General features: G+C 32.2%; 1 protein-coding gene and 3 long non-coding RNA genes across 4 annotated transcripts; 1 reads left to right on the plus strand and 3 right to left on the minus strand.

Annotated features, from left to right (window-relative positions):
* Positions 1 to 27,264: 27,264 nt before the first annotated feature.
* Positions 27,265 to 29,132, minus strand: LOC133038918 (uncharacterized). The gene is made up of 2 exons (XR_009688515.1): positions 28,718 to 29,132; positions 27,265 to 28,057 (listed from the first exon to the last, which is right to left on the minus strand). It is a non-coding gene; the product is annotated as an uncharacterized LOC133038918 (long non-coding RNA).
* Positions 29,133 to 29,373: 241 nt separating this feature from the next.
* LOC133039402 (transcription factor SRM1-like) lies at positions 29,374 to 29,863 on the plus strand. The gene is made up of 2 exons (XM_061118293.1): positions 29,374 to 29,516; positions 29,614 to 29,863. The coding sequence occupies exons 1-2, from the start codon at positions 29,374 to 29,376 to the stop codon at positions 29,861 to 29,863; spliced, it is 393 nt and encodes a 130-aa protein (XP_060974276.1).
* An 11,059-nt stretch (positions 29,864 to 40,922) lies between these two features.
* LOC133038919 (uncharacterized) lies at positions 40,923 to 44,129 on the minus strand. Its single transcript, XR_009688516.1, has 2 exons — positions 42,368 to 44,129; positions 40,923 to 41,707 (listed from the first exon to the last, which is right to left on the minus strand). It is a non-coding gene; the product is annotated as an uncharacterized LOC133038919 (long non-coding RNA).
* An 11,728-nt stretch (positions 44,130 to 55,857) lies between these two features.
* Positions 55,858 to 57,237, minus strand: LOC133038920 (uncharacterized). The gene is made up of 2 exons (XR_009688517.1): positions 57,052 to 57,237; positions 55,858 to 56,391 (listed from the first exon to the last, which is right to left on the minus strand). It is a non-coding gene; the product is annotated as an uncharacterized LOC133038920 (long non-coding RNA).
* Between the last annotated feature and the right edge of the window lie 14,852 nt (positions 57,238 to 72,089).

The following is a 72,089-nucleotide window of genomic DNA, read 5'->3' on the forward strand; positions in this document are numbered from 1 at the left end:
TGGTCATGAGGAAATTGAACAACCAATTGAGAGGTTATTTGAGAAAAGCAAGAAAGAGGTGTCATTGGTGGCAGAAGAATCACTTGTAGTTGTTGATTTGAGGTTGTCAACACCACTATATTATGAACCACCAATGGACCCTTATTTTCCACTAATACCGCATTCTCCACATTGTATTCTCTTCGAGTTACCAAAGGCTTCTCCCCAAGCTCATCATCCAAGGTCTTTTGTTGTTGGTGCAGATTTTGGTTCAAACTCATTACATGCCAAGCTTGAGGGCATCTTTAAAAACAACTTTCAAGTTGTCTTGCATGACGCTTATTATGGGCGTCAACCGCTTGTTGATGTGGCATGGACCTAAGGTAAGCTTTCTTCTCTTTAAGTTTTATTTTCACATTGGGAACAATGTGAAAAATTAGTTTGGGGGAGGGGCTTAATTTTAAATTTTTTTTATTTGTTTGATTGTTTAGTTGTTTAGTTAGTTTTTTTTAGTTGTCGTTGTTTAGTTTGTTGTTAATTAAGCCAAGATCAATTTTGTTGCTGTTGTTAGTTGTGAAATGTCTTGAAATTTTGAAACTGTGTGCTTAATTCTTTTAACTCTTTGGATTAGTTTGGATGCTTGTAAAGCCTGTGTATGAATGCAATTTGAAGATCTGTGAAATATGTTATAATTGTTTTACTGTGGTTTGTGGTAAGATTGATTGAATAGCTTAGAACTTGCATGTCTTATTCTCTTGAGGTGAAATCCTTGACAACATTTAATAGGAACATGATTTAGGCAGTTTGTTTGGATAGTTTGAGCCTTTCAAGCCTACCATAAAATGAATATCCTTCGTGAACCCTTTTGAGCCTTAACTTATTTTGTTTCTTCACCCATTGAACTAAAAGATGTATCCACACTGTTGTTTTTGTCCTCATTACATTTTGAATGGTATCATAAGCCTTACAATAAGTTTGGAGGAGTGAAATATTTAGTGTGTGGAAGTATTGAAGAAAAGAAAAAATCTTGCGTGATTGAGAAACATGTGAAAAAAAAAAAAAGAATTGTAACTCGACATCACTTGAAAAAAAAAAAAGAATTAAAAAAAAATCAGAAATAAAAGAAAATTTCAGTGATGTTTGGTGATTGAAAAAAAAAATAAAATAGAAAAATCTCAATCACGGTTAGTTGTGGGAACACTTCGGGAAGTTTTAAAATTATGAGAAGCTTGTGGGTTCTTTTGTGCTTATGATACCTTTAGCCAAAATTGTCTTTCATTTCCAAATATCTAAGCCATAAATTCTAACCTTAAAAAGTCCTTTTGATTCCGAAAAGAATGTTGTCAACATTAGTGGAGAGAGGTAATCATGCAAGCATATTGGCTATTAGTTTGTGGATTGATTTGATGGAGTGAAACAATTATGACATTATTTTAATATTGAAGTTAGTTTGTATCTCTACATTGTGTGATAAGAAGAGCATCCTAATTAATTGTTAGAGTTTTTGGAATTGAAAATCTAGTTTAGTTAATGGAAGGAAATTTCACATGAGCCAGCAGTAATATAATTATTTGATAGCTTAGTTAATCGAGTTTTTAGTGTTAGTCTTAGTCTTACTCGAGGGCGAGTAAGAATCTAGTTTGGGGGAATTTGTTAGGCTATTTTTAGTCTACATTTTGGTTCACTTTTTATAGTTGTTTTCCTTCTTTGTTATTCTTTTTGGAATAGAATTACGCTTGTTTTCTTTGATTTCAGGTTTCACACTTGAAATATATTAATTGATCAAATTTCGGAAAATAACAAGCTATGGAATAGAGAAAATTCTGCAAGAAAATAAAGCTGAAACTTCAAGCTTAAATTCGACTATTTTCTTATCAGATTTTGGAAAAAGTTAAAACATAAAAGTTTTAGATTTCTTTTTCTTCTTTCCAACGCATCTTGAATCAACTCATTTGGAGTTCGTATGTGAAAGTTATGCACATTTTACTGAAAGATGCTGAAGCTGTCAAATTTTGCTCCAGTAGTCGCGACCACCACTTTCCATGGTCGCGACCCTTTTTCATGGTCGCGACCATGGTCGCGACTAGGAGCCAAACAACGAGTTTTTTTTCGTATTTTGCCTATGGTCGCGACTAGACTTTATGTAGTCGCGACTAGGGGCGAAAAACGAGATTTTTGGGCAGTTTTTGACTTTTTCAAAGGTAGCAACCCTAATTTCTATTTAAGGGGCTCGTGTTTTAGAACGAAAAGAGGGTAGAAATAAAACCCTAGAGATGAAGAAGGAGGCAAAGGAAGCAATTGTGGCGATCCGGAATGCAATCACCAACTAGTTCTTTCTTAAACTCTTAGTTTCTATGTTAATTTCTGTTTTAGTTTTGATTATGGATGTTATTATGGATTTTATGAACTAAACTCCTATTTAGGGAGATGATGAATGTTGATTGAAATTACTTTTGGTTAATGATAATTGCTATTTCTCCTTTCTTGATTGTGAATTTATCCATATTTGTGTTTAATTACATGTTTAAGATTGATCACCTTCTTCATGTTCTATGATCCTAATTCAAAATCTGAAAAGTGAGAATTGGGAATGCTAAAATTGGATAAACTAGGTTTTGATGTGAAACGAAAGTATTTGCATAGCCTTTGTGACATTTAGATTATTGCTTAATGCTGATTATATGTTAATCTATCCCAGAGATGATTAGATAACATGTGATTTAGGACCTAAAAGATCTGAAAAGAGTTAGGTTAATTTTTATAATCTGTCATTCACATTGAGAAAGAGAATAGTAATTAGCATTAACAATTGGGTAATTAAATCAACGGGATTCTTTTCCCTAAATATTCATCCATAATTAATTACATTTTTTATTATTATTATCCTGCTTTTTAATTTTTAGTTATTTAATTATTATTGATTCTGCCAAATAGAAATAAGAGTTCAATTGATTGGTACTTAGCTACAGTCCTCGTGGGAACGATCTCACTTACCTGAGTATTACTTGTTAAAACGATACGTATACTTGCGTAATAAACAGAATTTTCGTAACAACATTAGATGTTTGGGGCCCCTCTTTTCTTGTATCCCTTGATGGTTTCAAGTATTATATTAGCTTTGTTGATGATTTCACTAAATTTGTGTGGATCTACCCTATGCAAACCAAAACCGAAGCCACCACAATCTTTAAACACTTTAATGCTTATGTTGAAAGAATGTTTGAGGTCAAAATCAAAAGTGTTCAATTAGATCTTGGGAAAGAATATTTACCTTTATACAACCTGTTTACACAGTTGGGAATCTCTAGAAGAAATTCATGTCCTCACACTCATCAACAACAAGGAAGAGTGGAAAGAAAACATAGACATGTTGTTGATGTAGGACTTACCTTACTTGCTCAAGCTAGCATGCCTCTCACCTTTTGGTGGGAAGCTTTTGCCTCGGCTGCTTACCTAATCAATAGGCTACCCACCCCTATCTTAAACTTCCTCTCCCCTTATGAGAAATTATTTCATTTAAAACCTGATTATAACATGTTGAAGGTTTTTTGCATTTGCTCTTGTTTCCTTTAGTCCAGTTGTCAAACCATGCACCATTCGACTAATTTTTACTCTTGCTGTCACCTATGATTGGGATATTCAACAAATTGACATCAATGATGCCTTTTTAAATGGTGACCTCAATGAGACTCTTTATATGTCTCAACCTCAGGGATACATTGACCCCAAGTTCCCCAACCATGTCTGCAAACTTAATAAGGCAATTTATGGGCTCAAGCAAGCCCCCCGTGCATGGTTTGACAAGTTAAAATCTGCCTTGTTGCAATGGGGATTTCAGAATTCTAAGGCAGATAACAGCTTGTTTTTCACTAAGAAACATGGTAAACTAATTCTTCTCTTGGTATACGTTGATGACATACTTATTACTGGTCAAGACAAGGCTCAAATTACCAAGGTTATATCTGATTTACAGCACCAGTTTGCTTTGAAACAGTTGGGTTCTGTCAATTATTTTCTTGGCTTTGAAGTTACCCGTGACTCAACTGGTATATACCTTACTCAAAGCAAGTATACCAAGGATTTATTAGTCAAAACTGGTCTCCTTGATGCCAAACCCCAGCCCACACCTATGTGCTCTAGTGCTAAATTAACTCTTGCAGCAGGTACTCCCTTGGAAGATCCCACTCTCTATCGCAGTGTCCTTGGCGCTTTGCAATACCTTACTCTTACAAGGCCTGACATTGCCTTCTCTGTCAATCGTCTCAATCAATTTGTCAAAGCTCCAACATCACACCACTGGGCTACTTGTAAAAGGGTTCTGCGATATTTAGTGGGTACAATGCACTTGGGTCTTCATTTCACACCTGCTACTCGGTTTGAACTTCATGGTTTCAGTGATGCAGACTGGGCTGGTTGCTTAGACGATCGCAAATCTACCTCGGGTTACTGCATCTATCTTGACAACAATCTTCTTAGCTGGTGCTCTAAGAAACAAAGCATTGTAGCTCGTTCCAGTACCGAGTCCGAGTACAGATCGTTAGCCTTAGCAACAACAGAAATTATTTGGCTACAATCATTATTCATTGAATTGCACATAAGTCTTTCCTGCTGCCCAATCATCTGGTGTGACAATCTTGGTGCCAGCTCCTTAGCTTCTAATCCCGTCTATCACGCCCGCACAAAACATATCGAAATCGATCTTCATTTCCTTCGAGATCGGGTCCTTGCTCAACAATTAGACATCCGATATGTGGACTCCAGCAACCAAATTGCAGACATTTTCACCAAACCTTTGGCTATTCCTCAGTTTGTTTTCCTAGCAGACAAGTTAACACTTAGATTCCCTACGTGTAACTTGAGGGGGGATGTTAGGAATAAGGAAAAACAGTTAGACAATTAGACAGTTAACATTGTTACACAGTCTGTTATTTTGTTGTAATTCTTTTAACTGTTTTCTGGTTTGTACCCTTTATCTTTCTCTGGTGAATTGTCTATAACAAATGCTATATATATTCAAGTGTTCAAGGCTTTCAACAGTTAGTTGAGCCATCATTCATTTCATCATCTCTCTCTCTCTCTCCTCTCCTCTGTTCTTTCTTTTTCTTATCTTTGCTTGAGTTCCTTGAACTCTTTCACTTAGCTCATGCTATGATTGTGGTCAGCAGTTACATTTCAGACCCTGACTCTGAATATTGGGAAATACTAAAATGGACAATGAGGTACCTGCAAGGTACTTTGAACACTAGATTTGTGTTCAGTAAAGAGAACCAGTTCAAGGAAGAAATCACTAGCTATTTAAGATATCTCACAAAATTTTGAGAAATTTAAAATAATTTACAATATAGAAATCAATGTTCAAACTGTCTATAATTTTTTTGAATTTCTCAAAATTTTACCAAATGTCTTAAGTAACTATAACGTATACTACCATAAAAAAAATGGACTAATTTTTTTTTTAGATATCGAAACAAATAAGGATACATCGGTGCACCAAGGAGTGTATTGTAGAATTTTCCTACATATCATATAGGTTAAGTCTAAAGTGCACCCCGTATAGGGATGTTTCGGTAAATCTCGATCTGTTTCAACATACAAAAGAGTTTTTAGTCAATTTTTTATGATCGTATACGTTATAGTTATTTAAGATCACTTATAAATTTTTTAAAAAATTTGAGTTTACAATGCTGAAATAAGATTTACATATTTTGTTGTATGCACAACTATTTATTTTTGGCACTGTAAACTATATATTTAGCGATTTTAAATAACGTAATGTACGTGATCATGAATAAAAGTTATACTACAAAATTTTTTAAATACCAAAACAGATAAGGATTCTAGTAAAAAAATTTCCTCATATATATATATATATTAAACCCAATATTTTTTTTTTATCCTTAAGTTCTTAACCATGGAAATCCCAGAAAATTAAACCCATCATGGATTAATTAAATTATTAAGTTTAGTACTGATCAAAAACATCTGCAGAAGCCATAATAGGTTGGTTCAGAAAGCTTTCCATAGGCACGACCGTACCGAAACAAACTCCCACCAGCAGCAGCCATGAAATGATCTCCACCGTTGGATCCAATTATTCCTCTACCCAAAATGACAGCATTATTACTTGCGTTTAATTAGGAAGTTAATAATCTTATCCAACGACTCATTTGGGCTCTGAGGATAGAATTCTCAGACTCAACGTTGTGATGTTGACACTTGTCATGATCTGGTGATTCGCTTTTCTTAGCTGTGAAACACCGAGCCGTCAGATCATCTAAATACTCAAAGACAAGGTTTTAGTCGTACACGTATATAATAAGTTTTGGTTAGTTAATATAAAGTAATTGTAATATAAGAATAGAATTAGGGTTAAAAAGATATATTAACTAATAAAGAGTAATTGTAATATGAATAGAATTAGAATTAAAGAAATATCTAAAAGAACAATTGTAATATGAATAGAAATAGGATTTATTTATCTATACATTTATAAATATATGATACATGTAAAGACGAACATATAATTGAGTATTTATATAACTACATACGTATATATAAGAGTATATATATTAGTAATATTCTATAATAATCAAATTAATTAATATATAGTATACATTAAGAATGGATGATTGGATACCTAATGACATCTTCATTGACCCAAATATTAATTGGGATGAAGTTAATTGGGATGAATTAGACGATGACTTCCACCAATCCAATAAGGCTGATAAGATAATTATTCAAGATAATGATATAAACCTAGATGCGATCTCAATTGAAACTGATCATGAGACTAATAAATCGATGAAAGAAGAACCTATTGATGAGCAGAACAGTTTCCACTCATCATCATCCGAACAACTACTACCAGTAGTTGTTAATCATCAACAAGTTAATTATTTGAGTGATAATAAAACTACTACTTATAACCTACATGGATAACATCTAAACCACTTTTAAATGATATGAGATTTTTTGTTTGTATGTGTAGTATTTTTTCAAAGAAAATAAGAGAATGTATTATAAAATAGAAAAAATAGGAAGAAAAAAATAAGTTGCCAGACATTAATCAATCACCCATAAAAAATAATATTTTTTTAGATAAAAAAAGTAAAATAATAAAACTACTACTTATAACCTACATGGATAACATCTAAACCATTTTTAAATGATGTGGGACTTTTTGTTTGCATGTGTAGTATTTTTTCAAAGAAAACGAGAGAATGTATTATAAAATAGAAAAAATAGGAAGAAAAAAAATAAGTTACCACCTAAACTCTTCTTTTAGTTTCCTTTATATTGATATATTGATTATTGGTAAATTGATTTTAGTTATAAAAAATTATTTTTAACTCCTACATATAAAAATTTAGTAAAATAAAATTTTTAAACTAAAATTTATTTCATAAATATATATAAAATTAAAAATTATTACTACAAAGTTAATTATAAAAAATAAATAATTACTTATATAAATATGCATATAAAGAAATTATTAAGTAATAAATTATTCAATCACTCATAAAAAATAATATTTTTTAGATAAAAGAAAGTAAAATGATAAAATTACTACTTATAACCTACATGGATAACATCTAAACGATTTTTAAATGATGTCGGACTTTTTGTTTATATGTATAGTGTATTTCTCAAATAAAATAAGAGAATGTGTCATAAAATAGAAAAAATTGGAAGAAAAAAAATAAGTTGCCACCTAAACTCCTTTGTGCTTTCTTTTATATATATATATATTGATATATTGATTACTTTAACAAATTCAGTTACCTTTTTTCTAAACTAAAGACACATTTAATAAGCAAAGTGTACTCCAACAATTGTGAAAGCCATATACATAAATTTTGGCAAAAAAAATTAGCTAATTAAATATTTAACAATAGTCTCACTTGGCTTATCATATAGTTATATGTATGGTTTTAACTATTTATATGCACTCATAAATTTATGATTCTTAGATTAAATATCTATGAATTTAAAAATATGCCTACATAAGGACAAAAATAAAGTGTTTACCATAAATTAGTGACGGACCCAAGATGTTTACTTTGTGGGGGCTTATTTATCATAAAAAAATATTTATAGCTATATTATAATCACTCTTACTAAATTTATCTAATTTTGTGGGGAAAATTTGATTTTATATACTTAAAAAACTAAAAAAATTTATTCTTAAACCAAAACCTTTTAAACTAAAAAAACTATGACTTTTTTTTCAAAACCCCAAAAATACCCCTCTCATAATTCAAACCATTTCTCTCTCCTTCCCTCTAACTCTCTTTGCATCATCTCTCTCTCTCTCTCTCTCTCTCTCTCTCTCTCTCTCTCTCTCTCTCTCTCTCTCTCTCTCTCTCTCTCTCTCTCTCTCTCTCTCTCTCTCTCTCTCTCTCTCTCTCTCTCTCTCTCTCTCTATATATATATATATATATATATATCTCGCATCCCACAACCGCCCACCCTCACCACCACCTCCGACCTCCGACTCTCACCACCACCTCCGACCACCCGCACCAACACCCTCGACCCAGCCCCCCTCTCTCGGACCACCCAAACGTCGCACCCCCTTAGCCCCACTCTTTCTTCCTCTCTCTGAAATCGCAAAAAAAAAAAAAAAAAAAAATCCCCCGGGTCGATGGAGTCAGGCCGGTCGGACCCATCGGACTGGGATTTTTTTGGATAATTTACATGTATACACTTACTTTACAATTAAATTACACATATAACGTTGCTGATTATAAATTACCGTGATTTACCTATTAATTTGATCATGAGCTTTTTTTTTTTGTTTAACTTTTTTTGTCGTTGATTTGACTTTACTGTAGCATACACATACCTAACTGTTGCATTCCTATTAATTTTTATTTCTTTTTCTTTTATCTTTTCAGTTTTCACTTGTCTCTTTCTCTCTCTCTCTTTCTCTCCATTTTTATCAATTTTTCTTTCTTTTTTAACTTTAAAAATAATTTTTTATTACATCATTAATTTAAAAAATATTATCATTGCCACCTATTTTTTTAGTGTGATCATTTTAAAATGTAGAAAGTATATATTTTTCACCTTTTTCAAAATCAAAGTCACTATTTAGTTACTTATCATATCAATTATATACTTATTAGTTACATTTTACTAATTTATAATTATAAAATTAAATTTTTTATAAATAAGTAACCAATTAGTATTATGTTAATTTATTTATTAAAATATCATCAGTCACCACCAAAAACTCCGACATTACAATATTTTTTATTGACATAGTAAACAACTGAAAATATTTTATTTATCAATAAAAAAATACATATTAATAAAAGAATGAATCATTTTATGTGAGTGTTTTTAATTTTATTGTAGCTTATTAGTTTATTAAATAGATCAAGTAAAATAAATATTTTTACAAAAGAAAAATATAAAAGTAACGTAAAAGTATTTAAAATAACAAATTAATTTAATATAATCTAAAAATAAATACATAAGTTTCAAAGTAACAAAAAGGTATATAAAATAATTGGTAAATAAAAATAGTAGTTTATTATATTATATGACAAACTCATTAGTTTCGAAAATAAACTTTAAGGTTACCCAAATATATTTTAAATAATAAGACAACACAATAACTTGAAAATAGCTATTGATTATTAAGATATTTGCAAATAAGATTTTAGAGGTAACCAAATTGTATCTCAAAATATATAATTTAAAAATAAATTTTTTTACGTAAAAGTAATTAATTAATTTCTTATCAACATTATAAGTAACCAAAAGGTTATTTTTGAAAACCGAGAAAATAATAAAAAAAAAAAAACAGAATATGGGATTAATTTCGTTTCAGGCATATTATTTTAAAATTAAAGTATTTTTAATGATGTAGCAAGGTATTATTGTAATTGAGATTTATTAAGATATTTTTGTAAATAGTTTATATTTTAAGTATATTATTGAAAAAATCTCATTTTTTTTTCTTTTCAATTTCAGAGAGAGGAAGAGAGAGTGGGGTCCGATGGTCGGACCATGGGGTCCGATGCCGGGAGAGTTTGAGGGAAGGAGAGAGAATGGGTTTGAATTATGAGGGGGTATTTTTGGGGTTTTGAAAAAAATGTCATAGTTTTTTTAGTTTAAAAGGTTTTGGTTTAAGAATAAATTTTTTTAATTTTTTAAGTATATAAAATCAAATTTCCCTTTTGTGGGGCTTTTCTACTATTTTGGCCTATAATTATTATATTAAAAAATTTATATTTAATTTTTTAAAAGGCAATATTTTTGTTCGTGGTGGCTATAGCCCCCACATCAATCTTAATGGCTGAATAAATCGTTCAAAAAGTTCAAGGCCGTAAGCGTTTCTTCCAAAAATCCCACTCTAAAGTATCATAAGCCTTCCTTAGATCAATTTTGATCATACAATTTGGTCTTGTGTTCTTCCTCCCGTATTGCTTTACCAAGTCTTGGCAAACCATGATGTTATAGGCTATATATCTACCTTGAATGAAACCACTTTAGTTTTGTGCTATCAGTTCAGGTAGTACTTGTCTCAGTCTAGTACATAGCATCTTAGTTGTCACTTTTTAAATAACATTGCAACATGTTACGTCCCGAAGTCATTCACCGATTCGCGACATTTCACTTTTGGAACAATAGTAACAGTTGTGGAGTTTAACTCTTTGAGCAATTTCCCTGTATCTAGAAAAGGGAGAACTGCTTCACATATGTCTTCCTTAACCATATCTCAATTATCCTAAAAGAAAAAGCTACTAAATCCATCTGGCCCTAGAGCCTTGCATCCCGGAATATCAAAAACAACTTCATTAACTTCCTTAATATTTATTCAACATAAACTAATTCATTTTATACTTATTAATATTATTTTTTGGAATATAAAAATACCAAGAAAGCCATCCATATTTTTATTGGGAGTTTCTCTGTTTTTTGACTTCATTATGATACATAATAATGAATAAGATTTTCATATAGAACCGAAATTCATGAAGCCAAAACCAACCAGGAACATAGTAATCATCAATTAGAGCAAGTTTTTGAAATAAAAGATGTGAAAATTGAACAAGCTTCTTCTTGTTGATATCATTAAGAACAACACTATTGGGATGAAGCATTTGGTTATTGTCCATATCAAATCTGGTGCTAATAGTGGTCTAAAAATCCTCTGAGTGACTACTTGGTTTTCTTGATGTGATAATCTTTTTGGTTTCAGTTTCAAATACATAAGATGGTTCTTTTTGATTAATAAAACTAATGAAGGTATCTTATCTATAAACAAGACAATGATCAATGAAACCAAATCAACAACAAACACTGTAATGTAATGCAGCAAATATACAACCAGGAACAAGATCTTAAAACAAGCATTAAGAACACACAAATTTAACAAGGTTCGAACAAGGTAATATCCACCGGCCAGAAAACAGCCACAACAATGGCTTTAGAGAATCTTTATTAGCTGATATTTAATGAGAGATTACAACAGTTCCAATTACACAATCTTGAGAAGCTTTGCTTCTGCAATTGAACTCACACCATTACATAACACTCAAGGGCAACTCATCTCTCTCTCTAAACAGCTCATAATTCTCTCTTTCTCACAATCTGTTTTCCCTCGAAAAATTAACCCACAAACTTTAATCTAGTTGAGCCTTAAATATCAATGCTGATTGAATCATAATTACAAGTATTCTATATTTAACATGCATGGGGTGGTTTACAACAACTTAATATTGACATGGATACTTTTGGTCATTCTCATGTCCACAAATTTGTGTTGCTATTGCATATTAATATAGTAAATAAGTAGGCTAGGTAGGCGTACATCTTTGACATTACACATCAAAATCAGGTCTTGAAATCATTACTTCAACACAAGAAGTAGAAGCAGAAGGAAGGGGAGCGAAATGAGACGGAAGAGATCATGAAGAAAACCTTTGTGTGAACCATTTTCATTCTTTAAAATTACACAAGATAAAAAGACAGCCTCTAACCAAATAAGAGTTGGAGGATATAATCTTTTTAGATTTAATTTCTCACCTTGAATTAGCTTTGAAGCTTAAAGAGTTGATCAAAGGAAAGATGATGATGATGATGAAAATAGTCAAACTATTGCCAATACTAATGAATGGTTGAATGGAGAAAGAAGATAATGATAGTCAAAATTAACCACAAGCAAACTATCAATTAAATTTTCCTTCCTGAAATAACAACAAACTTCAAATTTGCATAAGATATAAAGAACCTGTAAAACAATAACAATTGAAAAAGTATATTGCAATGATTTTGAACATTGAGACATTAATGCAGAGAAATTTTCAACTTGGATCTATGGTTAAAGATAGTAATCATAAGCCATCCAACTTGTTATACAGTCTAAATTTGTGTATGCAAGACAAAACACTAACATTATCCACTAAAGACAATAAACCAAAAACAAAAATACTATGCAAAAGCCAATAGAATAGTGGTATAAAAAATGCAAACAAAAACACTAACATTATCCACTAAGACAATACACCAAACACCTGGTGGTCGATCTATAATAGCAAACAAACCAACATACTAGGATCATTAATATATTGATCTTGTAAAATCTAAATTAAATGACTGTATAATACTTTAAACTCGATCAAGTCCATAATAAACACATTCACAATAAATTACAATGTCACATTCATAATATGGGTAATCAAAATATTGATATTTTAATTCATCTGCAATGTATAAATCTATTTTTTATAATTCAATTTTAAAAATTGTTTGCTATAACAATTAGGGAAATAATAAAAACAAAAAAAGAGATTGAAATTCATTAAAGCTTTATATTAATTGTTTGATTCGTGTCAAGGAAGACTTACCTGATTGAGCTAAACAAACTCAACTTGTTCTTCTTGTTCTGTAGTAGATTTCTCAATGGTGATTTAGGATTGCAACGTGGGTTTCTATATAAATGTAATTAAAGGATTTGGGTTGCAATTTTGTGATTTGGGTTATGATTTGGGATTTTGAAGAACAAAATTATAGTGCTGGGATGATTGACGAAGAGAACAGCCATTACAGTAAGAAGACGGAAGACTAAGATGAACAGAGTGAAGTTTGGTGAGAAAATGGAGTGTGATTCAATAAAAATAAATTCAAAAAATTAATTTTAAAGTAAAAATAAAAAAGACAAACTATAAAAATGAAAACCAAAAATAAAAACCGTAAAAGTAGAAAAAAACTTTTAAAAGGTAAATTCCCTAAAAAAATATGAATTTCAAATTTAGTATTTTATCCAATCGTGTATAATTAACGTAATAATTATAATAAGAATAGAATTAGGATTAAATAATATCTTAGTTAGTATTGTAATATGTATAGAATTAGGATTTGTGTACGTATATAAATAGATGAGACCAAAACATACTTTTGAAAGTAAGTTGAGTTGAGTTGTATTACCTACAATATTAATTTACAATTAATATTAAATCATACTCAAAACTAAACCTACTCACAATGGATGATATTGTCACAACTAACATCTTTTTTGATGCAAATTTCAATGATGATGGTTCTACTAATTGGATACCCAATCACATCTTTACTCACCCAAATTTCAGTTGGAAGGATGTTGATTTGGGTGACCTAGATGAATTCCAATTCGTGGAAAATCAACAACAACAAGATCATTCCGATGACGCTAATGAAATAATTATTCAAGATGATGGCATAGGCTTAGATGATATCCCTAAGGAATTCTTCGAACCTAATCAAGAAGTTGAACATGATCACGAGACAAAGAAGAATAGTAGTTCTTCGAGTGATCTTCAAACAAGCATCACAAAAGAATTATTAGAAATCAAATCGTCTCCTACCGAAAATGAACAACAACAAGATCAATCCAATGAAGTTAGTCAGATAATTATTCAAGATGATGGCATAGGCCTCGATGATCTCCCAGAGGAATTCTTCAAACCTAATCAAGAAGTTGAACACCGCTCATGAGACAAAGACAAATAGTAGTTCTTTGGTGATCTTCAAAGAAGCATTATAAAAGAATTATTAGAAATCATATCGTCTCCTATTGAAAATAAACAACAACAAGATCAATCTAATGAACCTGATAAAATAATTATTCAAGATGATGGCATAGGCCTCGATGATCTCCCTGAGGAATTCTTCAAACCTAATCAAGAAGTTAAACCTAATCATGAGATAAAGGCGAGTAGTAGTTCTTGGAGTGATACCTCGACTACTAACACCAACTACCAAGGTTTCTACACATCTCATCTAGTGCCTGAAATGAACAAGCCTTATTATTTGAACATGAGTAGTGAGAGTGGTAATTGGGACCAAAGTAATGATTACAACCAACAACCCTACCAATTTTGTTATACACCTCAATTAGTACCTAAACTTACTTATCCTACTGATTATTATTTGGATTATAGTAGTGAGAGTGGTTGGGACCAAAGTAACAACAAGCAAGATGCACAAATGGTAACGACAACACATACATTTCCTATTCTCACTCACACTCTCTGTGGCTATAGAATATCAACAACAAGAAACTCTTTCAACTCGCAAACGAAAATCAACCTCTTCAAACCATGGTCGTTGGACTGTAAAAGAACACATGTAAGTAGTTATACACCTAAAATACTATATTATTGTTATTTACTTCTCAAACATGTATTATCAAAAACTAATAATGCTTAGTGTTTTATATTTGTAGGATTTTTTTACAAGGGATGAGTAAGTTTGGTTCTGGTAATTGGACAGAAATATCTACTTTACTTGGTGGTACAAGAACTCCGAGTCAAGTGGCTAGCCATGCTCAAAAATATTTTAATAAAATGGAGAAAGAAAAACAAATTGCAGAGACAACCTCTGAGAATAAAAAGAAGAAATTAAATAAGAGTATAAATGATATAAGATTAAGAGAAGATGGAACATTTTGTTCTCCAAACTCATTTCAAAACTGATTGTTTGATGAGGTACTGGCTCTAACCTAAATTATCCAAATATTTTTTTTAGTCACATGTTACCTAAATTTGATGAGGTGTCTATAAAACTAATTTTTTTTTTAAAAAAATAATTTTATTATTTTTCTTTTTCTTTTTTTTCTTTGAGGAGTAGGGAGTCTCATTGCAAGGTTCTTTGGGTTGATGTTGGCCAAAAACAGACGATCTGAATGAAGCTTCAGCACCGCGCGTGGAAGAGAACTAGATGGAGAGAGAGTGGGGGAGAAAGAGAAACATAGTTTTCTTTTAAATTTCTTAGTATTTTTTTTGTTGTTGAAATTTTAGTGTATAAATCTATTATGTATTATTTATAGTATAAACGTGATATTTTTTTGTGAATATTTCAGATTTGGGTTTGTTGTTTATTTTGTTTTGATTTTTGTTCAAGTTTTTTTAGGTGTAATTTGGATGTGAAAAATCTATTGTGGTGGTGATGGTGGGTAGTGAGGGTTGGTGGTGGGGAATGAAGAATCATAAAATTTGGAAAAAAAAAAGATAAGAAGAAGAACAACAATAAAGTGTAATAAAAGAAAAAAAAAATTATTTATATTTTTCAATTTATGAGTATTGTTTTGCTTGCTTGAGTCTCCAGTTTTATGGGCTGGTTAGATTAGTATCTTTTATACAATAAAATTGTACGCATCTTATAAGTCACTAAAAAAGATGCGAAAGAGTTAAGATGAGCAAAGTTTTCTATACAAGTTGTGTTGGGAGTCTCATATACTACTCCATGGTGTGTTCTAGACCTAACTTAGTGTTAGGAATAAAGAAAAACAGTTAGACAGTTAGACAGTTAACATTGTTACACGATACCGTTATTTTGTTGTAATTCTTTTAAGCTTTTTTTGGTTTGTACCCTTTATCTTTCTCTGATGAATTGTCTGTAACAAATGATATATATATTCAAGTGTTCAAGGCTTTCAACAGTCAGTTGAGCCATCATTCATTTCATCATCTCTCTCTCTCCTCTCCTCTGTTCTTTCTTTTTCTTATCTTTGCTTGAGTTCTTTGAACTCTTTCATGGTATCAGAGCTTTAATGGAGTCCACAGGAAATTTCACACCCACGGGAAATGTCACTGGTGCACAAGTCAATCTTGAAGCTCAAAATGAAGATAACACAGCTCCGCCCATTCCTCCGGTTCAAGCTCAACTCCCAGTCCCGTAACCGGTTCAAATTGGCTTGCCTAACAACAGCCTTTTACCTCTGAACCTTCGATTGGATCGATCAAACTACTCCTTCTGGCGATCCTTGGTTCTTGCAGCAGTTCGTGCGTATAATCTTGATGGTTACATTCTTGGCACCTTTCCGATTCCAGCTCAATTTCTTGCGAGTAACGTTCTCAATCCAAACTTATCAAAATTGGATTAGTTTTGATCAATTCATAATGCATTGGCTAATGAATTCAATTTACGAACCAATGCTTGGTTATGTTATCAATTGTCGAACCTCGTCGGAGATCTGGAATGTGTTTGCTCAACTCTTTGCCACGAGATCCACAGCAAGGCTCCTTCAAATCCGTGGCTTATTGCAATCAACAAAGAAAGGATCCATGAGTATTGATGATTACTTCTTAAAAATGAAGCAATTGGCTGATTCGCTTCTTTAGCGGATCAACCGATCTCCGATGATGACTTGGCCCTATACATTCTTGGCGGTCTTAGACCAGAATATGAAGCTGTGGTAGTAAATTTAACATCAAGAACTGAACCTCTCTCTCTTCAAGAAGTTCAGTTCATGTTACACGGCCAGGAAATGAGAATAAGCCAACAAACCAGTGCCACTCTCGACAATGCTCAGGCTACTTTTGCTGGTCTTTCTCGCCAAGGAGGAACCAGTCGTGGTGGCCAGAACTTCAGTGGTAATCGAGGTATACGTGGTTCATACAGAGGTGGTCAACTCTACAGAGGAGGAGGCCGTGGAGGTCGTGGAAACAAAATTATCTGTCAACTATGTGGCCGTAGTGGACACACAGTGCAGAAATGTTACCATCGTTTTGATATCTCTTTCCAAGGACCTCCACCACCCCCCAATGGTGCCTCCACCTCAAATAATACAGATAATCCTCAGGCTCTAATGTCCACTACTCATCCCACGTAAGATTACTCCTTTGCACAGTACTTGGACACAGGTGCAACCCATCACATGACTTCCAATGATCAAAATCTTGATCACAAACAAGACTACATAGGGAAGGCTAAAGTGACAGTTGGTAATGGCCACTCTATCCCTATATTACACATTGGTTCTAACTCAGTGCATACAAATCTTTCTTCGTATCCTTTAGTATTAAAAGACATATTGCATGTTCCCAATATGACCAAAAACCTTGTCAGTATTTCCCAATTTACTCAAGATAACCATGTTGTGCTTGAATTTGATGACACTTGTTGTCTTATTAAGGACAAGAAGACCAGCCAAGTTCTTTTTCGGGGTATCCTCAGTGATGGCCTATACCAGCTGCAGCTGTTAAATCCACACAAGTCTCCTCTCAGTCTTCCCAATTCCTCCATCAATCTCAATCCTCCTGCTGCTTTTAATTGTACTACCAACAGCAACCCAGTTTTCAACAAACATAATACTGCCTCTGTTTGGCATTGCAGACTTGGACACCCCTCCAAATCTGTCCTAGGCAAAGTGTTAGCCACTGTTTGTCCTAATGTCAAATGTAATACTGTAGCTTTTTGTGATTCTTGCCAATATGGCAAACTACATCAGTTTTCTATTAAATCTGTTGTTAATAAAACCACTGCCCCTTTTCAGCTAATACATTCCGATGTTTGGGGCCCCTCTTTTCTTGTATCCCTTGATGGTTTCAAGTATTATATTAGCTTTGTTGATGATTTCACTAAATTTGTGTGGATCTACCCTATGCAAACCAAAACCGAAGCCACCACAATCTTTAAACACTTTAATGCTTATGTTGAAAGAATGTTTGAGGTCAAAATCAAAAGTGTTCAATTAGATCTTGGGAAAGAATATTTACCTTTATACAACCTGTTTACACAGTTGGGAATCTCTAGAAGAAATTCATGTCCTCACACTCATCAACAACAAGGAAGAGTGGAAAGAAAACATAGACATGTTGTTGATGTAGGACTTACCTTACTTGCTCAAGCTAGCATGCCTCTCACCTTTTGGTGGGAAGCTTTTGCCTCGGCTGCTTACCTAATCAATAGGCTACCCACCCCTATCTTAAACTTCCTCTCCCCTTATGAGAAATTATTTCATTTAAAACCTGATTATAACATGTTGAAGGTTTTTGGCTGCTCTTGTTTCCTTTAGTCCAGTTGTCAAACCATGCACCATTCGACTAATTTTTACTCTTGCTGTCACCTATGATTGGGATATTCAACAAATTGACATCAATGATGCCTTTTTAAATGGTGACCTCAATGAGACTCTTTATATGTCTCAACCTCAGGGATACATTGACCCCAAGTTCCCCAACCATGTACGCAAACTTAATAAGGCAATTTATGGGCTCAAGCAAGCCCCCGTGCATGGTTTGACAAGTTAAAATCTGCCTTGTTGCAATGGGGATTTCGAATTCTAAGGCGAGATAACGGCTTGTTTTTCACTAAGAAACATGGTAAACTAATTCTTCTCTTGGTATACGTTGATGACATACTTATTACTGGTCAAGACAAGGCTCAAATTACCAAGGTTATATCTGATTTACAGCACCAGTTTGCTTTGAAACAGTTGGGTTCTGTCAATTATTTTCTTGGCTTTGAAGTTACCCGTGACTCAACTGGTATATACCTTACTCAAAGCAAGTATACCAAGGATTTATTAGTCAAAACTGGTCTCCTTGATGCCAAACCCCAGCCCAGACCTATGTGCTCTAGTGCTAAATTAACTCTTGCAGCAGGTACTCCCTTGGAAGATCCCACTCTCTATCGCAGTGTCCTTGGCGCTTTGCAATACCTTACTCTTACAAGGCCTGACATTGCCTTCTCTGTCAATCGTCTCAATCAATTTGTCAAAGCTCCAACATCACACCACTGGGCTACTTGTAAAAGGGTTCTGCGATATTTAGTGGGTACAATGCACTTGGGTCTTCATTTCACACTCGCTACTCGGTTTGAACTTCATGGTTTCAGTGATGCAGACTGGGCTGGTTGCTTAGACGATCGCAAATCTACCTCGGGTTACTGCATCTATCTTGACAACAATCTTCTTAGCTGGTGCTCTAAGAAACAAAGCATTGTAGCTCGTTCCGATGCGAGTCCGAGTACAGATCGTTAGCCTTAGCAACAACAGAAATTATTTGGCTACAATCATTATTCATTGAATTGCACATAAGTCTTTCCTGCTGCCCAATCATCTGGTGTGACAATCTTGGTGCCAGCTCCTTAGCTTCTAATCCCGTCTATCACGCCCGCACAAAACATATCGAAATCGATCTTCATTTCCTTCGAGATCGGGTCCTTGCTCAACAATTAGACATCCGATATGTGGACTCCAGCAACCAAATTGCAGACATTTTCACCAAACCTTTGGCTATTCCTCAGTTTGTTTTCCTAGCAGACAAGTTAACACTTAGATTCCCTACGTGTAACTTGAGGGGGGATGTTAGGAATAAGGAAAAACAGTTAGACAATTAGACAGTTAACATTGTTACACAGTCTGTTATTTTGTTGTAATTCTTTTAACTGTTTTCTGGTTTGTACCCTTTATCTTTCTCTGGTGAATTGTCTATAACAAATGCTATATATATTCAAGTGTTCAAGGCTTTCAACAGTTAGTTGAGCCATCATTCATTTCATCATCTCTCTCTCTCTCTCTCTCCTCTCGTTCTTTCTTTTTCTTATCTTTGCTTGAGTTCCTTGAACTCTTTCACTTAGCTCATGCTATGATTGTGGTCAGCAGTTACATTTCAGACACTGACTCTGAATATTGGGAAATACTAAAATGGACAATGAGGTACACAAGGTACTTTGAACACTAGATTTGTGTTCGGTAAAGAGAACCAAGCTTCAAGGAAGAAATCACTAGCTATTTAAGATATCTCACAAAATTTTGAGAAATTTAAAATAATTTACAATATAGAAATCAATGTTCAAACTGTCTATAATTTTTTTGAATTTCTCAAAATTTTACCAAATGTCTTAAGTAACTATAACGTATACTACCATAAAAAAAATGGACTAATTTTTTTTTTTTAGATATCGAAACAAATAAGGATACATCGGTGCACCAAGGAGTGTATTGTAGAATTTTCCTACATATCATATAGGTTAAGTCTAAAGTGCACCCCGTATAGGGATGTTTCGGTAAATCTCGATCTGTTTCAACATACAAAAGAGTTTTTAGTCAATTTTTTATGATCGTATACGTTATAGTTATTTAAGATCACTTATAAATTTTTTAAAAAATTTGAGTTTACAATGCTGAAATAAGATTTACATATTTTGTTGTATGCACAACTATTTATTTTTGGCACTGTAAACTATATATTTAGCGATTTTAAATAACGTAATGTACGTGATCATGAATAAAAGTTATACTACAAAATTTTTTAAATACCAAAACAGATAAGGATTCTAGTAAAAAAATTTCCTCATATATATATATATATATATATATATATATTAAACCCAATATTTTTTTTTTATCCTTAAGTTCTTAACCATGGAAATCCCAGAAAATTAAACCCATCATGGATTAATTAAATTATTAAGTTTAGTACTGATCAAAAACATCTGCAGAAGCCATAATAGGTTGGTTCAGAAAGCTTTCCATAGGCACGACCGTACCGAAACAAACTCCCACCAGCAGCAGCCATGAAATGATCTCCACCGTTGGATCCAATTATTCCTCTACCCAAAATGACAACATTATTACTTGCGTTTAATTAGGAAGTTAATAATCTTATCCAACGACTCATTTGGGCTCTGAGGATAGAATTCTCAGACTCAACGTTGTGATGTTGACACTTGTCATGATCCGAGTGATTCGCTTTTCTTAGCTGTGAAACCTGAGCCGTCAGATCATCTAAATACTCAAAGACAAGGTTTTAGTCGTACACGTATATAATAAGTTTTGGTTAGTTAATATAAAGTAATTGTAATATAAGAATAGAATTAGGGTTAAAAAGATATATTAACTAATAAAGAGTAATTGTAATATGAATAGAATTAGAATTAAAGAAATATCTAAAAGAACAATTGTAATATGAATAGAAATAGGATTTATTTATCTATACATTTATAAATATATGATACATGTAAAGACGAACATATAATTGAGTATTTATATAACTACATACGTATATATAAGAGTATATATATTAGTAATATTCTATAATAATCAAATTAATTAATATATAGTATACATTAAGAATGGATGATTGGATACCTAATGACATCTTCATTGACCCAAATATTAATTGGGATGAAGTTAATTGGGATGAATTAGACGATGACTTCCACCAATCCAATAAGGCTGATAAGATAATTATTCAAGATAATGATATAAACCTAGATGCGATCTCAATTGAAACTGATCATGAGACTAATAAATCGATGAAAGAAGAACCTATTGATGAGCAGAACAGTTTCCACTCATCATCATCCGAACAACTACTACCAGTAGTTGTTAATCATCAACAAGTTAATTATTTGAGTGATAATAAAACTACTACTTATAACCTACATGGATAACATCTAAACCACTTTTAAATGATATGAGATTTTTTGTTTGTATGTGTAGTATTTTTTCAAAGAAAATAAGAGAATGTATTATAAAATAGAAAAAATAGGAAGAAAAAAAATAAGTTGCCAGACATTAATCAATCACCCATAAAAAATAATATTTTTTTAGATAAAAAAAGTAAAATAATAAAACTACTACTTATAACCTACATGGATAACATCTAAACCATTTTTAAATGATGTGGGACTTTTTGTTTGCATGTGTAGTATTTTTTCAAAGAAAACGAGAGAATGTATTATAAAATAGAAAAAATAGGAAGAAAAAAAAATAAGTTACCACCTAAACTCTTCTTTTAGTTTCCTTTATATTGATATATTGATTATTGGTAAATTGATTTTAGTTATAAAAAATTATTTTTAACTCCTACATATAAAAATTTAGTAAAATAAAATTTTTAAACTAAAATTTATTTCATAAATATATATAAAATTAAAAATTATTACTACAAAGTTAATTATAAAAAATAAATAATTACTTATATAAATATGCTGTTGCTATATTTTTAAACGCTACGCAAGTATACGCAATCAAGTAGTAAATCTCACACAGGTGAGGTCGATCCCACAGGGAATTGGATTAAGTACCACTAAATTCTACTTATGATTCTATTCGGTAAATCGAAAGCAAGTATGATGTAAAAACAGTAAAATATGAAAGAAATTCAGAAAACTTAATAACACAATTTAAAGTTGAGCAAGATGAGGCAATAGGGAGGAGAATCCTGTTGTTGTTTACCCAAATTGTTAATGATTAATTACTATCCTATTCTTGGAATGAATGACAGATTATGAAATAACCTAGCTCCTTTCAGATCTTCTAGATTCTAAATCACATGTTATCTAATTAATTCCTTAATTAAACTAACATGAAATCAGCATTAAGTAATAATCTACTCGTCACATAAGTCATGTAAATACTTTCGTTTCACATAGAACATCGATTATCTTAATTTTAGCATTCTCAATTCTCACTTTTCAGATTTTGAATTGAGATCATAGAACATGCACAAGGTGATCAATCTTAAACATGAAATTAAGAACAAACTAAGATAATTTCACACACAAGAATTGAGGAATAGTAATTAAACATTAACTAGGAAAACATTAAACAACAATCATCATCCTCCCTAAATGGGAAATTTAGTTCAGAAATAAATCCATAACCATTCCTATAGCAATATTCAACATAAATAAATTAAAGAGGAATAAAGAAAAGAACTGTTGGAGGATAAATTCTGGATCTTCACTTGAATCTCTATGCTCTTCCTGCCGCTCTCAGCTGTGTTTTAGGGTTCCAAATCGCTCTCCCTGACTTCCAATCGCAGTTTTCTATTTATAATTGAAATTTAGGGTTCGATGGACGAAAATGCCCCTGGTCCGTACGGGATCTCGCCGCGGCCATGCTTCCTCTCGCCGCGGCGAGAATGTGCCAAATTTAGGCACTTTCTGTTTCTCGTAACTCGCCGCGGCGAGCCTCTTCATCGCCGCGGCCAGATATGCAAAAACTCAAAAATTAAGTTTTTCTTCGGCTCAGCACGTCTTTCAATGAATTTCTGCACCCGAGACCTCTTTTACTCCAAAGAACCTGAAAACATAGAAAACAAGCGTAATTCCGTCCCAACACAGCTAAAGATGCACATAAATTGGATCCAAAACATAGGCTAAAAATAGCCTAACATATGCATATAAAGAAATTATTAAGTAATAAATTATTCAATCACTCATAAAAAATAATATTTTTTAGATAAAAGAAAGTAAAATGATAAAATTACTACTTATAACCTACATGGATAACATCTAAACGATTTTTAAATGATGTCGGACTTTTTGTTTATATGTATAGTGTATTTCTCAAATAAAATAAGAGAATGTGTCATAAAATAAAAAAAATTGGAAGAAAAAAAAATAAGTTGCCACCTAAACTCCTTTGTGCTTTCTTTTATATATATATATTGATATATTGATTACTTTAACAAATTAAGTTACCTTTTTTCTAAACTAAAGACACATTTAATAAGCAAAGTGTACTCCAACAATTGTGAAAGCCATATACATAAATTTTGGCAAAAAAAATTAGCTAATTAAATATTTAACAATAGTCTCACTTGGCTTATCATATAGTTATATGTATGGTTTTAACTATTTATATGCACTCATAAATTTATGATTCTTAGATTAAATATCTATGAATTTAAAAATATGCCTACATAAGGACAAAAATAAAGTGTTTACCATAAATTAGTGACGGACCCAAGATGTTTACTTTGTGGGGGCTTATTTATCATAAAAAAATATTTATAGCTATATTATAATCACTCTTACTAAATTTATCTAATTTTGTGGGGAAAATTTGATTTTATATACTTAAAAAACTAAAAAAATTTATTCTTAAACCAAAACCTTTTAAACTAAAAAAACTATGACTTTTTTTTTTCAAAACCCCAAAAATACCCCTCTCATAATTCAAACCATTTCTCTCTCCTTCCCTCTAACTCTCTTTGCATCATCTCTCTCTCTCTCTCTCTCTCTCTCTCTCTCTCTCTCTCTCTCTCTCTCTCTCTCTCTCTCTCTCTCTCTCTCTCTCTCTCTCTCTCTCTCTCTCTATATCTCGCATCCCACAACCGCCCACCCTCACCACCACCTCCGACCTCCGACCCTCACCACCACCTCCGACCACCCGCACCAACACCCTCGACCCAGCCCCCCTCTCTCGGACCACCAAAACGTCGCACCCCTCGGCCCCACTCTCTCTTCCTCTCTCGAAATCGCAAAAAAAAAAAAAAAAAAAAAATCCCCCGATGGAGTCCGACCAATCGGACCCATCGGACTGGGGATTTTTTTTGGATAATTTACATGTATACACTTACTTTACAATTAAATTACACATATAACGTTGCTGATTATAAATTACCGTGATTTACCTATTAATTTGATCATGAGCTTTTTTTTTTTGTTTAACTTTTTTTGTCGTTGATTTGACTTTACTGTAGCATACACATACCTAACTGTTGCATTCCTATTAATTTTTATTTCTTTTTCTTTTATCTTTTCAGTTTTCACTTGTCTCTTTCTCTCTCTCTCTTTCTCTCCATTTTTATCAATTTTTCTTTCTTTTTTAACTTTAAAAATAATTTTTTATTACATCATTAATTTAAACAATATTATCATTGCCACCTATTTTTTTAGTGTGATCATTTTAAAATGTAGAAAGTATATATTTTTCACCTTTTTCAAAATCAAAGTCACTATTTAGTTACTTATCATATCAATTATATACTTATTAGTTACATTTTACTAATTTATAATTATAAAATTAAATTTTTTATAAATAAGTAACCAATTAGTATTATGTTAATTTATTTATTAAAATATCATCAGTCACCACCAAAAACTCCGACATTACAATATTTTTTATTGACATAGTAAACAACTGAAAATATTTTATTTATCAATAAAAAAATACATATTAATAAAAGAATGAATCATTTTATGTGAGTGTTTTTAATTTTATTGTAGCTTATTAGTTTATTAAATAGATCAAGTAAAATAAATATTTTTACAAAAGAAAAATATAAAAGTAACGTAAAAGTATTTAAAATAACAAATTAATTTAATATAATCTAAAAATAAATACATAAGTTTCAAAGTAACAAAAAGGTATATAAAATAATTGGTAAATAAAAATAGTAGTTTATTATATTATATGACAAACTCATTAGTTTCGAAAATAAACTTTAAGGTTACCCAAATATATTTTAAATAATAAGACAACACAATAACTTGAAAATAGCTATTGATTATTAAGATATTTGCAAATAAGATTTTAGAGGTAACCAAATTGTATCTCAAAATATATAATTTAAAAATAAATTTTTTTACGTAAAAGTAATTAATTAATTTCTTATCAACATTATAAGTAACCAAAAGGTTATTTTTGAAAACCGAGAAAATAATAAAAAAAAAAAACAGAATATGGGATTAATTTCGTTTCAGGCATATTATTTTAAAATTAAAGTATTTTTAATGATGTAGCAAGGTATTATTGTAATTGAGATTTATTAAGATATTTTTGTAAATAGTTTATATTTTAAGTATATTATTGAAAAAATCTCATTTTTTTTTCTTTTCAATTTCAGAGAGAGGAAGAGAGAGTGGGGTCCGATGGTCGGACCATGGGGTCCGATGCCGGGAGAGTTTGAGGGAAGGAGAGAGAATGGGTTTGAATTATGAGGGGGTATTTTTGGGGTTTTGAAAAAAATGTCATAGTTTTTTTAGTTTAAAAGGTTTTGGTTTAAGAATAAATTTTTTTAATTTTTTAAGTATATAAAATCAAATTTCCCTTTTGTGGGGCTTTTCTACTATTTTGGCCTATAATTATTATATTAAAAAATTTATATTTAATTTTTTAAAAGGCAATATTTTTGTTCGTGGTGGCTATAGCCCCCACATCAATCTTAATGGCTGAATAAATCGCTCAAAAGTTCAAGGCTGTAAGCGTTTCTTCCAAAAAATCCCACTCTAAAGTATCATAAGCCTTCCTTAGATCAATTTTGATCATACAATTTGGTCTTGTGTTCTTCCTCCCGTATTGCTTTACCAAGTCTTGGCAAACCATGATGTTATAGGCTATATATCTACCTTGAATGAAACCACTTTAGTTTTGTGCTATCAGTTCAGGTAGTACTTGTCTCGCCTAGTACATAGCATCTTAGTTGTCACTTTTTAAATAACATTGCAACATGTTACTGGCCCGAAGTCATTCACCGATTCGCGACATTTCACTTTTGGAACAATAGTAACGATTGTGGAGTTTAACTCTTTGAGCAATTTCCCGTATCTAAAAAAGGGAGAACTTGCTTCACATATGTCTTCCTTAACCATATCTCAATTATCCTAAAAGAAAAAGCTACTAAATCCATCTGGCCCTAGAGCCTTGCATCCCGGAATATCAAAAACAACTTCATTAACTTCCTTAATATTTATTCAACATAAACTAATTCATTTTATACTTATTAATATTATTTTTTGGAATATAAAAATACCAAGAAAGCCATCCATATTTTTATTGGGAGTTTCTCTGTTTTTTGACTTCATTATGATACATAATAATGAATAAGATTTTCATATAGAACCGAAATTCATGAAGCCAAAACCAGGAACATAGTAATCATCAATTAGAGCAAGTTTTTGAAATAAAAGATGTGAAAATTGAACAAGCTTCTTCTTGTTGATATCATTAAGAACAACACTATTGGGATGAAGCATTTGGTTATTGTCCATATCAAATCTGGTGCTAATAGTGGTCTAAAAATCCTCTGAGTGACTACTTGGTTTTCTTGATGTGATAATCTTTTTGGTTTCAGTTTCAAATACATAAGATGGTTCTTTTTGATTAATAAAACTAATGAAGGTATCTTATCTATAAACAAGACAATGATCAATGAAACCAAATCAAAAACAAAAACAGTAATGTAATGCAGCAACTATAAAACCGAGTAACAAGATCTTAAAACAAGCATTAAGAACACACAAATTTAACAAGGTTCGAACAAGGTAATATCCACCGGCCAGAAAACAGCCACAACAATGGCTTTAGAGAATCTTTATTAGCTGATATTTAATGAGAGATTACAACAGTTCCAATTACACAATCTTGAGAAGCTTTGCTTCTGCAATTGAACTCACACCATTACATAACACTCAAGGGCAACTCATCTCTCTCTCTAAACAGCTCATAATTCTCTCTTTCTCACAATCTGTTTTCCCTCGAAAAATTAACCCACAAACTTTAATCTAGTTGAGCCTTAAATATCAATGCTGATTGAATCATAATTACAAGTATTCTATATTTAACATGCATGGGGTGGTTTACAACAACTTAATATTGACATGGATACTTTTGGTCATTCTCATGTCCACAAATTTGTGTTGCTATTGCATATTAATATAGTAAATAAGTAGGCTAGGTAGGCGTACATCTTTGACATTACACATCAAAATCAGGTCTTGAAATCATTACTTCAACACAAGAAGTAGAAGCAGAAGGAAGGGGAGCGAAATGAGACGGAAGAGATCATGAAGAAAACCTTTGTGTGAACCATTTTCATTCTTTAAAATTACACAAGATAAAAAGACAGCCTCTAACCAAATAAGAGTTGGAGGATATAATCTTTTTAGATTTAATTTCTCACCTTGAATTAGCTTTGAAGCTTAAAGAGTTGATCAAAGGAAAGATGATGATGATGATGAAAATAGTCAAACTATTGCCAATACTAATGAATGGTTGAATGGAGAAAGAAGATAATGATAGTCAAAATTAACCACAAGCAAACTATCAATTAAATTTTCCTTCCTGAAATAACAACAAACTTCAAATTTGCATAAGATATAAAGAACCTGTAAAACAATAACAATTGAAAAAGTATATTGCAATGATTTTGAACATTGAGACATTAATGCAGAGAAATTTTCAACTTGGATCTATGGTTAAAGATAGTAATCATAAGCCATCCAACTTGTTATACAGTCTAAATTTGTGTATGCAAGACAAAACACTAACATTATCCACTAAAGACAATAAACCAAAAACAAAAATACTATGCAAAAGCCAATAGAATAGTGGTATAAAAAATGCAAACAAAAACACTAACATTATCCACTAAGACAATACACCAAACACCTGGTGGTCGATCTATAATAGCAAACAAACCAACATACTAGGATCATTAATATATTGATCTTGTAAAATCTAAATTAAATGACTGTATAATACTTTAAACTCGATCAAGTCCATAATAAACACATTCACAATAAATTACAATGTCACATTCATAATATGGGTAATCAAAATATTGATATTTTAATTCATCTGCAATGTATAAATCTATTTTTTATAATTCAATTTTAAAAATTGTTTGCTATAACAATTAGGGAAATAATAAAAACAAAAAAAGAGATTGAAATTCATTAAAGCTTTATATTAATTGTTTGATTCGTGTCAAGGAAGACTTACCTGATTGAGCTAAACAAACTCAACTTGTTCTTCTTGTTCTGTAGTAGATTTCTCAATGGTGATTTAGGATTGCAACGTGGGTTTCTATATAAATGTAATTAAAGGATTTGGGTTGCAATTTTGTGATTTGGGTTATGATTTGGGATTTTGAAGAACAAAATTATAGTGCTGGGATGATTGACGAAGAGAACAGCCATTACAGTAAGAAGACGGAAGACTAAGATGAACAGAGTGAAGTTTGGTGAGAAAATGGAGTGTGATTCAATAAAAATAAATTCAAAAAATTAATTTTAAAGTAAAAATAAAAAAGACAAACTATAAAAATGAAAACCAAAAATAAAAACCGTAAAAGTAGAAAAAAACTTTTAAAAGGTAAATTCCCTAAAAAAATATGAATTTCAAATTTAGTATTTTATCCAATCGTCTATAATTAACGTAATAATTATAATAAGAATAGAATTAGGATTAAATAATATCTTAGTTAGTATTGTAATAAGAGTGGTAATTGGGACCAAAGTAATGATTACAACCAACAACCCTACCAATTTTGTTATACACCTCAATTAGTACCTAAACTTACTTATCGTACTGATTATTATTTGGATTATAGTAGTGAGAGTGGTTGGGACCAAAGTAACAACAAGCAAGATGCACAAATGGTAACGACAACACATACATTTCCTATTCCCACTCACACTCCTGCGCCGACTATAGAATATCAACAACAAGAAACTCTTTCAACTCGCAAACGAAAATCAACCTCTTCAAACCATGGTCGTTGGACTGTAAAAGAACACATGTAAGTAGTTATACACCTAAAATACTATATTATTGTTATTTACTTCTCAAACATGTATTATCAAAAACTAATAATGCTTAGTGTTTTATATTTGTAGGATTTTTTTACAAGGGATGAGTAAGTTTGGTTCTGGTAATTGGACAGAAATATCTACTTTACTTGGTGGTACAAGAACTCCAGTCCAAGTGGCTAGCCATGCTCAAAAATATTTTAATAAAATGGAGAAAGAAAAACAAATTGCAGAGACAACCTCTGAGAATAAAAAGAAGAAATTAAATAAGAGTATAAATGATATAAGATTAAGAGAAGATGGAACATTTTGTTCTCCAAACTCATTTCAAAACTGATTGTTTGATGAGGTACTGGCTCTAACCTAAATTATCCAAATATTTTTTTTAGTCACATGTTACCTAAATTTGATGAGGTGTCTATAAAACTAATTTTTTTTTTTAAAAAAATAATTTTATTATTTTTCTTTTTCTTTTTTTTCTTTGAGGAGTAGGGAGTCTCATTGCAAGGTTCTTTGGGTTGATGTTGGCCAAAAACAGACGATCTGAATGAAGCTTCAGCACCGCGCGTGGAAGAGAACTAGATGGAGAGAGAGTGGGGGAGAAAGAGAAACATAGTTTTCTTTTAAATTTCTTAGTATTTTTTTTGTTGTTGAAATTTTAGTGTATAAATCTATTATGTATTATTTATAGTATAAACGTGATATTTTTTTGTGAATATTTCAGATTTGGGTTTGTTGTTTATTTTGTTTTGATTTTTGTTCAAGTTTTTTTAGGTGTAATTTGGATGTGAAAAATCTATTGTGGTGGTGATGGTGGGTAGTGAGGGTTGGTGGTGGGGAATGAAGAATCATAAAATTTGGAAAAAAAAAAAAAGATAAGAAGAAGAACAACAATAAAGTGTAATAAAAGAAAAAGAAAAATTATTTATATTTTTCAATTTATGAGTATTGTTTTGCTTGCTTGAGTCTCCAGTTTTATGGGCTGGTTAGATTAGTATCTTTTATACAATAAAATTGTCTGCATCTTATAAGTCACTAAAAAAAGATGCGAAAGAGTTAAGATGAGCAAAGTTTTCTATACAAGTTGTGTTGGGAGTCTCATATACTACTCCATGGTGTGTTCTAGACCTAACTTAGTGTTAGGAATAAGGAAAAACAGTTAGACAGTTAGACAGTTAACATTGTTACACAGTCTGTTATTTTGTTGTAATTCTTTTAACTGTTTTCTGGTTTGTACCCTTTATCTTTCTCTGATGAATTGTCTGTAACAAATGATATATATATTCAAGTGTTCAAGGCTTTCAACAGTCAGTTGAGCCATCATTCATTTCATCATCTCTCTCTCTCCTCTCCTCTGTTCTTTCTTTTTCTTATCTTTGCTTGAGTTCTTTGAACTCTTTCATGGTATCAGAGCTTTAATGGAGTCCACAGGAAATTTCACACCTATGGGAAATGTCACTGGTGCACAAGTCAATCTTGAAGCTCAAAATGAAGATAACACAGCTCCGCCCATTCCTCCGGTTCAAGCTCAACTCCCAGTCCCAGAACCAGTTCAAATTGGCTTGCCTAACAACAACCTTTTACCTCTCGAACCTTCGATTGGATCGATCAAACTACTCCTTCGGCGATCCTTGGTTCTTGCGGTTCGTGCGTATAATCTGGATGGTTACATTCTTGGCACCTTTCCGATTCCAGCTCAATTTCTTGCAGGTAACGTTCTCAATCCAAACTATCAAAATTGGATTAGTTTTGATCAATTCATAATGCATTGGCTAATGAATTCAATTTCTGAACCAATGCTTGGTTATGTTATCAATTGTCGAACCTCGTCGGAGATCTGGAATGTGTTTGCTCAACTCTTTGCCACGAGATCCAGAGCAAGGCTCCTTCAAATCCGTGGCTTATTGCAATCAACAAAGAAAGGATCCATGAGTATTGATGATTACTTCTTAAAAATGAAGCAATTGGCTGATTCGCTTCTTCAGCGGATCAACCGATCTCCGATGATGACTTGGCCCTATACATTCTTGGCGGTCTTAGACCGTAATATGAAGCTGTGGTAGTAAATTTAACATCAAGAACTGAACCTCTCTCTCTTCAAGAAGTTCAGTTCATGTTACACGGCCAGGAAATGAGAATAAGCCAACAAACCAGTGCCACTCTCGACAATGCTCAGGCTACTTTTGCTGGTCTTTCTTGCCAAGGAGGAACCAGTCGTGGTGGCCAGAACTTCAGTGGTAATCGAGGTATACGTGGTTCATACAGAGGTGGTCAACTCTACAGAGGAGGAGGCCGTGGAGGTCGTGGAAACAAAATTATCTGTCAACTATGTGGCCGTAGTGGACACACAGTGCAGAAATGTTACCATCGTTTTGATATCTCTTTCCAAGGACCTCCACCACCCCCCAATGGTGCCTCCACCTCAAATAATACGAGATAATCCTCGTGCTCTAATGTCCACTACTCATCCCACGTAAGATTACTCCACCGCTCGGTACTTGGACACAGGTGCAACCCATCACATGACTTCCAATGATCAAAATCTTGATCACAAACAAGACTACATAGGGAAGGCTAAAGTGACAGTTGGTAATGGCCACTCTATCCCTATATTACACATTGGTTCTAACTCAGTGCATACAAATCTTTCTTCGTATCCTTTAGTATTAAAAGACATATTGCATGTTCCCAATATGACCAAAAACCTTGTCGGCATTTCCCAATTTACTCCAGATAACCATGTTGTGCTTGAATTTGATGACACTTGTTGTCTTATTAAGGACAAGAAGACCAGCCAAGTTCTTTTTCGGGGTATCCTCAGTGATGGCCTATACCGGCAGCCGTTAAATCCACACAAGTCTCCTCTCGGTCTTCCCAATTCCTCCATCAATCTCAATCCTCCCGTCGCTTTTAATTGTACTACCAACAAGAACTCCGCTTTTCAACAAACATAATACCGCTCTGTTTGGCATTGCGTACTTGGACACCCCTCCAAATGTTTGTCCTAGGCAAAGTGTTAGCCATTGTTTGTCCTAATGTCAAATGTAATACTGTAGCTTTTTGTGATTCTTGCCAATATGGCAAACTACATCAGTTTTCTTTTAAATCTGTTGTTAATAAAACCACTGCCCCTTTTCAGCTAATACATTCCGATGTTTGGGGCCCCTCTTTTCTTGTATCCCTTGATGGTTTCAAGTATTATATTAGCTTTGTTGATGATTTCACTAAATTTGTGTGGATCTACCCTATGCAAACCAAAACCGAAGCCACCACAATCTTTAAACACTTTAATGCTTATGTTGAAAGAATGTTTGAGGTCAAAATCAAAAGTGTTCAATTAGATCTTGGGAAAGAATATTTACCTTTATACAACTCCGTTTACACAATGGGAATCTCTAGAAGAAATTCATGTCCTCACACTCATCAACAACAAGGAAGAGTGGAAAGAAAACATAGACATGTTGTTGATGTAGGACTTACCTTACTTGCTCAAGCTAGCATGCCTCTCACCTTTTGGTGGGAAGCTTTTGCCTCGGCTGCTTACCTAATCAATAGGCTACCCACCCCTATCTTAAACTTCCTCTCCCCTTATGAGAAATTATTTCATTTAAAACCGATTATAACATGTTGAAGGTTTTTGGTCGCTCTTGTTTCCTTTAGTCCAGGTTGTCAAACCATGCACCATTCGACTAATTTTTACTCTTCGTCACCTATGATTGGGATATTCAACAAATTGACATCAATGATGCCTTTTTAAATGGTGACCTCAATGAGACTCTTTATATGTCTCAACCTCGTGGATACATTGACCCCAAGTTCCCCAACCATGTCTCGCAAACTTAATAAGGCAATTTATGGGCTCAAGCAAGCCCCCCGTGCATGGTTTGACAAGTTAAAATCTGCCTTGTTGCAATGGGGATTTCAGTAATTCTAAGGCGTATAACAGCTTGTTTTTCACTAAGAAACATGGTAAACTAATTCTTCTCTTGGTATACGTTGATGACATACTTATTACCGGTCAAGACAAGGCTCAAATTACCAAGGTTATATCGATTTACAAGACCGGTTGCTTTGAAACAGTTGGGTTCTGTCAATTATTTTCTTGGCTTTGAAGTTACCCGTGACTCAACTGGTATATACCTTACTCCACGCAAGTATACCAAGGATTTATTAGTCAAAACTGGTCTCCTTGATGCCAAACCCCAGCCCACACCTATGTGCTCTAGTGCTAAATTAACTCTTGCAAGCAGTACTCCCTTGGAAGATCCCACTCTCTATCGCAGTTGTCCTTGGCGCTTTGCAATACCTTACTCTTACAAGGCTCGACATTGCCTTCTCGTCAATCGTCTCAATCAATTTGTCAAAGCTCCAACATCACACCACGGGGCTACTTGTAAAAGGGTTCTGCGATATTTAGTGGGTACAATGCACTTGGGTCTTCATTTCACACCTGCTACTCGGTTTGAACTTCATGGTTTCAAAGTGATGCATTGGGCCGGTTGCTTAGACGATCGCAAATCTACCTCGGGTTACCGCATCTATCTTGACAACAATCTTCTTAGCCGGTGCTCTAAGAAACAAAGCATTGTAGCTCGTTCCGATCGAGTCCGAGTACGGATCGTTAGCCTTAGCAACAACGAAATTATTTGGCTACAATCATTATTCATTGAATTGCACATAAGTCTTTCCCGCTGCCCAATCATCCGGTGTGACAATCTTGGTGCCGGCTCCTTAGCTTCTAATCCCGTCTATCACGCCCGCACAAAACATATCGAAATCGATCTTCATTTCCTTCGAGATCGGGTCCTTGCTCAACAATTAGACATCCGATATGTGGACTCCAAAGCAACCAAATTGCGTACATTTTCACCAAACCTTTGGCTATTCCTCGGTTGTTTTCCTAGCGTACAAGTTAACACTTAGATTCCCTACGTGTAACTTGAGGGGGATGTTAGGAATAAGGAAAAACGATTAGACAATTAGACGAGTTAACATTGTTACACGATACTGTTATTTTGTTGTAATTCTTTTAACTCGTTTTCTCGGTTTGTACCCTTTATCTTTCTCTGGTGAATTGTCTATAACAAATGCTATATATATTCAAGTGTTCAAGGCTTTCAACAGTTAGTTGAGCCATCATTCATTTCATCATCTCTCTCTCTCTCTCTCCTCTCCTCTGTTCTTTCTTTTTCTTATCTTTGCTTGAGTTCCTTGAACTCTTTCACTTAGCTCATGCTATGATTGTGGTCAGCAGTTACATTTCAGACCCTGACTCTGAATATTGGGAAATACTAAAATGGACAATGAGGTACTGCAAGGTACTTTGAACACTAGATTTGTGTTCGGTAAAGAGAACCGATTCAAGGAAGAAATCACTAGCTATTTAAGATATCTCACAAAATTTTGAGAAATTTAAAATAATTTACAATATAGAAATCAATGTTCAACCGTCTATAATTTTTTTGAATTTCTCAAAATTTTACCAAATTTCTTAAGTAACTATAACGTATACTACCATAAAAAAAATGGACTAATTTTTTTTTTAGATATCGAAACAAATAAGGATACATCGGTGCACCAAGGAGTGTATTGTAGAATTTTCCTACATATCATATAGGTTAAGTCTAAAGTGCACCCCGTATAGGGATGTTTCGGTAAATCTCGATCTGTTTCAACATACAAAAGAGTTTTTAGTCAATTTTTTATGATCGTATACGTTATAGTTATTTAAGATCACTTATAAATTTTTTAAAAAATTTGAGTTTACAATGCTGAAATAAGATTTACATATTTTGTTGTATGCACAACTATTTATTTTTGGCACTGTAAACTATATATTTAGCGATTTTAAATAACGTAATGTACGTGATCATGAATAAAAGTTATACTACAAAATTTTTTAAATACCAAAACAGATAAGGATTCTAGTAAAAAAATTTCCTCATATATATATATATATATTAAACCCAATATTTTTTTTTATCCTTAAGTTCTTAACCATGGAAATCCCAGAAAATTAAACCCATCATGGATTAATTAAATTATTAAGTTTAGTACTGATCAAAAACATCTCGAAGCCATAATAGGTTGGTTCGTAAAGCTTTCCATAGGCACGACCGTACCGAAACAAACTCCCACCAGCGGCGGCCATGAAATGATCTCCACCGTTGGATCCAATTATTCCTCTACCCAAAATGACAAGATTATTACTTGCGTTTAATTAGGAAGTTAATAATCTTATCCAACGACTCATTTGGGCTGCGAGGATAGAATTCTCGCACTCAACGTTGTGATGTTGACACTTGTCATGATCTCGTGATTCGCTTTTCTTAGCCGTGAAACCCGAGCCGTCGTATCATCTAAATACTCAAAGACAAGGTTTTCGTCGTACACGTATATAATAAGTTTTGGTTAGTTAATATAAAGTAATTGTAATATAAGAATAGAATTAGGGTTAAAAAGATATATTAACTAATAAAGAGTAATTGTAATATGAATAGAATTAGAATTAAAGAAATATCTAAAAGAACAATTGTAATATGAATAGAAATAGGATTTATTTATCTATACATTTATAAATATATGATACATGTAAAGACGAACATATAATTGAGTATTTATATAACTACATACGTATATATAAGAGTATATATATTAGTAATATTCTATAATAATCAAATTAATTAATATATAGTATACATTAAGAATGGATGATTGGATACCTAATGACATCTTCATTGACCCAAATATTAATTGGGATGAAGTTAATTGAGATGAATTAGACGATGACTTCCACCAATCCAATAAGGCTGATAAGATAATTATTCAAGATAATGATATAAACCTAGATGCGATCTCAATTGAAACTCGATCATGAGACTAATAAATCGATGAAAGAAGAACCTATTGATGAGCGAACGCTTCCACTCATCATCATCCGAACAACTAATACCAGTAGTTGTTAATCATCAACAAGTTAATTGTTTGAGTGATAATAAAACTACTACTTATAACCTACATGGATAACATCTAAACCACTTTTAAATGATATGAGATTTTTTGTTTGTATGTGTAGTATTTTTTCAAAGAAAATAAGAGAATGTATTATAAAATAGAAAAAATAGGAAGAAAAAAATAAGTTGCCAGACATTAATCAATCACCCATAAAAAATAATATTTTTTTAGATAAAAAAAGTAAAATAATAAAACTACTACTTATAACCTACATGGATAACATCTAAACCATTTTTAAATGATGTGGGACTTTTTCTTTGCATGTGTAGTATTTTTTCAAAGAAAACGAGAGAATGTATTATAAAATAGAAAAAATAGGAAGAAAAAAATAAGTTACCACCTAAACTCTTCTTTTAGTTTCCTTTATATTGATATATTGATTATTGGTAAATTGATTTTAGTTATAAAAAATTATTTTTAACTCCTACATATAAAAATTTAGTAAAATAAAATTTTTAAACTAAAATTTATTTCATAAATATATATAAAATTAAAAATTATTACTACAAAGTTAATTATAAAAAATAAATAATTACTTATATAAATATGCATATAAAGAAATTATTAAGTAATAAATTATTCAATCACTCATAAAAAATAATATTTTTTAGATAAAAGAAAGTAAAATGATAAAATTACTACTTATAACCTACATGGATAACATCTAAACGATTTTTAAATGATGTCGGACTTTTTGTTTATATGTATAGTGTATTTCTCAAATAAAATAAGAGAATGTGTCATAAAATAGAAAAAATTGGAAGAAAAAAAAATAAGTTGCCACCTAAACTCCTTTGTGCTTTCTTTTATATATATATTGATATATTGATTACTTTAACAAATTCAGTTACCTTTTTTCTAAACTAAAGACACATTTAATAAGCAAAGTGTACTCCAACAATTGTGAAAGCCATATACATAAATTTTGGCAAAAAAAATTAGCTAATTAAATATTTAACAATAGTCTCACTTGGCTTATCATATAGTTATATGTATGGTTTTAACTATTTATATGCACTCATAAATTTATGATTCTTAGATTAAATATCTATGAATTTAAAAATATGCCTACATAAGGACAAAAATAAAGTGTTTACCATAAATTAGTGACGGACCCAAGATGTTTACTTTGTGGGGGCTTATTTATCATAAAAAAATATTTATAGCTACATTATAATCACTCTTACTAAATTTATCTAATTTTGTGGGGAAAATTTGATTTTATATACTTAAAAAACTAAAAAAATTTATTCTTAAACCAAAACCTTTTAAACTAAAAAAACTATGACTTTTTTTTTTCAAAACCCCAAAAATACCCCTCTCATAATTCAAACCATTTCTCTCTCCTTCCCTCTAACTCTCTTTGCATCATCTCTCTCTCTCTCTCTCTCTCTCTCTCTCTCTCTCTCTCTCTCTCTCTATCTCGCATCCCACAACTGCCCACCCTCACCACCACCTCCGACCTCCGACCCTCACCACCACCTCCGACCACCCGCACCAACACCCTCGACCCAGCCCCCTCTCTCGACCACCAAAACGTCGCACCCCCTCACCCCCACTCTCTCTTCCTCTCTCGAAATCGCAAAAAAATCCCTGTCCGATGGAGTCCGACCAATCGGACCCATCGGACTGGGGATTTTTTTGGATAATTTACATGTATACACTTACTTTACAATTAAATTACACATATAACGTTGCTGATTATAAATTACCGTGATTTACCTATTAATTTGATCATGAGCTTTTTTTTTTGTTTAACTTTTTTTGTCGTTGATTTGACTTTACTGTAGCATACACATACCTAACTGTTGCATTCCTATTAATTTTTATTTCTTTTTCTTTTATCTTTTCGGCTTTCACTTGTCTCTTTCTCTCTCTCTCTCTCTTTCTCTCCATTTTTATCAATTTTTCTTTCTTTTTTAACTTTAAAAATAATTTTTTATTACATCATTAATTTAAAAAATATTATCATTGCCACCTATTTTTTTAGTGTGATCATTTTAAAATGTAGAAAGTATATATTTTTCACCTTTTTCAAAATCAAAGTCACTATTTAGTTACTTATCATATCAATTATATACTTATTAGTTACATTTTACTAATTTATAATTATAAAATTAAATTTTTTATAAATAAGTAACCAATTAGTATTATGTTAATTTATTTATTAAAATATCATCAGTCACCACCAAAAACTCCGACATTACAATATTTTTTATTGACATAGTAAACAACTGAAAATATTTTGTTTATCAATAAAAAAATACATATTAATAAAAGAATGAATCATTTTATGTGAGTGTTTTTAATTTTATTGTAGCTTATTAGTTTATTAAATAGATCAAGTAAAATAAATATTTTTACAAAAGAAAAATATAAAAGTAACGTAAAAGTATTTAAAATAACAAATTAATTTAATATAATCTAAAAATAAATACATAAGTTTCAAAGTAACAAAAAGGTATATAAAATAATTGGTAAATAAAAATAGTAGTTTATTATATTATATGACAAACTCATTAGTTTCGAAAATAAACTTTAAGGTTACCCAAATATATTTTAAATAATAAGACAACACAATAACTTGAAAATAGCTATTGATTATTAAGATATTTGCAAATAAGATTTTAGAGGTAACCAAATTGTATCTCAAAATATATAATTTAAAAATAAATTTTTTTACGTAAAAGTAATTAATTAATTTCTTATCAACATTATAAGTAACCAAAAGGTTATTTTTGAAAACCGAGAAAATAATAATAAAAAAAAAAAAAACGAATATGGGATTAATTTCGTTTCAGGCATATTATTTTAAAATTAAAGTATTTTTAATGATGTAGCAAGGTATTATTGTAATTGAGATTTATTAAGATATTTTTGTAAATAGTTTATATTTTAAGTATATTATTGAAAAAATCTCATTTTTTTTTCTTTTCAATTTCAGAGAGGAAGAGAGAGTGGGGTCCGATGGCTCGGACCATGGGGTCCGATGCCGGGAGAGTTTGAGGGAAGGAGAGAGAATGGGTTTGAATTATGAGGGGGTATTTTTGGGGTTTTGAAAAAAATGTCATAGTTTTTTTAGTTTAAAAGGTTTTGGTTTAAGAATAAATTTTTTTAATTTTTTAAGTATATAAAATCAAATTTCCCTTTTGTGGGGCTTTTCTACTATTTTGGCCTATAATTATTATATTAAAAAATTTATATTTAATTTTTTAAAAGGCAATATTTTTGTTCGTGGTGGCTATAGCCCCCACATCAATCTTAATGGCTGAATAAATCTGTTCAAAAAGTTCAAGGCTGTAAGCGTTTCTTCCAAAAAATCCCACTCTAAAGTATCATAAGCCTTCCTTAGATCAATTTTGATCATACAATTTGGTCTTGTGTTCTTCCTCCCGTATTGCTTTACCAAGTCTTGGCAAACCATGATGTTATAGGCTATATATCTACCTTGAATGAAACCACTTTAGTTTTGTGCTATCAGTTCAGGTAGTACTTGTCTCGCCTAGTACATAGCATCTTAGTTGTCACTTTTTAAATAACATTGCAACATGTTACTGGCCCGAAGTCATTCACCGATTCGCGACATTTCACTTTTGGAACAATAGTAACAGTTGTGGAGTTTAACTCTTTGAGCAATTTCCCTGTATCTAGAAAAGGGAGAACTGCTTCACATATGTCTTCCTTAACCATATCTCAATTATCCTAAAAGAAAAAGCTACTAAATCCATCTGGCCCTAGAGCCTTGCATCCCGGAATATCAAAAACAACTTCATTAACTTCCTTAATATTTATTCAACATAAACTAATTCATTTTATACTTATTAATATTATTTTTTGGAATATAAAAATACCAAGAAAGCCATCCATATTTTTATTGGGAGTTTCTCTCTGTTTTTTGACTTCATTATGATACATAATAATGAATAAGATTTTCATATGTAAGAACCGAAATTCATGAAGCCAAAACCAACCAGAACATAGTAATCATCAATTAGAGCAAGTTTTTGAAATAAAAGATGTGAAAATTGAACAAGCTTCTTCTTGTTGATATCATTAAGAACAACACTATTGGGATGAAGCATTTGGTTATTGTCCATATCAAATCGGTGCTAATAGTGGTCTAAAAATCCTTCCGAGTGACTACTTGGTTTTCTTGATGTGATAATCTTTTTGGTTTCGCTTCAAATACATAAGATGGTTCTTTTTGATTAATAAAACTAATGAAGGTATCTTATCTATAAACAAGACAATGATCAATGAAACCAAATCAACAACAAACACTGTAATGTAATGCGGCAAATATAAAACCAAGAATAAGATCTTAAAACAAGCATTAAGAACACACAAATTTAACAAGGTTCGAACAAGGTAATATCCACCGGCCGTAAAACAGCCACAACAATGGCTTTAGAGAATCTTTATTAGCTGATATTTAATGAGAGATTACAACAGTTCCAATTACACAATCTTGAGAAGCTTTGCTTCTGCAATTGAACTCACACCATTACATAACACTCAAGGGCAACTCATCTCTCTCTCTAAACAGCTCATAATTCTCTCTTTCTCACAATCTGTTTTCCCTCGAAAAATTAACCCACAAACTTTAATCTAGTTGAGCCTTAAATATCAATGCTGATTGAATCATAATTACAAGTATTCTATATTTAACATGCATGGGGTGGTTTACAACAACTTAATATTGACATGGATACTTTTGGTCATTCTCATGTCCACAAATTTGTGTTGCTATTGCATATTAATATAGTAAATAAGTAGGCTAGGTAGGCGTACATCTTTGACATTACACATCAAAATCAGGTCTTGAAATCATTACTTCAACACAAGAAGTAGAAGCAGAAGGAAGGGGAGCGAAATGAGACGGAAGAGATCATGAAGAAAACCTTTGTGTGAACCATTTTCATTCTTTAAAATTACACAAGATAAAAAGACAGCCTCTAACCAAATAAGAGTTGGAGGATATAATCTTTTTAGATTTAATTTCTCACCTTGAATTAGCTTTGAAGCTTAAAGAGTTGATCAAAGGAAAGATGATGATGATGATGAAAATAGTCAAACTATTGCCAATACTAATGAATGGTTGAATGGAGAAAGAAGATAATGATAGTCAAAATTAACCACAAGCAAACTATCAATTAAATTTTCCTTCCTGAAATAACAACAAACTTCAAATTTGCATAAGATATAAAGAACCTGTAAAACAATAACAATTGAAAAAGTATATTGCAATGATTTTGAACATTGAGACATTAATGCAGAGAAATTTTCAACTTGGATCTATGGTTAAAGATAGTAATCATAAGCCATCCAACTTGTTATACAGTCTAAATTTGTGTATGCAAGACAAAACACTAACATTATCCACTAAAGACAATAAACCAAAAACAAAAATACTATGCAAAAGCCAATAGAATAGTGGTATAAAAAATGCAAACAAAAACACTAACATTATCCACTAAGACAATACACCAAACACCTGGTGGTCGATCTATAATAGCAAACAAACCAACATACTAGGATCATTAATATATTGATCTTGTAAAATCTAAATTAAATGACTGTATAATACTTTAAACTCGATCAAGTCCATAATAAACACATTCACAATAAATTACAATGTCACATTCATAATATGGGTAATCAAAATATTGATATTTTAATTCATCTGCAATGTATAAATCTATTTTTTATAATTCAATTTTAAAAATTGTTTGCTATAACAATTAGGGAAATAATAAAAACAAAAAAAGAGATTGAAATTCATTAAAGCTTTATATTAATTGTTTGATTCGTGTCAAGGAAGACTTACCTGATTGAGCTAAACAAACTCAACTTGTTCTTCTTGTTCTGTAGTAGATTTCTCAATGGTGATTTAGGATTGCAACGTGGGTTTCTATATAAATGTAATTAAAGGATTTGGGTTGCAATTTTGTGATTTGGGTTATGATTTGGGATTTTGAAGAACAAAATTATAGTGCTGGGATGATTGACGAAGAGAACAGCCATTAGAGTAAGAAGACGGAAGACTAAGATGAACAGAGTGAAGTTTGGTGAGAAAATGGAGTGTGATTCAATAAAAATAAATTCAAAAAATTAATTTTAAAGTAAAAATAAAAAAGACAAACTATAAAAATGAAAACCAAAAATAAAAACCGTAAAAGTAGAAAAAAACTTTTAAAAGGTAAATTCCCTAAAAAAATATGAATTTCAAATTTAGTATTTTATCCAATCGTGTATAATTAACGTAATAATTATAATAAGAATAGAATTAGGATTAAATAATATCTTAGTTAGTATTGTAATATGTATAGAATTAGGATTTGTGTACGTATATAAATAGATGAGACCAAAACATACTTTTGAAAGTAAGTTGAGTTGAGTTGTATTACCTACAATATTAATTTACAATTAATATTAAATCATACTCAAAACTAAACCTACTCACAATGGATGATATTGTCACAACTAACATCTTTTTTGATGCAAATTTCAATGATGATGGTTCTACTAATTGGATACCCAATCACATCTTTACTCACCCAAATTTCAGTTGGAAGGATGTTGATTTGGGTGACCTAGATGAATTCCAATTCGTGGAAAATCAACAACAACAAGATCATTCCGATGACGCTAATGAAATAATTATTCAAGATGATGGCATAGGCTTAGATGATATCCCTAAGGAATTCTTCGAACCTAATCAAGAAGTTGAACATGATCACGAGACAAAGAAGAATAGTAGTTCTTCGAGTGATCTTCAAACAAGCATCACAAAAGAATTATTAGAAATCAAATCGTCTCCTACCGAAAATGAACAACAACAAGATCAATCCAATGAAGTTAGTCAGATAATTATTCAAGATGATGGCATAGGCCTTGATGATCTCCCGGAGGAATTCTTCAAACCTAATCAAGAAGTTGAACCTGCTCATGAGACAAAGACAAATAGTAGTTCTTTGACTGATCTTCAAAGAAGCATTATAAAAGAATTATTAGAAATCATATCGTCTCCTATTGAAAATAAACAACAACAAGATCAATCTAATGAACCTGATAAAATAATTATTCAAGATGATGGCATAGGCCTCGATGATCTCCCTGAGGAATTCTTCAAACCTAATCAAGAAGTTAAACCTAATCATGAGATAAAGGCGAGTAGTAGTTCTTGGAGTGATACCTCGACTACTAACACCAACAACTACCAAGGTTTCTACACATCTCATCTAGTGCCTGAAATGAACAAGCCTTATTATTTGAACATGAGTAGTGAGAGTGGTAATTGGGACCAAAGTAATGATTACAACCAACAACCCTACCAATTTTGTTATACACCTCAATTAGTACCTAAACTTACTTATCCTACTGATTATTATTTGGATTATAGTAGTGAGAGTGGTTGGGACCAAAGTAACAACAAGCAAGATGCACAAATGGTAACGACAACACATACATTTCCTATTCTCACTCACACTCCTGCGCCGGCTATAGAATATCAACAACAAGAAACTCTTTCAACTCGCAAACGAAAATCAACCTCTTCAAACCGTGGTCGTTGGACTGTAAAAGAACACATGTAAGTAGTTATACACCTAAAATACTATATTATTGTTATTTACTTCTCAAACATGTATTATCAAAAACTAATAATGCTTAGTGTTTTATATTTGTAGGATTTTTTTACAAGGGATGAGTAAGTTTGGTTCTGGTAATTGGACAGAAATATCTACTTTACTTGGTGGTACAAGAACTCCAGTCCAAGTGGCTAGCCATGCTCAAAAATATTTTAATAAAATGGAGAAAGAAAAACAAATTGCAGAGACAACCTCTGAGAATAAAAAGAAGAAATTAAATAAGAGTATAAATGATATAAGATTAAGAGAAGATGGAACATTTTGTTCTCCAAACTCATTTCAAAACTGATTGTTTGATGAGGTACTGGCTCTAACCTAAATTGTCCAAATATTTTTTTTAGTCACAAGTTACCTAAATTTGATGAGGTGTCTATAAAACTAATTTTTTTTTTTTAAAAAAATAATTTTATTATTTTTCTTTTTCTTTTTTTTTTTCTTTGAGGAGTAGGGAGTCTCATTGCAAGGTTCTTTGGGTTGATGTTGGCCAAAAACAGACGATCTGAATGAAGCTTCAGCACCGCGCGTGGAAGAGAACTAGATGGAGAGAGAGTGGGGGAGAAAGAGAAACATAGTTTTCTTTTAAATTTCGTAGTATTTTTTTTGTTGTTGAAATTTTAGTGTATAAATCTATTATGTATTATTTATAGTATAAACGTGATATTTTTTTGTGAATATTTCAGATTTGGGTTTGTTGTTTATTTTGTTTTGATTTTTGTTCAAGTTTTTTTAGGTGTAATTTGGATGTGAAAAATCTATTGTGGTGGTGATGGTGGGTAGTGAGGGTTGGTGGTGGGGAATGAAGAATCATAAAATTTGGAAAAAAAAAAGATAAGAAGAAGAACAACAATAAAGTGTAATAAAAGAAAAAAAAAATTATTTATATTTTTCAATTTATGAGTATTGTTTTGCTTGCTTGAGTCTCCAGTTTTATGGGCTGGTTAGATTAGTATCTTTTATACAATAAAATTGTCTGCATCTTATAAGTCACTAAAAAAAGATGCGAAAGAGTTAAGATGAGCAAAGTTTCCTATACAAGTTGTGTTGGGAGTCTCATATACTACTCCATGGTGTGTTCTAGACCTAACTTAGTGTTAGGAATAAGGAAAAACAGTTAGACAGTTAGACGCTAACATTGTTACACAGTCTGTTATTTTGTTGTAATTCTTTTAACTGTTTTCTGGTTTGTACCCTTTATCTTTCTCTGGTGAATTGTCTGTAACAAATGCTATATATATATTCAAGTGTTCAAGGCTTTCAACAGTCAGTTGAGCCATCATTCATTTCATCATCTCTCTCTCTCCTCTCCTCTGTTCTTTCTTTTTCTTATCTTTGCTTGAGTTCTTTGAACTCTTTCATGGTATCAGAGCTTTAATGGAGTCCACAGGAAATTTCACACCCACGGGAAATGTCACTGGTGCACAAGTCAATCTTGAAGCTCAAAATGAAGATAACACAGCTCCGCCCATTCCTCCGGTTCAAGCTCAACTCCCAGTCCCAGAACCACTCAAATTGGCTTGCCTAACAACAACCTTTTACCTCTCGAACCTTCGATTGGATCGATCAAACTACTCCTTCGGCGATCCTTGGTTCTTGCAGCAGCTTCGTGCGTATAATCTTGATGGTTACATTCTTGGCACCTTTCCGATTCCACCAATTTCTTGCAGTAACGTTCTCAATCCAGCCTATCAAAATTGGATTAGTTTTGATCAATTCATAATGCATTGGCTAATGAATTCAATTTCTGAACCAATGCTTGGTTATGTTATCAATTGTCGAACCTCGTCGGAGATCTGGAATGTGTTTGCTCAACTCTTTGCCACGAGATCCACAGCAAGGCTCCTTCAAATCCGTGGCTTATTGCAATCAACAAAGAAAGGATCCATGAGTATTGATGATTACTTCTTAAAAATGAAGCAATTGGCTGATTCGCTTGCCGTAGCGGATCAACCGATCTCCGATGATGACTTGGCCCTATCCATTCTGGGCGGTCTTAGACCAGAATATGAAGCTGTGGTAGTAAATTTAACATCAAGAACTGAACCTCTCTCTTCAAGAAGTTCGGTTCATGTTACACTACTGTGAAATGAGAATAAGCCAACAAACCAAAGGCCACTCTCGACAATGCTCAGGCTACTTTTGCTGGTCTTTCTCGCCAAGGAGGAACCAGTCGTGGTGGCCAGAACTTCAGTGGTAATCGAGGTATACGTGGTTCATACAGAGGTGGTCAACTCTACAGAGGAGGAGGCCGTGGAGGTCGTGGAAACAAAATTATCTGTCAACTATGTGGCCGTAGTGGACACACAGTGCAGAAATGTTACCATCGTTTTGATATCTCTTTCCAAGGACCTCCACCACCCCCCAATGGTGCCTCCACCTCAAATAATACAGTATAATCCTCAGGCTCTAATGTCCACTACTCATCCCACAGAAGATTACTCCACTGCCTGGTACTTGGACACAGGTGCAACCCATCACATGACTTCCAATGATCAAAATCTTGATCACAAACAAGACTACATAGGGAAGGCTAAAGTGACAGTTGGTAATGGCCACTCTATCCCTATATTACACATTGGTTCTAACTCAAAGGCATACAAATCTTTCTTCGTATCCTTTAGTATTAAAAGACATATTGCATGTTCCCAATATGACCAAAAACCTTGTCAGTATTTCCCAATTTACTCAAGATAACCATGTTGTGCTTGAATTTGATGACACTTGTTGTCTTATTAAGGACAAGAAGACCAGCCAAGTTCTTTTTCGGGGTATCCTCAGTGATGGCCTATACCAGATGCAGCTGTTAAATCCACACAAGTCTCCTCTCGGCCTTCCCAATTCCTCCATCAATCTCAATCCTCCCCGTCGCTTTTAATTGTACTACCAACAAGAACCCGGTTTTCAACAAACATAATACCGCCTCGTTTGGCATTGCGTACTTGGACACCCCTCCAAATCTGTCCTAGGCAAAGTGTTAGCCACTGTTTGTCCTAATGTCAAATGTAATACTGTAGCTTTTTGTGATTCTTGCCAATATGGCAAACTACATCAGTTTTCTATTAAATCGTTGTTAATAAAACCACTGCCCCTTTTCAGCTAATACATTCCGATGTTTGGGGCCCCTCTTTTCTTGTATCCCTTGATGGTTTCAAGTATTATATTAGCTTTGTTGATGATTTCACTAAATTTGTGTGGATCTACCCTATGCAAACCAAAACCGAAGCCACCACAATCTTTAAACACTTTAATGCTTATGTTGAAAGAATGTTTGAGGTCAAAATCAAAAGTGTTCAATTAGATCTTGGGAAAGAATATTTACCTTTATACAACCTCCGTTTACACGTTGGGAATCTCTAGAAGAAATTCATGTCCTCACACTCATCAACAACAAGGAATAGTGGAAAGAAAACATAGACATGTTGTTGATGTAGGACTTACCTTACTTGCTCAAGCTAGCATGCCTCTCACCTTTTGGTGGGAAGCTTTTGCCTCTACGCTTACCTAATCAATAGGCTACCCCCCCCTATCTTAAACTTCCTCTCCCCTTATGAGAAATTATTTCATTTAAAACTCCGATTATAACATGTTGAAGGTTTTTGGCTGCTCTTGTTTCCTTTAGTCCAGTTGTCACACCATGCACCATTCGACTAATTTTTACTCTTGCTGTCACCTATGATTGGGATATTCAACAAATTGACATCAATGATGCCTTTTTAAATGGTGACCTCAATGAGACTCTTTATATGTCTCAACCTCAGGGATACATTGACCCCAAGTTCCCCAACCATGTCTGCAAACTTAATAAGGAAATTTATGGGCTCAAGCAAGCCCCCGTGCATGGTTTGACAAGTTAAAATCTGCCTTGTTGCAATGGGGATTTCAGAATTCTAAGGCGTATAACAACTTGTTTTTCACTAAGAAACATGGTAAACTAATTCTTCTCTTGGTATACGTTGATGACATACTTATTATCGGTCAAGACAAGGCTCAAATTACCAAGGTTATATCTCGATTTACAAGACCGCTTGCTTTGAAACAAAGCTTGGGTTCTCACACAATTATTTTCTTGGCTTTGAAGTTACCCGTGACTCAACTGGTATATACCTTACTCAAAGCAAGTATACCAAGGATTTATTAGTCAAAACTGGTCTCCTTGATGCCAAACCCCAGCCCACACCTATGTGCTCTAGTGCTAAATTAACTCTTGCAGCAGGTACTCCCTTGGAAGATCCCACTCTCTATCGCAGTGTCCTTGGCGCTTTGCAATACCTTACTCTTACAAGGCCTGACATTGCCTTCTCTCGTCAATCGTCTCAATCAATTTGTCAAAGCTCCAACATCACACCACCGGGCTACTTGTAAAAGGGTTCTCGCGATATTTAGTGGGTACAATGCACTTGGGTCTTCATTTCACACCTGCTACTCGGCTTGAACTTCATGGTTTCAAAGGATGCGTGACTGGCCGGTTGCTTAGACGATCGCAAATCTACCTCGGGTTACCGCATCTATCTTGACAACAATCTTCTTAGCCGGTGCTCTAAGAAACAAAGCATTGTAGCTCGTTCCGCATCGAGTCCGAGTACGTATCGTTAGCCTTAGCAACAACGTAAATTATTTGGCTACAATCATTATTCATTGAATTGCACATAAGTCTTTCCCGCTCGCCCAATCATCCGGTGTGACAATCTTGGTGCCGGCTCCTTAGCTTCTAATCCCGTCTATCACGCCCGCACAAAACATATCGAAATCGATCTTCATTTCCTTCGAGATCGGGTCCTTGCTCAACAATTAGACATCCGATATGTGGACTCCAGCAACCAAATTGCAGACATTTTCACCAAACCTTTGGCTATTCCTCAGTTTGTTTTCCTAGCAGACAAGTTAACACTTAGATTCCCTACGTGTAACTTGAGGGGGGATGTTAGGAATAAGGAAAAACAGTTAGACAATTAGACAGTTAACATTGTTACACGATACTTGTTATTTTGTTGTAATTCTTTTAACTCGTTTTCTTCGGTTTGTACCCTTTATCTTTCTCTCGGTGAATTGTCTATAACAAATGCTATATATATTCAAGTGTTCAAGGCTTTCAACGCTAGTTGAGCCATCATTCATTTCATCATCTCTCTCTCTCTCTCCTCTCCTCTGTTCTTTCTTTTTCTTATCTTTGCTTGAGTTCCTTGAACTCTTTCACTTAGCTCATGCTATGATTGTGGTCGGCTACATTTCGTACCACGACTCTGAATATTGGGAAATACTAAAATGGACAATGAGGTACCTGCAAGGTACTTTGAACACTAGATTTGTGTTCAGTAAAGAGAACCAGTTCAAGGAAGAAATCACTAGCTATTTAAGATATCTCACAAAATTTTGAGAAATTTAAAATAATTTACAATATAGAAATCAATGTTCAAACTGTCTATAATTTTTTTGAATTTCTCAAAATTTTACCAAATGTCTTAAGTAACTATAACGTATACTACCATAAAAAAAATGGACTAATTTTTTTTTTTTTAGATATCGAAACAAATAAGGATACATCGGTGCACCAAGGAGTGTATTGTAGAATTTTCCTACATATCATATAGGTTAAGTCTAAAGTGCACCCCGTATAGGGATGTTTCGGTAAATCTCGATCTGTTTCAACATACAAAAGAGTTTTTAGTCAATTTTTTATGATCGTATACGTTATAGTTATTTAAGATCACTTATAAATTTTTTAAAAAATTTGAGTTTACAATGCTGAAATAAGATTTACATATTTTGTTGTATGCACAACTATTTATTTTTGGCACTGTAAACTATATATTTAGCGATTTTAAATAACGTAATGTACGTGATCATGAATAAAAGTTATACTACAAAATTTTTTAAATACCAAAACAGATAAGGATTCTAGTAAAAAAAATTCCTCATATATATATATATATATTAAACCCAATATTTTTTTTTTATCCTTAAGTTCTTAACCATGGAAATCCCAGAAAATTAAACCCATCATGGATTAATTAAATTATTAAGTTTAGTACTGATCAAAAACATCTGCAGAAGCCATAATAGGTTGGTTCAGAAAGCTTTCCATAGGCACGACCGTACCGAAACAAACTCCCACCAGCAGCAGCCATGAAATGATCTCCACCGTTGGATCCAATTATTCCTCTACCCAAAATGACAGCATTATTACTTGCGTTTAATTAGGAAGTTAATAATCTTATCCAACGACTCATTTGGGCTCTGAGGATAGAATTCTCAGACTCAACGTTGTGATGTTGACACTTGTCATGATCTGGTGATTCGCTTTTCTTAGCCGTGAAACCCGAGCCGTCAAATCATCTAAATACTCAAAGACAAGGTTTTAGTCGTACACGTATATAATAAGTTTTGGTTAGTTAATATAAAGTAATTGTAATATAAGAATAGAATTAGGGTTAAAAAGATATATTAACTAATAAAGAGTAATTGTAATATGAATAGAATTAGAATTAAAGAAATATCTAAAAGAACAATTGTAATATGAATAGAAATAGGATTTATTTATCTATACATTTATAAATATATGATACATGTAAAGACGAACATATAATTGAGTATTTATATAACTACATACGTATATATAAGAGTATATATATTAGTAATATTCTATAATAATCAAATTAATTAATATATAGTATACATTAAGAATGGATGATTGGATACCTAATGACATCTTCATTGACCCAAATATTAATTGGGATGAAGTTAATTGGGATGAATTAGACGATGACTTCCACCAATCCAATAAGGCTGATAAGATAATTATTCAAGATAATGATATAAACCTAGATGCGATCTCAATTGAAACTGATCATGAGACTAATAAATCGATGAAAGAAGAACCTATTGATGAGCAGAACAGTTTCCACTCATCATCATCCGAACAACTACTACCAGTAGTTGTTAATCATCAACAAGTTAATTATTTGAGTGATAATAAAACTACTACTTATAACCTACATGGATAACATCTAAACCACTTTTAAATGATATGAGATTTTTTGTTTGTATGTGTAGTATTTTTTCAAAGAAAATAAGAGAATGTATTATAAAATAGAAAAAATAGGAAGAAAAAAAAATAAGTTGCCAGACATTAATCAATCACCCATAAAAAATAATATTTTTTTAGATAAAAAAAGTAAAATAATAAAACTACTACTTATAACCTACATGGATAACATCTAAACCATTTTTAAATGATGTGGGACTTTTTGTTTGCATGTGTAGTATTTTTTCAAAGAAAACGAGAGAATGTATTATAAAATAGAAAAAATAGGAAGAAAAAAAAATAAGTTACCACCTAAACTCTTCTTTTAGTTTCCTTTATATTGATATATTGATTATTGGTAAATTGATTTTAGTTATAAAAAATTATTTTTAACTCCTACATATAAAAATTTAGTAAAATAAAATTTTTAAACTAAAATTTATTTCATAAATATATATAAAATTAAAAATTATTACTACAAAGTTAATTATAAAAAATAAATAATTACTTATATAAATATGCATATAAAGAAATTATTAAGTAATAAATTATTCAATCACTCATAAAAAATAATATTTTTTAGATAAAAGAAAGTAAAATGATAAAATTACTACTTATAACCTACATGGATAACATCTAAACGATTTTTAAATGATGTCGGACTTTTTGTTTATATGTATAGTGTATTTCTCAAATAAAATAAGAGAATGTGTCATAAAATAGAAAAAATTGGAAGAAAAAAAAATAAGTTGCCACCTAAACTCCTTTGTGCTTTCTTTTATATATATATATATTGATATATTGATTACTTTAACAAATTCAGTTACCTTTTTTCTAAACTAAAGACACATTTAATAAGCAAAGTGTACTCCAACAATTGTGAAAGCCATATACATAAATTTTGGCAAAAAAAATTAGCTAATTAAATATTTAACAATAGTCTCACTTGGCTTATCATATAGTTATATGTATGGTTTTAACTATTTATATGCACTCATAAATTTATGATTCTTAGATTAAATATCTATGAATTTAAAAATATGCCTACATAAGGACAAAAATAAAGTGTTTACCATAAATTAGTGACGGACCCAAGATGTTTACTTTGTGGGGGCTTATTTATCATAAAAAAATATTTATAGCTATATTATAATCACTCTTACTAAATTTATCTAATTTTGTGGGGAAAATTTGATTTTATATACTTAAAAAACTAAAAAAATTTATTCTTAAACCAAAACCTTTTAAACTAAAAAAACTATGACTTTTTTTTTTCAAAACCCCAAAAATACCCCTCTCATAATTCAAACCATTTCTCTCTCCTTCCCTCTAACTCTCTTTGCATCATCTCTCTCTCTCTCTCTCTCTCTCTCTCTCTCTCTCTCTCTCTCTCTCTCTCTCTCTCTCTCTCTCTCTCTCTCTCTCTCTCTCTCTCTCTCTCTATATCTCGCATCCCACAACCGCCCACCCTCACCACCACCTCCGACCTCCGACCCTCACCACCACCTCCGACCACCCGCACCAACACCCTCGACCCAGCCCCCTCTCTCGACCACCAAAACGTCGCACCCCCTCGGCCTCACTCTCTCTTCCTCTCTCGAAATCGCAAAAAAAAAAAAAAAAAAAATCCCCCAGGTCCGATGGAGTCCGATGGATTTTTTTTTGGATAATTTACATGTATACACTTACTTTACAATTAAATTACACATATAACGTTGCTGATTATAAATTACCGTGATTTACCTATTAATTTGATCATGAGCTTTTTTTTTTTGTTTAACTTTTTTTGTCGTTAATTTGACTTTACTGTAGCATACACATACCTAATCGTTGCATTCCTATTAATTTTTATTTCTTTTTCTTTTATCTTTTCAGTTTTCACTTGTCTCTTTCTCTCTCTCTCTCTTTCTCTCCATTTTTATCAATTTTTCTTTCTTTTTTAACTTTAAAAATAATTTTTTATTGCATCATTAATTTAAAAAATATTATCATTGCCACCTATTTTTTTAGTGTGATCATTTTAAAATGTAGAAAGTATATATTTTTCACCTTTTTCAAAATCAAAGTCACTATTTAGTTACTTATCATATCAATTATATACTTATTAGTTACATTTTACTAATTTATAATTATAAAATTAAATTTTTTATAAATAAGTAACCAATTAGTATTATGTTAATTTATTTATTAAAATATCATCAGTCACCACCAAAAACTCCGACATTACAATATTTTTTATTGACATAGTAAACAACTGAAAATATTTTATTTATCAATAAAAAAATACATATTAATAAAAGAATGAATCATTTTATGTGAGTGTTTTTAATTTTATTGTAGCTTATTAGTTTATTAAATAGATCAAGTAAAATAAATATTTTTACAAAAGAAAAATATAAAAGTAACGTAAAAGTATTTAAAATAACAAATTAATTTAATATAATCTAAAAATAAATACATAAGTTTCAAAGTAACAAAAAGGTATATAAAATAATTGGTAAATAAAAATAGTAGTTTATTATATTATATGACAAACTCATTAGTTTCGAAAATAAACTTTAAGGTTACCCAAATATATTTTAAATAATAAGACAACACAATAACTTGAAAATAGCTATTGATTATTAAGATATTTGCAAATAAGATTTTAGAGGTAACCAAATTGTATCTCAAAATATATAATTTAAAAATAATTTTTTTTACGTAAAAGTAATTAATTAATTTCTTATCAACATTATAAGTAACCAAAAGGTTATTTTTGAAAACCGAGAAAATAATAAAAAAAAAAAAACAGAATATGGGATTAATTTCGTTTCAGGCATATTATTTTAAAATTAAAGTATTTTTAATGATGTAGCAAGGTATTATTGTAATTGAGATTTATTAAGATATTTTTGTAAATAGTTTATATTTTAAGTATATTATTGAAAAAATCTCATTTTTTTTTCTTTTCAATTTCAGAGAGAGGAAGAGAGAGTGGGGTCCGATGGTCGGACCATGGGGTCCGATGCCGGGAGAGTTTGAGGGAAGGAGAGAGAATGGGTTTGAATTATGAGGGGGTATTTTTGGGGTTTTGAAAAAAATGTCATAGTTTTTTTAGTTTAAAAGGTTTTGGTTTAAGAATAAATTTTTTTAATTTTTTAAGTATATAAAATCAAATTTCCCTTTTGTGGGGCTTTTCTACTATTTTGGCCTATAATTATTATATTAAAAAATTTATATTTAATTTTTTAAAAGGCAATATTTTTGTTCGTGGTGGCTATAGCCCCCACATCAATCTTAATGGCTGAATAAATCTGTTCAAAAAGTTCAAGGCTGTAAGCGTTTCTTCCAAAAAATCCCACTCTAAAGTATCATAAGCCTTCCTTAGATCAATTTTGATCATACAATTTGGTCTTGTGTTCTTCCTCCCGTATTGCTTTACCAAGTCTTGGCAAACCATGATGTTATAGGCTATATATCTACCTTGAATGAAACCACTTTAGTTTTGTGCTATCAGTTCAGGTAGTACTTGTCTCAGTCTAGTACATAGCATCTTAGTTGTCACTTTTTAAATAACATTGCAACATGTTACTGGCCCGAAGTCATTCACCGATTCGCGACATTTCACTTTTGGAACAATAGTAACAGTTGTGGAGTTTAACTCTTTGAGCAATTTCCCTGTATCTAGAAAAGGGAGAACTGCTTCACATATGTCTTCCTTAACCATATCTCAATTATCCTAAAAGAAAAAGCTACTAAATCCATCTGGCCCTAGAGCCTTGCATCCCGGAATATCAAAAACAACTTCATTAACTTCCTTAATATTTATTCAACATAAACTAATTCATTTTATACTTATTAATATTATTTTTTGGAATATAAAAATACCAAGAAAGCCATCCATATTTTTATTGGGAGTTTCTCTGTTTTTTGACTTCATTATGATACATAATAATGAATAAGATTTTCATATAGAACCGAAATTCATGAAGCCAAAACCAACCAGGAACATAGTAATCATCAATTAGAGCAAGTTTTTGAAATAAAAGATGTGAAAATTGAACAAGCTTCTTCTTGTTGATATCATTAAGAACAACACTATTGGGATGAAGCATTTGGTTATTGTCCATATCAAATCTGGTGCTAATAGTGGTCTAAAAATCCTCTGAGTGACTACTTGGTTTTCTTGATGTGATAATCTTTTTGGTTTCAGTTTCAAATACATAAGATGGTTCTTTTTGATTAATAAAACTAATGAAGGTATCTTATCTATAAACAAGACAATGATCAATGAAACCAAATCAACAACAAACACTGTAATGTAATGCAGCAAATATAAAACCAAGAATAAGATCTTAAAACAAGCATTAAGAACACACAAATTTAACAAGGTTCGAACAAGGTAATATCCACCGGCCAGAAAACAGCCACAACAATGGCTTTAGAGAATCTTTATTAGCTGATATTTAATGAGAGATTACAACAGTTCCAATTACACAATCTTGAGAAGCTTTGCTTCTCGCAATTGAACTCACACCATTACATAACACTCAAGGGCAACTCATCTCTCTCTCTAAACAGCTCATAATTCTCTCTTTCTCACAATCTGTTTTCCCTCGAAAAATTAACCCACAAACTTTAATCTAGTTGAGCCTTAAATATCAATGCTGATTGAATCATAATTACAAGTATTCTATATTTAACATGCATGGGGTGGTTTACAACAACTTAATATTGACATGGATACTTTTGGTCATTCTCATGTCCACAAATTTGTGTTGCTATTGCATATTAATATAGTAAATAAGTAGGCTAGGTAGGCGTACATCTTTGACATTACACATCAAAATCAGGTCTTGAAATCATTACTTCAACACAAGAAGTAGAAGCAGAAGGAAGGGGAGCGAAATGAGACGGAAGAGATCATGAAGAAAACCTTTGTGTGAACCATTTTCATTCTTTAAAATTACACAAGATAAAAAGACAGCCTCTAACCAAATAAGAGTTGGAGGATATAATCTTTTTAGATTTAATTTCTCACCTTGAATTAGCTTTCAAGCTTAAAGAGTTGATCAAAGGAAAGATGATGATGATGATGAAAATAGTCAAACTATTGCCAATACTAATGAATGGTTGAATGGAGAAAGAAGATAATGATAGTCAAAATTAACCACAAGCAAACTATCAATTAAATTTTCCTTCCTGAAATAACAACAAACTTCAAATTTGCATAAGATATAAAGAACCTGTAAAACAATAACAATTGAAAAAGTATATTGCAATGATTTTGAACATTGAGACATTAATGCAGAGAAATTTTCAACTTGGATCTATGGTTAAAGATAGTAATCATAAGCCATCCAACTTGTTATACAGTCTAAATTTGTGTATGCAAGACAAAACACTAACATTATCCACTAAAGACAATAAACCAAAAACAAAAATACTATGCAAAAGCCAATAGAATAGTGGTATAAAAAATGCAAACAAAAACACTAACATTATCCACTAAGACAATACACCAAACACCTGGTGGTCGATCTATAATAGCAAACAAACCAACATACTAGGATCATTAATATATTGATCTTGTAAAATCTAAATTAAATGACTGTATAATACTTTAAACTCGATCAAGTCCATAATAAACACATTCACAATAAATTACAATGTCACATTCATAATATGGGTAATCAAAATATTGATATTTTAATTCATCTGCAATGTATAAATCTATTTTTTATAATTCAATTTTAAAAATTGTTTGCTATAACAATTAGGGAAATAATAAAAACAAAAAAAGAGATTGAAATTCATTAAAGCTTTATATTAATTGTTTGATTCGTGTCAAGGAAGACTTACCTGATTGAGCTAAACAAACTCAACTTGTTCTTCTTGTTCTGTAGTAGATTTCTCAATGGTGATTTAGGATTGCAACGTGGGTTTCTATATAAATGTAATTAAAGGATTTGGGTTGCAATTTTGTGATTTGGGTTATGATTTGGGATTTTGAAGAACAAAATTATAGTGCTGGGATGATTGACGAAGAGAACAAACCATTACAGTAAGAAGAAGACGGAAGACTAAGATGAACAGAGTGAAGTTTGGTGAGAAAATGGAGTGTGATTCAATAAAAATAAATTCAAAAAATTAATTTTAAAGTAAAAATAAAAAAGACAAACTATAAAAATGAAAACCAAAAATAAAAACCGTAAAAGTAGAAAAAAACTTTTAAAAGGTAAATTCTCTAAAAAAATATGAATTTCAAATTTAGTATTTTATCCAATCGTGTATAATTAACGTAATTATAATAAGAATAGAATTAGGATTAAATAATATCTTAGTATTGTAATATGTATAGAATTAGGATTTGTGTACGTATATAAATAGATGAGACCAAAACATACTTTTGAAAGTAAGTTGAGTTGAGTTGTATTACCTACAATATTAATTTACAATTAATATTAAATCATACTCAAAACTAAACCTACTCACAATGGATGATATTGTCACAACTGAAATCTTTTTTGATGGAAATTTTGATGATGGTTCTACTAATTGGATACCCAATCACATCTTTACTCACCCAAATTTCAGTTGGAAGGATGTTGATTTGGGTGACCTAGATGAATTCCAATTCCTGGAAAATCAACAACAACAAGATCATTCCGATGACGCTAATGAAATAATTATTCAAGATGATGGCATAGGCTTAGATGATATCCCTAAGGAATTCTTCGAACCTAATCAAGAAGTTGAACATGATCACGAGACAAAGAAGAATAGTAGTTCTTCGAGTGATCTTCAAACAAGCATCACAAAAGAATTATTAGAAATCAAATCGTCTCCTACCGAAAATGAACAACAACAAGATCAATCCAATGAAGTTAGTCAGATAATTATTCAAGATGATGGCATAGGCCTCGATGATCTCCCAGAGGAATTCTTCAAACCTAATCAAGAAGTTGAACCTGCTCATGAGACAAAGACAAATAGTAGTTCTTTGACTGATCTTCAAAGAAGCATTATAAAAGAATTATTAGAAATCATATCGTCTCCTATTGAAAATAAACAACAACAAGATCAATCTAATGAACCTGATAAAATAATTATTCAAGATGATGGCATAGGCCTCGATGATCTCCCTGAGGAATTCTTCAAACCTAATCAAGAAGTTAAACCTAATCATGAGATAAAGGCGAGTAGTAGTTCTTGGAGTGATACCTCGACTACTAACACCAACAACTACCAAGGTTTCTACACATCTCATCTAGTGCCTGAAATGAACAAGCCTTATTATTTGAACATGAGTAGTGAGAGTGGTAATTGGGACCAAAGTAATGATTACAACCAACAACCCTACCAATTTTGTTATACACCTCAATTAGTACCTAAACTTACTTATCCTACTGATTATTATTTGGATTATAGTAGTGAGAGTGGTTGGGACCAAAGTAACAACAAGCAAGATGCACAAATGGTAACGACAACACATACATTTCCTATTCTCACTCACACTCTACGCCGGCTATAGAATATCAACAACAAGAAACTCTTTCAACTCGCAAACGAAAATCAACCTCTTCAAACCATGGTCGTTGGACTGTAAAAGAACACATGTAAGTAGTTATACACCTAAAATACTATATTATTGTTATTTACTTCTCAAACATGTATTATCAAAAACTAATAATGCTTAGTGTTTTATATTTGTAGGATTTTTTTACAAGGGATGAGTAAGTTTGGTTCTGGTAATTGGACAGAAATATCTACTTTACTTGGTGGTACAAGAACTCCAGTCCAAGTGGCTAGCCATGCTCAAAAATATTTTAATAAAATGGAGAAAGAAAAACAAATTGCAGAGACAACCTCTGAGAATAAAAAGAAGAAATTAAATAAGAGTATAAATGATATAAGATTAAGAGAAGATGGAACATTTTGTTCTCCAAACTCATTTCAAAACTGATTGTTTGATGAGGTACTGGCTCTAACCTAAATTATCCAAATATTTTTTTTAGTCACATGTTACCTAAATTTGATGAGGTGTCTATAAAACTAATTTTTTTTTTAAAAAAATAATTTTATTATTTTTCTTTTTCTTTTTTTTTTCTTTGAGGGGTAGGGAGTCTCATTGCAAGGTTCTTTGGGTTGATGTTGGCCAAAAACGTACGATCCGAATGAAGCTTCAAAAGACCGCGCGTGGAAGAGAACTAGATGGAGAGAGAGTGGGGGAGAAAGAGAAACATAGTTTTCTTTTAAATTTCTTAGTATTTTTTTTGTTGTTGAAATTTTAGTGTATAAATCTATTATGTATTATTTATAGTATAAACGTGATATTTTTTTGTGAATATTTCAGATTTGGGTTTGTTGTTTATTTTGTTTTGATTTTTGTTCAAGTTTTTTTAGGTGTAATTTGGATGTGAAAAATCTATTGTGGTGGTGATGGTGGGTAGTGAGGGTTGGTGGTGGGGAATGAAGAATCATAAAATTTGGAAAAAAAAAAAGATAAGAAGAAGAACAACAATAAAGTGTAATAAAAGAAAAAAAAAATTATTTATATTTTTCAATTTATGAGTATTGTTTTGCTTGCTTGAGTCTCCAGTTTTATGGGCTGGTTAGATTAGTATCTTTTATACAATAAAATTGTCTGCATCTTATAAGTCACTAAAAAAAGATGCGAAAGAGTTAAGATGAGCAAAGTTTCCTATACAAGTTGTGTTGGGAGTCTCATATACTACTCCATGGTGTGTTCTAGACCTAACTTAGTGTTAGGAATAAGGAAAAACAGTTAGACAGTTAGACAGTTAACATTGTTACACAGTCTGTTATTTTGTTGTAATTCTTTTAACTGTTTTCTGGTTTGTACCCTTTATCTTTCTCTGATGAATTGTCTGTAACAAATGATATATATATTCAAGTGTTCAAGGCTTTCAACAGTCAGTTGAGCCATCATTCATTTCATCATCTCTTTCTCTCCTCTCCTCTGTTCTTTCTTTTTCTTATCTTTGCTTGAGTTCTTTGAACTCTTTCATGGTATCAGAGCTTTAATGGAGTCCACAGGAAATTTCACACCCACGGGAAATGTCACTGGTGCACAAGTCAATCTTGAAGCTCAAAATGAAGATAACACAGCTCCGCCCATTCCTCCGGTTCAAGCTCAACTCCCAGTCCCAGAACCAGTTCAAATTGGCTTGCCTAACAACAACCTTTTACCTCTGAACCTTCGATTGGATCGATCAAACTACTCCTTCTGGCGATCCTTGGTTCTTGCAGCAGTTCGTGCGTATAATCTTGATGGTTACATTCTTGGCACCTTTCCGATTCCAGCTCAATTTCTTGCAGGTAACGTTCTCAATCCAGCCTATCAAAATTGGATTAGTTTTGATCAATTCATAATGCATTGGCTAATGAATTCAATTTCTGAACCAATGCTTGGTTATGTTATCAATTGTCGAACCTCGTCGGAGATCTGGAATGTGTTTGCTCAACTCTTTGCCACGAGATCCAGAGCAAGGCTCCTTCAAATCCGTGGCTTATTGCAATCAACAAAGAAAGGATCCATGAGTATTGATGATTACTTCTTAAAAATGAAGCAATTGGCTGATTCGCTTGCTGCCGCGGATCAACCGATCTCCGATGATGACTTGGCCCTATACATTCTTGGCGGTCTTAGACCAGAATATGAAGCTGTGGTAGTAAATTTAACATCAAGAACTGAACCTCTCTCTCTTCAAGAAGTTCAGTTCATGTTACACGGCCAGGAAATGAGAATAAGCCAACAAACCAGTGCCACTCTCGACAATGCTCAGGCTACTTTTGCTGGTCTTTCTCGCCAAGGAGGAACCAGTCGTGGTGGCCAGAACTTCAGTGGTAATCGAGGTATACGTGGTTCATACAGAGGTGGTCAACTCTACAGAGGAGGAGGCCGTGGAGGTCGTGGAAACAAAATTATCTGTCAACTATGTGGCCGTAGTGGACACACAGTGCAGAAATGTTACCATCGTTTTGATATCTCTTTCCAAGGACCTCCACCACCCCCCAATGGTGCCTCCACCTCAAATAATACAGATAATCCTCAGGCTCTAATGTCCACTACTCATCCCACAGAAGATTACTCCACTGCCTGGTACTTGGACACAGGTGCAACCCATCACATGACTTCCAATGATCAAAATCTTGATCACAAACAAGACTACATAGGGAAGGCTAAAGTGACAGTTGGTAATGGCCACTCTATCCCTATATTACACATTGGTTCTAACTCAGTGCATACAAATCTTTCTTCGTATCCTTTAGTATTAAAAGACATATTGCATGTTCCCAATATGACCAAAAACCTTGTCAGTATTTCCCAATTTACTCAAGATAACCATGTTGTGCTTGAATTTGATGACACTTGTTGTCTTATTAAGGACAAGAAGACCAGCCAAGTTCTTTTTCGGGGTATCCTCAGTGATGGCCTATACCAGCTGCAGCTGTTAAATCCACACAAGTCTCCTCTCAGTCTTCCCAATTCCTCCATCAATCTCAATCCTCCTGCTGCTTTTAATTGTACTACCAACAGCAACCCAGTTTTCAACAAACATAATACTGCCTCTGTTTGGCATTGCAGACTTGGACACCCCTCCAAATCTGTCCTAGGCAAAGTGTTAGCCACTGTTTGTCCTAATGTCAAATGTAATACTGTAGCTTTTTGTGATTCTTGCCAATATGGCAAACTACATCAGTTTTCTTTTAAATCTGTTGTTAATAAAACCACTGCCCCTTTTCAGCTAATACATTTGTTAGGCTATTTTTAGTCTACATTTTGGTTCACTTCTTATAGTTGTTTTCCTTCTTTGTTATTCTTTTTGGAATAGAATTACGCTTGTTTTCTTTGATTTCAGGTTTCACACTTGAAATATATTAATTGATCAAATTTCGGAAAATAACAAGCTATGGAATAGAGAAAATTCTGCAAGAAAATAAAGCTGAAACTTCAAGCTTAAATTCGACTATTTTCTTATCAGATTTTGGAAAAAGTCAAAACATAAAAGTTTTAGATTTCTTTTTCTTCTTTCCAACGCATCTTGAATCAACTCATTTGGAGTTTGTATGTGAAAGTTATGCACATTTTACTGAAAGATGCTGAAGTGTTGTCAAATTTTGCTCCGGTAGTCATGACCACCACTTTCCATGGTCATCGCGACTAGAGCCAAACAATGAGTTTTTTCGTATTTTGCCTATGGTCATGACTAGACTTTATGAAGTCGCGACTAGCGAAAAACGAGATTTTTAGGCAGTTTTGACTTTTTCAAAGGTAGCAACCCTAATTTCTATTTAAGGGAGTCGTGTTTTAGAACGAAAAGAGGGGTAGAAATAAAACCCTAGAGATGAAGAAGGAGGCAAAGGAAGCACTTGTGGCGATCCGGAATGCAATCACCAACTAGTTCTTTCTTAAACTCTTAGTTTCTATGTTAATTTACGTTTTAGTTTTGATTATGGATGTTATTATGGATTTTATGAACTAAACTCCTATTTAGGGAGATGATGAATGTTGATTGAAATTACTTTTGGTTAATGATAATTGCTATTTCTCCTTTCTTGATTGTGAATTTATCCATATTTGTGTTTAATTACATGTTTAAGATTGATCACCTTCTTCATGTTCTATGATCCTAATTCAAAATCTGAAAAGTGAGAATTGGGAATGCTAAAATTGGATAAACTAGGTTTTGATGTGAAACGAAAGTATTTGCATAGCCTTTGTGACATTTAGATTATTGCTTAATGCTGATTATATGTTAATCTATCCCAGAGATGATTAGATAACATGTGATTTAGGACCTAAAAGATCTGAAAAGAGTTAGGTTAATTTTTATAATCTGTCATTCACATTGAGAAAGAGAATAGTAATTAGCATTAACAATTGGGTAATTAAATCAACGGGATTCTTTTCCCTAAATATTCATCCATAATTAATTACATTTTTTATTATTATTATCCTGCTTTTTAATTTTTAGTTATTTAATTATTATTGATTCTGCCAAATAGAAATAAGAGTTCAATTGATTGGTACTTAGCTACAGTCCTCGTGGGAACGATCTCACTTACCTGAGTATTACTTGTTAAAACGATACGTATACTTGCGTAATAAACAGAATTTTCGTAACAACATTCCGATGTTTGGGGCCCCTCTTTTCTTGTATCCCTTGATGGTTTCAAGTATTATATTAGCTTTGTTGATGATTTCACTAAATTTGTGTGGATCTACCCTATGCAAACCAAAACCGAAGCCACCACAATCTTTAAACACTTTAATGCTTATGTTGAAAGAATGTTTGAGGTCAAAATCAAAAGTGTTCAATTAGATCTTGGGAAAGAATATTTACCTTTATACAACCTGTTTACACAGTTGGGAATCTCTAGAAGAAATTCATGTCCTCACACTCATCAACAACAAGGAAGAGTGGAAAGAAAACATAGACATGTTGTTGATGTAGGACTTACCTTACTTGCTCAAGCTAGCATGCCTCTCACCTTTTGGTGGGAAGCTTTTGCCTCGGCTGCTTACCTAATCAATAGGCTACCCACCCCTATCTTAAACTTCCTCTCCCCTTATGAGAAATTATTTCATTTAAAACCTGATTATAACATGTTGAAGGTTTTTGGCTGCTCTTGTTTCCTTTAGTCCAGTTGTCAAACCATGCACCATTCGACTAATTTTTACTCTTGCTGTCACCTATGATTGGGATATTCAACAAATTGACATCAATGATGCCTTTTTAAATGGTGACCTCAATGAGACTCTTTATATGTCTCAACCTCAGGGATACATTGACCCCAAGTTCCCCAACCATGTCTGCAAACTTAATAAGGCAATTTATGGGCTCAAGCAAGCCCCCCGTGCATGGTTTGACAAGTTAAAATCTGCCTTGTTGCAATGGGGATTTCAGAATTCTAAGGCAGATAACAGCTTGTTTTTCACTAAGAAACATGGTAAACTAATTCTTCTCTTGGTATACGTTGATGACATACTTATTACTGGTCAAGACAAGGCTCAAATTACCAAGGTTATATCTGATTTACAGCACCAGTTTGCTTTGAAACAGTTGGGTTCTGTCAATTATTTTCTTGGCTTTGAAGTTACCCGTGACTCAACTGGTATATACCTTACTCAAAGCAAGTATACCAAGGATTTATTAGTCAAAACTGGTCTCCTTGATGCCAAACCCCAGCCCACACCTATGTGCTCTAGTGCTAAATTAACTCTTGCAGCAGGTACTCCCTTGGAAGATCCCACTCTCTATCGCAGTGTCCTTGGCGCTTTGCAATACCTTACTCTTACAAGGCCTGACATTGCCTTCTCTGTCAATCGTCTCAATCAATTTGTCAAAGCTCCAACATCACACCACTGGGCTACTTGTAAAAGGGTTCTGCGATATTTAGTGGGTACAATGCACTTGGGTCTTCATTTCACACCTGCTACTCGGTTTGAACTTCATGGTTTCAGTGATGCAGACTGGGCTGGTTGCTTAGACGATCGCAAATCTACCTCGGGTTACTGCATCTATCTTGACAACAATCTTCTTAGCTGGTGCTCTAAGAAACAAAGCATTGTAGCTCGTTCCAGTACCGAGTCCGAGTACAGATCGTTAGCCTTAGCAACAACAGAAATTATTTGGCTACAATCATTATTCATTGAATTGCACATAAGTCTTTCCTGCTGCCCAATCATCTGGTGTGACAATCTTGGTGCCAGCTCCTTAGCTTCTAATCCCGTCTATCACGCCCGCACAAAACATATCGAAATCGATCTTCATTTCCTTCGAGATCGGGTCCTTGCTCAACAATTAGACATCCGATATGTGGACTCCAGCAACCAAATTGCAGACATTTTCACCAAACCTTTGGCTATTCCTCAGTTTGTTTTCCTAGCAGACAAGTTAACACTTAGATTCCCTACGTGTAACTTGAGGGGGGATGTTAGGAATAAGGAAAAACAGTTAGACAATTAGACAGTTAACATTGTTACACAGTCTGTTATTTTGTTGTAATTCTTTTAACTGTTTTCTGGTTTGTACCCTTTATCTTTCTCTGGTGAATTGTCTATAACAAATGCTATATATATTCAAGTGTTCAAGGCTTTCAACAGTTAGTTGAGCCATCATTCATTTCATCATCTCTCTCTCTCTCTCTCCTCTCCTCTGTTCTTTCTTTTTCTTATCTTTGCTTGAGTTCCTTGAACTCTTTCACTTAGCTCATGCTATGATTGTGGTCAGCAGTTACATTTCAGACCCTGACTCTGAATATTGGGAAATACTAAAATGGACAATGAGGTACCTGCAAGGTACTTTGAACACTAGATTTGTGTTCAGTAAAGAGAACCAGTTCAAGGAAGAAATCACTAGCTATTTAAGATATCTCACAAAATTTTGAGAAATTTAAAATAATTTACAATATAGAAATCAATGTTCAAACTGTCTATAATTTTTTTGAATTTCTCAAAATTTTACCAAATTTCTTAAGTAACTATAACGTATACTACCATAAAAAAAATGGACTAATTTTTTTTTTTTAGATATCGAAACAAATAAGGATACATCGGTGCACCAAGGAGTGTATTGTAGAATTTTCCTACATATCATATAGGTTAAGTCTAAAGTGCACCCCGTATAGGGATGTTTCGGTAAATCTCGATCTGTTTCAACATACAAAAGAGTTTTTAGTCAATTTTTTATGATCGTATACGTTATAGTTATTTAAGATCACTTATAAATTTTTTAAAAAATTTGAGTTTACAATGCTGAAATAAGATTTACATATTTTGTTGTATGCACAACTATTTATTTTTGGCACTGTAAACTATATATTTAGCGATTTTAAATAACGTAATGTACGTGATCATGAATAAAAGTTATACTACAAAATTTTTTAAATACCAAAACAGATAAGGATTCTAGTAAAAAAATTTCCTCATATATATATATATATATTAAACCCAATATTTTTTTTTTATCCTTAAGTTCTTAACCATGGAAATCCCAGAAAATTAAACCCATCATGGATTAATTAAATTATTAAGTTTAGTACTGATCAAAAACATCTGCAGAAGCCATAATAGGTTGGTTCAGAAAGCTTTCCATAGGCACGACCGTACCGAAACAAACTCCCACCAGCAGCAGCCATGAAATGATCTCCACCGTTGGATCCAATTATTCCTCTACCCAAAATGACAGCATTATTACTTGCGTTTAATTAGGAAGTTAATAATCTTATCCAACGACTCATTTGGGCTCTGAGGATAGAATTCTCAGACTCAACGTTGTGATGTTGACACTTGTCATGATCTGGTGATTCGCTTTTCTTAGCTGTGAAACCTGAGCCGTCAGATCATCTAAATACTCAAAGACAAGGTTTTAGTCGTACACGTATATAATAAGTTTTGGTTAGTTAATATAAAGTAATTGTAATATAAGAATAGAATTAGGGTTAAAAAGATATATTAACTAATAAAGAGTAATTGTAATATGAATAGAATTAGAATTAAAGAAATATCTAAAAGAACAATTGTAATATGAATAGAAATAGGATTTATTTATCTATACATTTATAAATATATGATACATGTAAAGACGAACATATAATTGAGTATTTATATAACTACATACGTATATATAAGAGTATATATATTAGTAATATTCTATAATAATCAAATTAATTAATATATAGTATACATTAAGAATGGATGATTGGATACCTAATGACATCTTCATTGACCCAAATATTAATTGGGATGAAGTTAATTGGGATGAATTAGACGATGACTTCCACCAATCCAATAAGGCTGATAAGATAATTATTCAAGATAATGATATAAACCTAGATGCGATCTCAATTGAAACTGATCATGAGACTAATAAATCGATGAAAGAAGAACCTATTGATGAGCAGAACAGTTTCCACTCATCATCATCCGAACAACTACTACCAGTAGTTGTTAATCATCAACAAGTTAATTGTTTGAGTGATAATAAAACTACTACTTATAACCTACATGGATAACATCTAAACCACTTTTAAATGATATGAGATTTTTTGTTTGTATGTGTAGTATTTTTTCAAAGAAAATAAGAGAATGTATTATAAAATAGAAAAAATAGGAAGAAAAAAAAATAAGTTGCCAGACATTAATCAATCACCCATAAAAAATAATATTTTTTTAGATAAAAAAAGTAAAATAATAAAACTACTACTTATAACCTACATGGATAACATCTAAACCATTTTTAAATGATGTGGGACTTTTTCTTTGCATGTGTAGTATTTTTTCAAAGAAAACGAGAGAATGTATTATAAAATAGAAAAAATAGGAAGAAAAAAAAATAAGTTACCACCTAAACTCTTCTTTTAGTTTCCTTTATATTGATATATTGATTATTGGTAAATTGATTTTAGTTATAAAAAATTATTTTTAACTCCTACATATAAAAATTTAGTAAAATAAAATTTTTAAACTAAAATTTATTTCATAAATATATATAAAATTAAAAATTATTACTACAAAGTTAATTATAAAAAATAAATAATTACTTATATAAATATGCATATAAAGAAATTATTAAGTAATAAATTATTCAATCACTCATAAAAAATAATATTTTTTAGATAAAAGAAAGTAAAATGATAAAATTACTACTTATAACCTACATGGATAACATCTAAACGATTTTTAAATGATGTCGGACTTTTTGTTTATATGTATAGTGTATTTCTCAAATAAAATAAGAGAATGTGTCATAAAATAGAAAAAATTGGAAGAAAAAAAAATAAGTTGCCACCTAAACTCCTTTGTGCTTTCTTTTATATATATATTGATATATTGATTACTTTAACAAATTCAGTTACCTTTTTCTAAACTAAAGACACATTTAATAAGCAAAGTGTACTCCAACAATTGTGAAAGCCATATACATAAATTTTGGCAAAAAAAATTAGCTAATTAAATATTTAACAATAGTCTCACTTGGCTTATCATATAGTTATATGTATGGTTTTAACTATTTATATGCACTCATAAATTTATGATTCTTAGATTAAATATCTATGAATTTAAAAATATGCCTACATAAGGACAAAAATAAAGTGTTTACCATAAATTAGTGACGGACCCAAGATGTTTACTTTGTGGGGGCTTATTTATCATAAAAAAATATTTATAGCTACATTATAATCACTCTTACTAAATTTATCTAATTTTGTGGGGAAAATTTGATTTTATATACTTAAAAAACTAAAAAAATTTATTCTTAAACCAAAACCTTTTAAACTAAAAAAACTATGACTTTTTTTTTTCAAAACCCCAAAAATACCCCTCTCATAATTCAAACCATTTCTCTCTCCTTCCCTCTAACTCTCTTTGCATCATCTCTCTCTCTCTCTCTCTCTCTCTCTCTCTCTCTCTCTCTCTCTCTCTCTCTATCTCGCATCCCACAACCGCCCACCCTCACCACCACCTCCGACCTCCGACCCTCACCACCACCTCCGACCACCCGCACCAACACCCTCGACCCAGCCCCCCTCTCTCGGACCACCAAAACGTCGCACCCCCTCAGCCCCACTCTCTCTTCCTCTCTGCGAAATCGCAAAAAAAAAAAAAAAAAAAAATCCCCCAGGTCCGATGGAGTCCGACCAATCGGACCCATCGGACCTGGGGGATTTTTTTTGGATAATTTACATGTATACACTTACTTTACAATTAAATTACACATATAACGTTGCTGATTATAAATTACCGTGATTTACTTATTAATTTGATCATGAGCTTTTTTTTTTTGTTTAACTTTTTTTGTCGTTGATTTGACTTTACTGTAGCATACACATACCTAACTGTTGCATTCCTATTAATTTTTATTTCTTTTTCTTTTATCTTTTCAGTTTTCACTTGTCTCTTTCTCTCTCTCTCTCTCTTTCTCTCCATTTTTATCAATTTTTCTTTCTTTTTTAACTTTAAAAATAATTTTTTATTACATCATTAATTTAAAAAATATTATCATTGCCACCTATTTTTTTAGTGTGATCATTTTAAAATGTAGAAAGTATATATTTTTCACCTTTTTCAAAATCAAAGTCACTATTTAGTTACTTATCATATCAATTATATACTTATTAGTTACATTTTACTAATTTATAATTATAAAATTAAATTTTTTATAAATAAGTAACCAATTAGTATTATGTTAATTTATTTATTAAAATATCATCAGTCACCACCAAAAACTCCGACATTACAATATTTTTTATTGACATAGTAAACAACTGAAAATATTTTATTTATCAATAAAAAAATACATATTAATAAAAGAATGAATCATTTTATGTGAGTGTTTTTAATTTTATTGTAGCTTATTAGTTTATTAAATAGATCAAGTAAAATAAATATTTTTACAAAAGAAAAATATAAAAGTAACGTAAAAGTATTTAAAATAACAAATTAATTTAATATAATCTAAAAATAAATACATAAGTTTCAAAGTAACAAAAAGGTATATAAAATAATTGGTAAATAAAAATAGTAGTTTATTATATTATATGACAAACTCATTAGTTTCGAAAATAAACTTTAAGGTTACCCAAATATATTTTAAATAATAAGACAACACAATAACTTGAAAATAGCTATTGATTATTAAGATATTTGCAAATAAGATTTTAGAGGTAACCAAATTGTATCTCAAAATATATAATTTAAAAATAAATTTTTTTACGTAAAAGTAATTAATTAATTTCTTATCAACATTATAAGTAACCAAAAGGTTATTTTTGAAAACCGAGAAAATAATAAAAAAAAAAAACAGAATATGGGATTAATTTCGTTTCAGGCATATTATTTTAAAATTAAAGTATTTTTAATGATGTAGCAAGGTATTATTGTAATTGAGATTTATTAAGATATTTTTGTAAATAGTTTATATTTTAAGTATATTATTGAAAAAATCTCATTTTTTTTTCTTTTCAATTTCAGAGAGAGGAAGAGAGAGTGGGGTCCGATGGTCGGACCATGGGGTCCGATGCCGGGAGAGTTTGAGGGAAGGAGAGAGAATGGGTTTGAATTATGAGGGGGTATTTTTGGGGTTTTGAAAAAAATGTCATAGTTTTTTTAGTTTAAAAGGTTTTGGTTTAAGAATAAATTTTTTTAATTTTTTAAGTATATAAAATCAAATTTCCCTTTTGTGGGGCTTTTCTACTATTTTGGCCTATAATTATTATATTAAAAAATTTATATTTAATTTTTTAAAAGGCAATATTTTTGTTCGTGGTGGCTATAGCCCCCACATCAATCTTAATGGCTGAATAAATCTGTTCAAAAAGTTCAAGGCTGTAAGCGTTTCTTCCAAAAAATCCCACTCTAAAGTATCATAAGCCTTCCTTAGATCAATTTTGATCATACAATTTGGTCTTGTGTTCTTCCTCCCGTATTGCTTTACCAAGTCTTGGCAAACCATGATGTTATAGGCTATATATCTTGTGACAGTCAGTAGTCCCGTGATCCGTAAGGGGAAATACCGGGTAAGCTGTGCAATCCCACACCGCCTGGGGAAGGTCAAGTGGGATGATTCTGAGACTGTGTAGGTATGGGACTACACAGTTGAAGAGGGCTTAAATGGATTGATTGGTACTACCTATGTCAACAAGGTGCATCTTGTTTTTCGGTAGCCCATCTCGAAAGAACTCCACAGTTAAGCGTGCTTGGCCTGGAGTAATTTCAAGGATGGGTGACCTCCTGGGAAGTTTTCCCAGGATGCGTGTGAGTGAGGACAAAGCACGCTGAAAACACTCGTGTTGATCTGTAGGGTCAGTCATCAATCCAGAAAGCAGCCAGAGTGACGAACTCGTGTATAAGAGCCATTAGTCCGTGGGTGTAAGGGCCCAATGGAGGCTTGAAGCGGGGACGTTAAAAATGGTATCAGAGCCTTGACCCAGCCGGAAGTGTGGTCGACGAGGACGTCGGACCCCGTAAGGGGGGGTGATTGTGACAGTCAGTAGTCCCGTGATCCGTAAGGGGAAATACCGGGTAAGCTGTGCAATCCCACACCGCCTGGGGAAGGTCAAGTGGGATGATTCTGAGACTGTGTAGGTATGGGACTACACAGTTAAAGAGGGCTTAAATGGATTGATTGGTGTAACACCCCGATTTCCCGAGATGTCACATAGGATAGTCCGTATAAAACAATTTAATAAGATAAAGACAATCAAATACTGCTTTATTGAAAAATATCCAAGCATGAGATCTCATTGTTTAAAACAAAATACTTTTAGTACTGTAAACTTAAATAAGAACTAGTTAAGTCAAAATAATAGCTCCAAAATGTTTAGCAGTTAAAAACATTAAAAGCAAAATACTGTGCCAGCCCCCTAACATGCGGTCCACGCCTCGAGCTCTTCATTCTCACTGCTTAGCCTTACCCTTACCTGCACACAGAGTACCCGTGAGCTAACGCCCAGTAAGAAGAGCTATGTAGGACATAACCCTCCTAACTAGTTACTTGACATAATTTGCTCTTTTATATTAATCAACAGTAATTCACATTCCATAAATATATCCACAACGCATGTTGTTCTCACATGCATACATCAAGTCTCATACCGCACATTATACTCACATACGATAATCAACTATTCTCTCATGTTGATCAGACATGAGGTAACCTACCCTGCCTTGTGTTATTCTCACACTTGGCATCCAACAGGGCAATTAATTACCATAAGTTGTACTCACCCATGATAATGTTATAACCTGCAAGTGTTATGCTCACACAAGCAGCAAGACCCTAATATTATTCTCATGCTAACGATGCTCACAAAATATAAGGAAATCATAACACAATCAAATTAAATAGCAAACCAACCCAAGTTGTATG

This window comes from Cannabis sativa, chromosome 6 (assembly GCF_029168945.1).
Source record: "Cannabis sativa cultivar Pink pepper isolate KNU-18-1 chromosome 6, ASM2916894v1, whole genome shotgun sequence".
NCBI lineage: Eukaryota > Viridiplantae > Streptophyta > Magnoliopsida > Rosales > Cannabaceae > Cannabis > Cannabis sativa.

Excerpts from the sequence above, each read along its gene's own strand:
- LOC133039402 (XM_061118293.1), top strand. The coding sequence starts at position 29,374 with ATGGTAACGACAACACATACATTTCCTATTCCCACTCACACTCCTGCG. Across the intron at positions 29,517-29,613 it reads TGGACTGTAAAAGAACACAT|GATTTTTTTACAAGGGATGA; the intron begins GTAAGTAGTTAT and ends TTATATTTGTAG.